General features: G+C 42.8%; 1 protein-coding gene and 1 long non-coding RNA gene across 2 annotated transcripts; one reads left to right on the top strand and one right to left on the bottom strand.

Moving 5' to 3' along the window:
- Positions 1 to 50789: 50789 nt before the first annotated feature.
- Positions 50790 to 53249, bottom strand: LOC125963078 (endogenous retrovirus group K member 9 Env polyprotein-like). Its single transcript, XM_049704880.1, has 3 exons — positions 51176 to 53249; positions 51083 to 51125; positions 50790 to 50966 (listed from the first exon to the last, which is right to left on the bottom strand). Exon 1 carries the CDS (start codon positions 53244 to 53246, stop codon positions 51201 to 51203), a length of 2046 nt encoding a protein of 681 aa, XP_049560837.1. The 5' UTR covers positions 53247 to 53249; the 3' UTR covers positions 50790 to 50966; positions 51083 to 51125; positions 51176 to 51200.
- A 4133-nt stretch (positions 53250 to 57382) lies between these two features.
- Positions 57383 to 58743, top strand: LOC125963079 (uncharacterized). Its single transcript, XR_007474857.1, has 2 exons — positions 57383 to 57936; positions 57970 to 58743. It is a non-coding gene; the product is annotated as an uncharacterized LOC125963079 (long non-coding RNA).
- Positions 58744 to 72089: the final 13346 nt, after the last annotated feature.

Genomic DNA, 72089 nt, shown 5'->3' with positions numbered 1-72089 from the left:
ACCTTTCTCTTGTTGGTAACAGGCAAGACCCACTACCGGACTCCTCCTCCAGGTGGGGGCCATGTGACTGAGTTCCAGCTGAGTGTAAGCAGACTTGCTGGGCGACACCAACAAAACCTTCCAAATGACCACCCCCCACCCCTCCCCGCCCCATACCCTTTGCACTACACCCACTTGAAGCCACAGCGCTGAGAACTTGGAAGCTACACAAGGACGACCAGTGGTCTCCTAAGATGCAAGGTCTGTGGGTCCCAAATGCCTGCTTGGGGAGGAGCTGCCTGCCCATCACGCACACCCGCTGTGGTCTTTACAGGAAAGAGAAACGAAGTTCCATCACGCATTGGAGTCATTACACGTGTTTGCATGTGCTAGAATTCCCTAACTAATGCAGTATCTGAGTACCCTCAGATAGGATACCCCACGTGTCGGAGATTCTGTTTACTCATCAGAAAATAACTTTATTAGGAGGAAATAAAGCAAGGAAAAAAAGATGTTTCTTAAGCCAGAATATCATCATAACCTGCATCGCACATGAATGTAAAAATGAGATAATTCTCACCTAAGTGTGCACCTGAGGTTTAAATACTGTAGTTCATTGATTCTAAGCACCATATATGAAATTAGTATGTGTCTTAACCAGTGATGGGCATAGTCAAAGTGATATTTAAAATTTTTTCTTAGCGGTATTTTAAATAAAGCTACAACTCTCAATCTGTGATCTTAGATTTGGTGAAGTGGCATGCTGTCTGCTGGATTCCGAGACTGTAATGGACATAGTCTCTGTTCCTACAGGATTAAGCCACGCGTCTCTGCGTCCTCCAAGCTACGTTACCCCAGAAAGCTAGGATGCTACACAGTCAAGGTCAAAGGAATGAAATCTGGCTTGGTCTGGTCCCACTGCTACATCCTCAGGGTGGGAGACTGTCAGGACATCACAGGACAATAGGACCTTCTGATTTCCCTAAGCTAAGTATACTCTGAGACTCAAAATTTTAATATAATGATTTACAGAAAGGTATAATTTTGTCCTAGCAGTAGCAGTGTGGACACATGGAAATACTGAGTAAGGAGAAATCACGGCCATCACATAAAGCTCCAATCACACACTGTAATTAGACAATGACTCATTTCTATAAATCTTGCTATGAGTATTTTATATGTTTTATTGATCGTACCATAATATTAAATACACAACACTCCAACCGATGGTTAATATCTGCTCTAAACATACATTTTAGGAGTTAAGATAAATATGTGGAAATACAAATGTGGCCTTATTCTCTACTCTCCCAGGACAGATAATCAGGATAACTTTTTTTTTTTTAATGTACAAGAAATCTTTTACTCCTTCAGAGAACTCCTCGAAGCAAATCCCATCTGGAGATGGCACAGAAAGCAATGCTCCTTACCCGGGCCTGCTGCAGTTCTTGCTGACAACTCAACCTAACACCCAATACTGACAAAACAGACATCATCGGACTACAGCTCCAGGCCAAATCTGGCGCGCTGCCTGCTTCTATACAGTGCATGAGCTGAGGATTCTTTTTTTTTTTTGCATTTTCAAATGTTTGGGGAAAATCAAAAAGAATAACATTTTGTGACATGTGAAAATTCTGTGAAATTCAAATTTTAGTGTCCGTAAATAAAAGCAGACTGAAATACAGCCATATTTGTTTCTGCCTTGTCTCTGGCTGTTTTTGGACCATAAAGCCTGAACTGTTTGATATCTGATGCTTTGCAGAGAGAGACCTAAGCCTTGCTACTCCAAGGAACTGAAGCAACATCACCTGGGAACTTGTGTGAAATACTGAATCTCAGGCCAGGCCCCAGAACTGATTTAGAATCTGTGATTTAAAGAGATCCTCAGGTGAACTCACGCCAACATTAAAATTTGACAAGTCTACCCTAAAGAGAATGGATATCCTACACATTCATCAAGAAAGGGATGTCCAAAAAAAAAAAAAAAAAAAAAAGAAAGGGATGTCCATTTGAGGCAATGCAAACAAACGGATTCATAACTCATAGGAGTCATAGGTATTTTAGTTAAAAAATAAATAGTAAATGATGAGACGTTAGTTTTCATGGGGCAAAAAATCTGAGAAAATTTTAGATTTAACCCTGAACAACTTATATTGTCCAATACAAAATGGAAAGAGAGGGCTTCCCTGGTGGCGCAGTGGATGAGTCCGCCTGCCGATGCAGGGGACACGGGTTTGTGCCCTGATCCGGGAGGATCCCACGTGCCGCGGAGCGGCTGAGCCCGTGAGCCATGGCCGCTGGAGCCTGCGCGTCCGGAGCCTGTGCTCCGTAACGGGAGAGGCCACAGCAGTGAGAGACCCGCGTACCACAAAAAATACATAAATAAAAATGGAAAGAGAATAAATGTAAGCCTAGATGAGTTTTCTAAAGTGGACACTAGCTTAATCACAGTTGGGAGTTATTATTTATTTTTTTTTTTTCAATTGACCTAAACTGCTGCTTGTGGTAAAGATGTGAATAATTAACCAGCAGAGCCGTATAAACAACTTCATCTGTGTGACGGCAGAATTCACAGGAGAATGTATGTTCTAAGGTTGTGAGCCTCAACGAAAAGCACTTCCATGGGCCACGGATCAATACGACCTATCAGTCAACATCCACTTATCCCAATAAGCAGTCTGTTAGGCTGCTCCCTTTGACACTCCAGCTGGTCATTTCATTACCGCTACACAACGGTTTCTTACAGATGACCCAAAGATTCACGAGGAGTGCAATGCAAACGTTTAACATTCTGTTTTTCTTAGATTTAAACCCCTGTTTCTTCTGACGGTGACCCAGGAATTTCTCCTCTGGTCATTAATCCAGAGGAAGAGCTGACAAGATGAGAAGTGTAATTGTTTCTGCTGTAACTGTTAGCACATTCCCTAAACAAGGTTGGTATTTAGCCCAGATTATAAGGGATGACCTCCAAAAATTATCACCAGGCTTATTATTCCCCAATACCTATGTTTTCTGTTTCTACATTAGGTGAGCAACTCCAAAAGGCCAAACCTTCAAAATACTGGGGAGGAAAAATGTTTGTAAAACATAGTAAGAATCTCAAAAAAGAGTGGATACATGTATAACTGATTCACTTTGCTGTACAGTAGAAAGTAACACAACATGGTAAATCAACTATACTCCAATAAAAATTTTAAAATAACACCAAAAAAATAATGACATCCTGTGAAATCTCCCAAGATAAAACAGTCATACTTAACCCATCAAGTCCACTCACGTAACAGTGATTAAATTGATTTGCACAGAAATCAGGTGTCACGCACTATTGACAAACTTAATCAGTCATCCATATCTTCCCTTAATTCATGACAATGTGGTGATGTATGCCCACACAGGGGTTTTCTGATTCAATTTTTACCAGTGGTGATGGCCCCATCAGTTTGGGTCTAGATCACTATGGCCTCATCCATGATACATCGCAGTGAGTTTGCCCTGCAATCATTCCTACCCCTCCTGTTACCAGAATGACTGTCGTTCTGCCTCTGACTTAATGCCGATCCCTACCTCACTCCATGGGGGTGACTTGGAGACAAGAATACTAATGCTGTCCATCACCACAGCTGTTTCCCCTACAGTGTTAAATAAATCCCCATGGCTTCTACTGAGTCATTTGTTGGAAAAACATGTATTACTAAGTGTTCTGATTTCCATTTTAAACCTTTACAGTTATTAATGCAATTCCTATAATAAATAAAAGTTTTATAAGAATAACCATACTCTACATTGGCTCCCCCTCGATGGAAAAAAATACCAGAAGGAAATGGACAATCCAATGTTTTCAACCAGACTGAAAATCGATGTGACTTAATTCATATTCACCTAACTAACCGTAATAGGTTGAAATCAGTGATGAGGAATCAGTAAATTCAGATTTATGGACTAGTCCCAGCAATAGAAACCAATGCTAGCTAACTTAAGAGGATAGAAAAGAAAACTAATGATCCAAATGACCCAGCAATCCCACTCCTGGACATATACCTGGAGAAAACCATAATTCGCAAAGACACACGCACCCCAGTGTTCATTACAGCACTATTTACAATAGCCAGGACATGGAAGCAACCTAAACGTCCATCGACAGAGGAACGGATAAAGAAGACGTGGGGTGGGGGTGTGTGTGTGTGTGTGTGTGTGTGTGTGTGTGTGTGTGTGTGTGTGTGTGTACACACACACACACACACACACACATAATGGAATATTACTGAGCCATAGAAAAGAACAAAATAATGCCATTTGAAGCAACATGGATGGACCTAGAGATCATCATCCTGAGAGAAGTAAGTCAGAAAGAGAAAGACAAAAAACATATGATATTACTTATATGTGGAATCTAAAAAAAAAGGTACAAATGAACTTATTTACAAAACAGAAGTAGAGTCACAGATGTAGAAAACAAACTTACGGTTACCAGGGGGTAAAGGGGAGGGAGGGATAAATTGAGAGATTAAGATTGACACATACACACTACTATATATAAAACAGATAACTAATAAGGACCTACTGTACAGCACAGGGAAGTCTACTCAATACTGTGTAATGACCTATATGGGAAAAGACTCTTATAAAGAGTGGCTATATGTATAACCGATTCACTTTGCTGTACACCTGAAACTAACACATTGTAAATCAACTCTACTCCAATAAAAATTAAAAAAATAAAGTAAGTAAGTAAAATAAAATAAAGTACGGTCAGAGAGAATTAGAGCCAATGTCCAACAAGGACTGAAGGCATCTCAAACATGCCGACAGCAGGGACTGGCTGACTGCTTCCTCTGGGTACAGCTCCTGGGATGAATCCACTGCGGCCCTTTCTGTGCTCTGTTTAATAGCCAAAGTCCCTAAAGAGAGACTCCAGCCACCCTAATTTAAGTAACTTGTTCACCCTCTCATGATCCCATGAAGGTTAAGGGCGTTGTCTTAGCTCATCCCCGCAAAAAAGAAGCCAGGATGCTATCACTGAGAGAACAACAAGTGAATGGATGAAAGGTGATCAAAACAAAAACTCCCATAAAATTCCTTGCCTCTCTACCATCCAGAAAACCCATGTCTTCAGAGACACACTTTCAAAATTGTCCACCGCCTAACATGTAGTAGTCATGTACAATAAGAACTGCTCCGGAAAAGAGACATCACAGCCTTGCCACCTGGCCCAGTGTCCTGAGATGTCGCTGTGCTCTCCGGCTTTATCTAGATCCCATGGTGATGTTCAACTACATAGGTGGTAAGTGAGACAGTAACCACCACTGTCAACATACCCTACCATTTAATGTATTTAATTAAAACGTGCAACTGCATTTAAAGACAGAGCATGTATTTAATTAAAACAGGCAACTGTATAAGACAGAGCAAGACAGGAAATAAGAATAGAACCTACAGGCCCACATGGTATCTTTCGCCTGCATCTTTTCCTACCTATTCAAGTCCCTCTTGATGGTAGGCAGCTTTCCTATTCAATAGGGCTCATTACTTGGTGGAAGGAGGCCACCGGAAGACACCCGAGCCCTGCAGTGCTACCCAGGCAGGGGGAGGCTGTCGTCATTCATCCAGACCAGGCTGCCGTTCCAGGGATCCCACTGGGCTTCTCCCTGTCCCCTATACAAGAATCACATGTCGCCGTAAGCGTACAAGACAGAGACCCCGTACAACACTCCAAACACCCAAAACAGAGACACAATAGCCCCAACCCAATAGGCAGACATGGAAACCTTATCTTCAAGATGTCTGCTAAAAGTGTGTCTAGTTGGAGAGGCAGTTCATCACTGCGTCCGGAGTTCAATGTCTGCTTCACACAAGCTCAGAGCCAACTGGAGGAAAAACAGATATTTTCTGAATGGGTCTTTAGAGAGTCTCATGAGCAGAGAGAAAAAGAGTGCAAGTGAGAGAGAGAGAAAGAGGCTGATAAAGAAAAGCATACACTAGTTTGATAATTATCAAGGTAGGGAAAATATCTGGTTAGAAATATTTTGAGCATTTGCAAAATGTTACGCGTTCTTATCTAAAATTTTGCAATTCCTTCTCACCTTCATTTTAACGTATATTTCATTTCATTTTACATTTTATTGAGTGCTGTGTGTACTGTATGGTAGAAACTTTACTTTTCTTTGTACAAAAATTCTGTGCATTCTTTCTCCAAAACACTTTCTCACCTTTTTTAAGGAAGATTCTCCTATTACAGTGATGCAGTTTTTCACGTGACACTTTGAAGTGGAGTTGTTCCTCTGTATTGGGAATTTCCTAGAGTCCTCTGTGGAAGGAAAAATAATGTATCTTTATTTTTTATTTTATTAACCATTTTTTAAATTGAAGTATAGTGAAATTACTATAAATGTTGTCTTAGTTTCTGGTGTACAGCAAAATGATTCAGTTATATATGCGTGTGTGTGTGTGTGTGTGTGTGCGTGCGCGTCTGTGTTCTTTTTCAGATTCTTTTCCATTATAGGTTATTATAAGATATTGAATATATTTCCCTCTGCTATACAGTAGGTCCTTGTTGTTTACCTTCTTTATATATAGTGTGTATATGTTAATCCCAAACCCCTAATTATTCCCCCCCTTTCCACTTTGGTAACCATAAGTTTATTTTCTATGTCTGTGAGTCTATTTCCGCTTTGTAAGTAAGTTCGTTTGTACCATTTTTTTAGATTCCACATATAAGTGGTATCATATGATATTTGCATTTGTCTGGCTTACTTAATATGAGAATCTCTAGGTCCATCCATGTTACTGCAAATGGCATTATTTCATTCTTTTTATGGCTGAGTAGTATTCCATTGTGTATATGTACCACATCTTTTTTTTTTTGGCCATGCCATGGGGCATGTGGGATCTTAGTTCCCCAACCAGGAATCGAACTCGTACCCCCTGCAATGGAAGCACAGAGTCTTAACCACTGGACCCCCAGGGAAGTCCCTGTACCACATCTTCTTTATCTGATCATCTGTTGATGGACACTTAGGTTGCTTCCATATCTTGGCTATTGTAAATATCACTGCAATGAACATTGGGGTGCACGTATTTTTTTCAGTTAGAGTTTTCTCTGGATATATGCCCAGGAGTGGGATTGTAGGATCACATGGTAACTCTATTTTTAGTTTTCTGAGGAACCTGCATACTGTTCTCCATAGTGGCTGCACCAATTTACATTCCTCCCAACAGTATAGGAGGGTTCCTTTTCCTCCAGACCCTGTCCAGTATTTATAAAATGATGAATCATAAATGGTAAGTACACTTATAGGATTAAAGAAATAATTAATGGTAGTAAATATAACAAAGGACTTATACTATATGCAAGAAGAAAAAATATCTTTGCTAAGTTTGTTGTGACTATTTTGGCTATGCTCTATGAAAAAGAAAGGAAACATGAGGAGTTAAACTAATGAAAAATTTATAATAAAGGAAACCATAAGCCTATGGATTTATATGTGATTATTGCAAAGAGTGATATAAAAAGAGGATAACAGGACAAAACCAATTACCTGTTTACTACTAGAGAGATGTGCTGAGCAGGAAAAAGGATACTTGTGTTTTGCAAGGCTCATAAACAGGCAAACGGTACAGATTCATGGGTGCAGGATTTGAGTGAGCTGATGTCAACTACCAAAAATGCTCTTTTGGGATACCTAGAATTCTTCATGTTTGATTTATCACAACTGCATTCTTTATTTTATAGCAGTGTTTACAGTTTACTGATTTACTAGTAAACAGGTTCTTCCATTTGGGGACAGCATTCTGCTTATAAATACACCATTAAAAGCATGAAATTCATAAAAAGAACAATAGCAAGGGAAATTTGGGCACAAAATTGAGGTAATAAAAAAAGCCACATTTATCCTTTGATGTGTTTTTATGACCCAGACTGTGTTTTATGACCCAGAACCCTGACCTTTCGTTGTGAATGAAATACTTCTCCAGTTGATATTCAACCAGTGTGCATGAAATAAAGTTGAGTATTAACATCGCTAACAGGATTCTGTGCCTAAAGGTGATAAGCCCTTGTCTGAAATATTAATTCAGTGTTTGATTTACTATCTCTTGCAGGTTCCATCATTGCATCTGTGTATTGCATCTGCTTCATCAAATGCCTAAATACTCAAACCCCAATTTTTCCTATAATCCCCTTGCAGACAAGAACTGTACCAACTTATTATTAAGACAACTAATACAACAGCTACTTAGAGATGGGGACAAAATTATTTAAGAAAGTTTCTGATTCATTCCTGATTCCTTTAGCTGAGTAATATGCATGATCCTAATTCAGAGTCTATGTTTTGAGCATATCTACAGATTATTCATGTGTGTTCCTACTGGAAGACTTGCACTTGCAAAATATGTCCTTTCTAGAAAGAGATGTCTCTAGATTACCGTAATTCAGGATTTCTCAGCTCTGGTACTATTAATATTTGGGGCTCATAACGCTTTGTTGTAGGGAAATATCCTGTGCATTGTAGCAGCATCCCTGGCCTCCATCCACTAGATGCCAGTGACATTCCTCTCCCAGAGGTCATGGTCATGGCAGCCAACAATGTCTCCAGACATTGAAACATGTCCCCTGGGTGAAAAGCCCTCTGTTGACGAACACTGCCGGAATTGGAGTTAAACACAATCTAGAAACTCCACTGCTACAGCTTGGCAAAGAGACAGAGAGAAAGAGCGAGCGAGCGAGCCAGAGAGACCGTTCCTTCCTCCAGTTAGTCCTCTCCAACATCTAATGCACTTACTGCTGCATTATCTTTTGATTCTTATTATTAATAGCTTCCATTTTTGCATCTCCACTATGTGCTAAGCATTTCACATGCCTTTTTGTAGCCCTCCTATCTCTACAGGTAGACCATTTTTCCGTTTTTGTTTTTTTTTTTTTTTTGACGATTAAGGAAGCTAAAGTTCAGAGAGCCTAGGCCAGTGTCTCTCCAAATACAATGTGCACACGCATCACTCGGGTGTATAGGTGCAATTTAGATTCTGTTTCAGGAGGTCTGGGGTGGAGCCTGACAGTCTGCATTTCTGACAAGCTCTCTCCCAGGTGATGCGAAGCCTGCTGGTCCACAGAAACTACACTACAACTCCCGCAGCTAGAAAATGGCAGAGTCAGAATTGGGAGCCGAGTCTGCTTCTCACCCAGGCTGCAGGCTTCCTCTCTCATCACGCCAGCTTTCCACGCATGTCTGTGCCATGCAGTCAGCCATGCTCTTCTTTGGATGGTCTTGGGCTCTCGTATTTCACCTCTACTTTCCTGCTTACCCACGGTGCGGCAGGTCTGGGGAAACACAGAATGAGTGTGGTCAGTCTAAACGAATGGGCACCAGTTGGAAAGTAACTCCATCACTCTTTCCCTTTTCATATATTCATCTCATGAGCTCTTATGACATCACCTTCTAGCTGCCACACAGGGAGGGGACTACAGCTTGAATTCAAAGTGAAGGAAACATAATCCTTTTCTCTTGAAGTTCATGTTTAATGGGGGATATCAATGCATAGACAGATCACCATGACTCAGCATCCTAGATGTATCCCTGAAGATGAACAGAGAAATTATTGGGTCACAGACTGAAACTGACATCATACCATCTCATCTGTGATAAGCCCCAAACCCAGCCCCAACCCCTCATTCTGTGGTCATTGCAATATGGGGCCATCTTTTTGCAACTGGGGTAACTGTTCTTTGAAGGAAGGTACCTGATTCTGCCTGACAAGCTGGAGATGATAATTAAATTTATTCTTGAACAAGGTATGTCACAAACAATAGAACAGATGGAAATTCTCACTTAGAAGGGATCATCATGAAATCATCTACCAACAGTTTTATACTCATCACATTATGATTTCCCCGTACCTACAGTGCATCCATGGCTTTGTGAGCTATGGACTGAAAATGTAGGAAAATGGTTGATAATGATTTCAAAAATTGAAAATGTTGCCAAGTAACCATAGGAACTGAAGTTGAGAACGTGTAAGTTACTGAATATGGTCCTTTTGTAAAATTGTGGAGTAGACCTCGATGCCTCCTAATAAGAAGAGTTCAGGCGTAAGGAATTAATCACAACTACCGGTATGGGCTCTATCTGATGCTACATTATTTGGGACCTCACTGCATCAAACTTTTCTCTTCTGCAACTTTTAGATCATTCTTTCTACTGACACACACCTATTTCTGTATCGTGAATTAGCTCATATGCCATTGACCACCAGAACAATGATGTCAGTAGAATGCGGAAGGTGCATTGGTTCATATAAATTTTATTTCAGAGATTAATATCTCATACCAGCGAGTCACAGCCTGGAATAGAAAGTACACGAACATACTTGAAATCATCAACCACAGGAAAAAAGGGAAATGTACACAAGCTCCATTCACTCTGCATTCTCTCTCTGGCCCATGGAGCCAGCCATTCACTCACCTGGGACATGATTACCTGTTTCTCCCCGACTTCTGTACATTTTTCTTTGTCTTCCAAAACCTACTATGCATCCCCCCACGCCCTAGCAAGCTACCATTCTTTAAGATAATATTCTACACTCATCCCGGCATCCTTTTAAAATGAACACTGTAAATGTCTTTTTCATTTGCTGGTGGGTTTGATATAATTGTATTTATTTGTCATTATTCAGGTTGCAAAGTTCAAAAGGTTTTGAGAAACATGCTCCCAACTCTTTTCCCCAAGCCCCGTTATTTTTAAATGACAGTTTGGCTGATTACTAAATTTATTTTTCAGGTGTGTCTATATCATGTAATAGCAAAACAAAAACAAAACTCAAAAACAAAAAACCTTGTATTCACCCTTAGATCATCCACCAGCTCAAACACTCCTTATCTTCCTATAATAAAACTAACAAAAATCTTCATTTCACCCTGTTTCTCACTGGAACTACAGATCTCTGGCTATCCCTCACTTCACAGCCAAATCTCATGAAATATTCATCTCTAATTGCCATCGTGTCCTCACAACTCCCACGGCTGGCTTTCACGTCCTCCACTGCACTAAAACATCTTCTGCGCTGGTTACCAGTAAGGTTTTCGTAATTAAATTTAACAGACAGAAAACCAGACGCAGTCCACATGCCCCTGGACTGGGGGGATGGATACACAGACTGTGGCGCATTCACACTGTGGCAGAAATAAAGCAGAAGGAGAAAGTGACGTATGCGACACAGCGGACCCATCTCATATGCACGATGCTGAGTGGGAGAAGCCACATTCAAAGACTAAATCCTCTGTAACTGCATTTACGTGACAGTCTTGCCCAGACAAAGCTGTACGGGCAGTGAACAGGTCAACGGTGGCCCTGTGTTGTCTGGGGGAGGATGGAGTGCTGTCGTACAATGGTACGTATGTGTCAATATCACAAAACCAAACACTTCGATGGGCTTTTCCTGTATGCAAATTATACCATAATAAAATAAATGAATAACACAGGTATATTTTGTTCCTCGGTCAGTGTATTTGAAGCGATGGCTGCCTATGACACTGGTTTTCCTTTCTCTGTGGTCTGTGCGTCCTCATTTTCTCCCTTCTGCCCTCATGGCTCCATTCTGGTCTCTCCTAGATGTCTCTCTTCCATACACCCCCTCCCATCAAGCTGTCCAAACCCTCTGAAATGACAGTTCTGCGGCATTCTGCTCTGACTCTTTTCTGGCCCCACGCTCCTGTTCACTGGTTTCTTCAGCCTACAGGTTGATGACTTACCCACCTCCCCAGACGTGTCACCTGACCTACTGGCTCACCTATGATGTTATCTTTGGACGTCTCACCAATACCTGTCCTGTGTTCTGGAAACTTCCCCTCCCTGCAGTGTCCTCTGGATTGGCAGAAACCATCCCAATTTCACCCTGAATGCAGGAGAAACTCAGACCTTGTCCTCTGACACCTTCCCCTCCACCTCCCTCCACACTTTCTGACAAATGAACAGCCAGGATTGATTCTACTTTCTACCCTTTGGATGAGCCCTGGAACCTGCTCCCTCCTCTCTGCATGTATTCTGCTGCCTGGGTTCAGATCCCATCCTTCTCTCCGGGGTCCCTGTGCTAACTTCCAGCTCTTCTCTCCCTGTCTCTGATCTTAACTCTTTCCAACCAGCCTCTTATTCGTTGGCATAACATGCACAGAGTCCCTTGGGTGTCTCACTCCTTAACGTTTGATTTCAAGGGCCTCCCAACCCAGTCAGTAGATGTTGAACTCCTCGCAGTACTTCAGCCAAAAGACGCTGATGAGCACAGCTCTTAAAGTGTTGAGTTAAAATACGAACATTTATTGTTATTAAGTGCCGGAAACTGAGTCTACAGAGATGAATCACACCCTGTGCTGTCCTCAAGGAAACGGGGAAGAAAACGCATTTAAAAAAAGGCTCCGCACCCCCAGCCCTCAGAGGCAGCCTCTGCTACACCAGCACTTTTGAAATAAACGGGTCGGTAAAGAGAGTGTGTGTCATCGGCAAGTGCTTTGCCTGCCTTTATCTTTGATTTTCCCCAAAGTAAGGCTGTAATTTTGCTCTCTTTTTCAAGTTGAAAAAAATCGATGCTGAATTTAAGTCACTCCTCTATGTTGACTCAAACAAACAAACAAAATCACCGCTTAGAGTGAGGAAGAAACACAAATCAAACGCTGAAGAAGTGCACTGGTCAACCCTACCCCAAATGTACTTATTTATTCTATTTTTCTCAGCGTTACCAAGGTATCATTGACAAATAAAATTGTAAAATATTTATGAAAGAGCACAATGTGAAGATTTGACACACGTATACCTTGAGAAAGGATTTCCCCACGTCCATCACCAAAAATATTTACCTTTTTAATTATTTTGGTGACAACATTCAAGTTCTACTCTTCTGTCAAATTTCAGTTATACAGTACAGTGGTGTCAACTATAGTCACCAATGTTATACGTTGAATCCACAAACCTTATTCATCTTACAGCTGGAAAGTTTGTACCCTTTAACCAACCCTTCCCTACTTCCCACACCCCCTGGCCCTGGGCAACCACCATTCTACTCTCTGTTTCTGTGAGTTTAACTTTTTTGGTTTTAGATTCCACATAGAAGTGAGACCCCACAGTACCTGTCTGTCTCTATCTGGCTTATTTCACTTAGCGTAATACCCTCCAAGTCCAACCATGTTGTCGCAAATGACAGGATTTCCTGTTATTTAAAGGCTGGATAATATTCCATGGACTACGGTGTGTATATATGTGTGTGTATATATATATATATATATATATATACCGCACATTTTTTGATCCTTTCATCTGTTGATGGACATGTAGTTTGCTTCCATACCATGGCTACTGTGAATAATACTGCAATGAACATGGGGGTGCAGGTGTCTCTTAGAGAGATGATTTCTTTCCTTTAGATACAGACCCAGAAGTGAGATTGCTGGATCATATGGTAATTCTATTCCATATTTTTCATAGGTTAAGAAAATGGAAGGAAGGAAGGATTAAGATAAAGATGGTTAAAGCAAAACAATTATTCGTGACATTTGTTAAAATGGCAAGGCAGACTTTAAGGACTGTCTTGAATATATAGGGACCACTGCAATGGGGTCTTGTGGCAGGGGAGAGAGATTGGCCTCAACTCCAAACACAACAAGGAAAGCCGAGAAGCTGAGTGTTCGTTTGGGGGTGGCAGGGGTGGGGTCAGGAGTGGACGGAAAATCACCAAGAGGGTAGGGGAATCCTTTGTAAACAGACCTAATGGGTTTCAAGCTGACGGCAGGCAAGGGTGATCAGATAGCACCTGCGGGTTGGCGGGGGTTGGGAGTTGAGGGGAGTGACCAGATATCAAGGGTGCGAGATTCTAGGTAAACCAACTTGACAGAATTTTTGCTACAACTGTGCTCCTGGAGGACCCGCCCAAGGATGGAGCCCAGCCCGACTCAGAGGAGTCTGACTAGAGTTTGGCCAAAAAGAGAATCTTTGTCAAGATTTCCTACATTTGCAAAGCAAAGGTCAGAAAGGTGCATTATGAAATAACAATAATAGCAAACTCTTTCTGCAGCGCTCACAGCACCCCATGTGATGTTTGATGCACGTCATATATATTCCTGAAATTCTCACTGCAGCCATAAAATAGTTCCTTGTCATATCCCCATTTTACAGCAAAAGAAAATAACCTAGAACGTAAGTCACCTGCCTGAGATCATACATTTAGTAATGGCAGAACTAACATTACTAACCAGGCAGTCTAACTCCATAGTTTACCTTGTAATCATTGTAATACCTTAAGAAACTGGTCAGGGGCTTCCCTGGTGGCGCGGTGGTTAAGAATCCGCCTGCCAATGCAGGGGACACGGGTTCGAGCCCTGGTCCGGGAAGATCCCACATGCCGCAGAGCAACTAAGCCCGTGCACCACAACCACTGAGCCTGTGCTCTAGAGCCCGTGAGCCACAACTACTGAGCCCACGTGCCACAACTAATGAAGCCCATGCGCCTATAGCCCGTGCTCCGCAACAAAGAGAAGCCACCGCAATGAGAGGCCTGCGCACCGCAAGTAAGAGTAGCCCCCGCTCACCGCAACTAGAGAAAAGAAAGCCCATGCGCAGCAACAAAGACCCAACACAGCCAAGAATAAATAAATAAATTAATTAATTTTAAAAAGTATTTAAAAAAAAAGAAACTGGTCAAAGTGAAAAAAATGAAATTTTAAGATTTAATGCCAGGAATCTTATAATTAAAAAAAATTTTTTAAGAGAGGTGAATAATGGTTTCTTAAAACCACTTCAACGGGGAAAAGGGTATTATGAAGAGAAACAATTCTGTAAAGAGTAATCTTAAAAAAGGACATTTATATTGACAAAAAGAGATCTCTTTGGCGCTTACTAAATACGGACAAAACAGGATGGACACACGAGTGTCCCCAGTCTTTGGGCCAACAGTCTCTCCCTTAGAAGGCCTCTTGCCTTAGGATGGCGTGCATTCACGCATAATGACTTCAAAACTTGGAAATCATATTTCAAGGAAACTCACTCCAGTTTTAAACTAAGCACACATAAAATACGGCCACTTCTATTTCCAAAAGTATTTCACTTTGACAGACCTGGCAAAGTATGTGGTATATGAGGTTGTTTGTCAAAAGCTCACAAACTGTGTCCTAATAATCTTTGTTTTTTTTCCCTTTTACCAGAGAAAGCATGGGATGCTATATATCAGAGAATGTTAAGTAAGTACCGGCGGGTTCCGGTTTTTGTTTCTCCATGAGAGAGAGAAAAAGTAGGAATGCTCGTTCTCACGCCAAGTACTTCTTCATTATCTTTCAACACTTAACACACAACAGAAGAGAGGTAAGGAGATAATTCTGGGTCTTCAGCTTCCAGGGGATCTCATACCAAGTATGGAATGACCTTGGGCTGCTGAATCCAGTTTCTTGAAATGAAAATATATGGAGGAAAATCACTGCAGTACCTTCAGGATGGACCTTCTCTAACGGAGCAGGATGCTATGCGGTCTTCAGAGGACAGACACCCCCCCGGACACACACACACACACACACACACACACACACACACACACAAACGTGCCCTCCGCATGCCTCTAGTGTGTAGAAAAACTTTACCTCCTAGACCTTCCCCGAGTTCCAAAGAATAAATTTAATCAGAGAAGTGAGAAAATGCAGAAGCAAAGGAAAAGTCAGAAAGAGAAAATAATACCAGTTTAGCCATTCAACAAAGTCAAGGGGTTCCTCAAGGGCTATAGATCATCTCCTGAGCCACGTCCTTTGAGCTGTTTTGCAGATACTGAAACCTCCACCAGGCGGAAGAAGTTAACTGCGTGCTGCCCACAAGCACGCAGACCCCAGACTGGTTGGAACCAGAGGGTTCATGATGTTGATGCCCTTAAAACTGCCTGTTTTTAAAATTTATCGTAACAGAAAAAATATTCAGGTAATATGACTGTGAACGATTTCACGGTAATGAATACTTCAAAAAGGAGAATCAGGGCTTCCCTGGTAGCACAGTGGTTGAGAATCTGCCTGCTAATGCAGGGGACACGGGTTCGAGCCCTGGTCTGGGAGGATCCCATATGCCACGGAGCAACTAGGCCCGTGAGCCACAACTACTGAGCCTGCGCGTCCGGAGCCTGTGCTCCGCAACGAGAGGCCGTGACAGTGAGAGGCCCGCGCACCGCGATGAAGAGTGGTCCCCGCTTGCCACGACTAGAGAAAGCCCTCGCACAGAAACGAAGACCCAACACAGCAAACATAAATAAATAAATGACTAAACTCCTACCCCCAACATCTTCTTTTAAAAAACAAAAAGAATCAGCAGAGTGTTAAACCCTTTCTGTATGTTTTATTTCACTTTCCGTTGCAGTATTTCTATCACTATAGCAACACAATCTGGAGCGTCACCCTTCGCGAGTATAAGATTTTTCCCAGAAAAAAAAAAAAAATCCGTGCGTGGGCAAAGATTCTAGTAGAACTGTGGATCAGTAATACTGTACCTGGCCTTTTCCCCTGAACTTTTAAATTTCTGTCTAGAGCTTGACCGTCAAGAGAGGCACGCTAATAAAACAGGGTAGGAGTATGGTCACTTGTCAGACTCAAAACCATAACTGCACTTGATCAAGAGTCCTTATACCTCATGCTACAAAAAGAAAACAAAATCTCCACTGACTAGAGAGTGGCTGTCCCCCAGAGTGTGACAGTGAGTCAGGACAGGAACACACAGGGGCCCTAGAAAAGCCCTCACCGGTCACTTTAAGTGACCACTGCGTGGTGTGCCTGTCCACCAATCTCCTACAGCCAGAGGGGAGAGTATCCGCTCATGTCTTTGTGTGATTTACCGTCTTGCTTTGAGTCCCCGAGTCCCTTGTTTGAGGAACTGCTTTGTGACAAGGAGGGCCAACTGGAAGGTACGTGCGGGGGACCCACCCTTTTCTTGTGTGAAATGTGTCCCTCGGACGGAAGACGGTAGACACGTGGTCTTCCCCGCCCCGATGACTCAGTGGGTTTCGTTTTCCAAGGTGCGATGTTATCCCTGGACCAGGGTCAGGGTGAGAACATCTCTATAGAGACATGAACTAGGGAATGGAACGATGGCGGAACTTCTGAGCCTCTTCCTGATACAACTTAAAGCCTGAGCTCCATCAAATCAAAACATTTTGCTTGAGCTGCTGACAGTTTAACCTCCAGCTACACGATCTCAGAGAAAGGAAGGTTTTTGCTGAGTAGGTGGAAGTCACCATGGACAGAAGGAAGAGAAAGAACCTACCACTTCACCTAAGACATTCCCCCTAGTGCTCCTCTGAGCCACAGTGAGACTTTTTATGGGCGCAGAGTATGAGCTACCAATACCAAAATGACCTGGGAGGATCTTTATGGAGAAGACCAGTTTCACGTAGTCTTGGGAATTTCCCATTTGATGGATAGCCAGGAGGCTTCCTTGTGCATCCGAGTTCAGTGCTAGCCTGTGCAGGGACTCTGAGCTAATTAGAGAAAGTGTCTCCTCTGATGCAAAGCGTCCTGGGTCAAGAGACAACGTGGACCCCTCACCAGGGGTGCAGCCCCCCACCCTACCCCCGCTATGCAGCAGGGTCTACAGTGCCCACGTCTGCCCTTTGCTCAGGGCATGAAGCTGCATCATATGCTGCGTGTGCCTTCTGCCCTGTGATATCTATCCTGGGAAGGTCCTGGTATGCATGGAAGTGCCTTTTCCCTTGGCTGTGTGAAGGTTGCCAGGACTCACCACACCAGAGTTAGCCTCTGGCATAGCGACTATTGCGAGCTACAGGCAACCGAGAACCAGCTGACACGGGAAAAGCTCTTTCCATCCCTCTAAGCGACTCCAAATAGAGTATATAAGTTCCCCCCTTTGGATAGGAGGTTTACGTTGATAAAGAAAATTCCCACTTGTAAAGACGTTTCTGACCAGGAAGAGAGGTGCTCCTGGAGACGTTTCTTGCCCCTGAGAGGCTCCAGTCTCCATAGGAGACCCGACCTTGTTTATCATACGTGTCCTCCCCTTCCCTGCCCAGAGCCTGCCTACCAGAAGATCAAACCCCTTTTTCTTAGTTTAGCCTAAAATGGTATAAAGTCCTCAATCATCTTGCCTCTTCCTCAACCTGTGTTTCTCTTTGTGAAACACCAGTGCATTAAAACTGGGTTTTTTTTCCCTCTTGTTAATCTGTCTTTACCAGTTTGATTGACAGCCACTGAAACTAGAGTAGAAGGAAAAAAGATCTGTCCTCCCCTACAAGTTCAAAGAAAGCATCCTTTAAGAAGAGAGAGAAAAAGGACTGTACGTGTATGTGTATATGCACGTGGATGTGTGTACGCGCGTGTGTGCGCGTGTGTGCGCGCGTGCATGCTTCATTGTTGGCCCCAGGCTCTCTGTACTACTCAGAAGCTCTCCTGCTCTGTGCTTAGATCCTGTCTGTGATGGCAAATGTCTTTATTGGGAAGGAACCACCTGCTCCGTGGGCCTATTTTGGTCCCGTTGGCTGAGTCAGCACTTCTGTATTAACTGTGTAGTTCCCACCTTCCCTCTCACCTCCTCAGCAGGAGAGACACTGCTGGACAAAATCCATCACAAACACGTCCAAGCATAAACTGTGTTCTTACACCATGAGAACGGACTTAGGCGTGTCCAAGCATAAAATGTGTTCTTTTACCATGAGAACGGATTTAGGCGTCAGTGGGTTAGTGAACGACTTCTATACAGAAACACCTGACACCCAACTGACCATGCTTTTGCCCTGTCTGCTTCCCTTTCTGAAAACAACAGGCAGATACCTCTCCGTTATCCAGTTAGGGAATGGAACTCACATCCAAATTAGACCTAAGCCCTTTCAACTGGGAAACAACTCTTGTTATACGGCAGCAGAAGGGGAGCCAACGTACAAGGAATCGGTACAAGATACACAACAGTTTTTTACAAAGTAAGCTGAACAGAAACAGTAGCCACATCCTGACTGTAGGTCTTAGTGGGCAACTGCAGAGATTAGTTTAGAGCTTAAAACACTGACTCTTCACTGAGATCATCTAATTGGTTCAGATTCCCTCCCCACCCCGCTTCCCCACCTTTCTCTTTTACGTTCATCCTCAGGTGTAGGTGGACCCAGCGCTAACCTAAGATGCTTCCAGCTCCTACGCAATCCACCCCACCCCCACTGTATGGCACTGCTGTTCAGATTCCCACACTTCAGTTATCTTTGCCTTTCAGGTACACGGGAAGAGACTACAGGTGCTCAGCCTCCCTGAAATGTGCCACTTTTGAGTGGGGATTATTTTGTGCCAGAGGCAATCAAGTTCCTGCAGGATCAAGGGAAACTACTACCACTCCCTAACTACTGAGAATAATTTAAGTGGTTTATTTTTTCCCCCAAAGAGTTATTCCCAGAGATAAATGTTAGCTAAGCAGCCCCATCTACCTGGCAGGGCAAACATCTAATTACCCAACATCCACTCTTCTTCCCATCCTGAGAATGACCCTGCTGTCCTTGGAACCGTAGGCCCCATCCCGTTCCTTCACCCAGGGCGGTGCACAGACCTCCTTTGACCCTTCTGTCTCTGAGCCTCTCCGGAATGTGGGATCTCTGAATCTCATGTGAGTGGGAGTACATACACAATTAAATTTGACTTTCCCCTGTCCATCTGTCTCATGTCCATTTAATTCTTAGGTCAGAAAAACATGGAAGGGTAAAATGTGCTTCCTCCCTGACAGGACTCGATAAATATTTTCTTCAGTTCACCTAACCTTTGTTAAGTATCTCCTTGAACTACTGTTTCCAAACTCTGTCCCGGAGGAAGAAATGCTTTATCACAAGAGCTCACTGTTGATGAGATTATCCAATTATTATTCTTCCCCTGAAAGAAAAAACAGGTGCTAATTTGACGGAAGCTGAATGCAGAAAGAAAAGATGGCAAACACGTAAGCCCCCACTATAATTCTTCCTGGTGGTAGAACTGGTTTTTCTGGAATGTGAGGCTGGGGTCAGGAATATCGACTTCTGCCTCTCAAGTCAGCCCATCTGATGCTGCTGGCCATGCCTGACAGAGGAATGGCCCACACCCTGGTACTGACCTAGCTAGTCCTAGCTTGGGGCACCCTGGTCATGTCTGTCCAGTTTCATCCAACACTTCCTGTCAAGCGCTCCTTTGCGGACTTAAATTGCTGGAATAATTCACACATTATAGCTCTGATTCCTCCACATGTCACCTAAGAAAAGAGACTATTCCACCCACCATCCCCCAACACACATACACAGAGTACAGGCAGAGTCTACACCCTGCAGAGCAAACATGGTGCACAATTTAGGTTAGGAAAAGATCTCCAAACTTTCACAAGGTTTCATTGCTGTTTCTTTGCTTTCATATGTCAGTTCTCCAACAAGATAAATGAGGGCTGGTGGCGGGGCTTGAAACCGGTGGTCCTTAACTGGGGATGATTGTGCCCCCTTCCCCAGGGACATCTGGCAATTCCTGGACACATATCTTGATGAGAAAGGGGTAGTACTGGCATCTAGTAAGTAGAGACCAGGGTTGCTATGAAATACCCCACAGAGCACAGAACAGTCCCTCAACAACCAAGAATGATCCAGCCCCAAATGTTGGCAGTGCCATGCGTAAAAAAAACCATGCCCTACGTCTATGTATGGAAAACTCACCAATATCAACTGGGCACAGGTAGCAGGACACCAGTGCTTGAGAAAGAAGCAATCACCGTATCCCTGAAACCTCAGCTATCCATTTTACTAGCAAACATCAGATATTTCACAGTGGAATGAAATCCATTCTGTTACTTCCTAACTCCTATGACTTCAATGCTCTATTTTTTTTAATAGATCTTTATTGGAGCATAATTGCTTCACAATACTGTGTTAGATGTCAAACTATACTACAAAGCTACAGTAATGAAGACAGTATGGTACTGGCACAAAAACAGAAATATAGATCAATGGTACAGGATAGAAAGCCCAGAGTTAAACCCATGCACATATGGTCACCTTATCTTTGATAAAGGAGGCAAGGATATACAATGGAGAAAAGACAGCCCCTTCAATAAGTGGTTCAGGGAAAACTGGACAGCTACATGTAAAAGAATGAAATTAGAACACTCCCTAACACCATACACAAAGATAAACTCCATAAGACCTAAATGTAAGACCAGACCCTATAAAACTCCTAGAGGAAAACACTCTTTGACATAAACCACAGAAGATCTTTTTTGACCCACTTCCTAGACTAATGAAAATAAAAACAAAAACAAACAAATGGGACCTAATTAAATGTCATTGTTCTATTTATAGACCACTGACCCCAAGACAATGAATCAGAGAAAACCCCTACAGAAATGCCAGATGGCAACATTCTATGATGGCTTATGGAAATATGGGTATCATCTCCTAGAGAGGAGAGTGGCCTCACCTACCACACACCTTAAGAAATATTCATATCTTCTGACACAGCCAGTGTATCTCTACGCGTTACATTCATTCTAACACTTGATTACATTTAACTTTCTGTTAACTGACAGGCCCGAGTAACAAGTTTTCTAAAACGCCTTCCAGGGTGAATATTCTATAATTAATACCCAGGAATGTGAGTTTATATAGCTCTAGAGGAAACAAACGATCTTTAGGGGGTGAATGTAAACATTCTTAATGGTCTCCTCCTGATACAAGACAGAACACTGTCAGTTTGGAGTCTGTATGTTGGTTTGTTCGGTTGACTGATGGGTTAGCTATACTTAAAAAAGTCAAGGGTCTGTTCCTTTAAGACTTCAAAACGATGGAGGGGTGGACCTCAGACATTTATTTTCCCACTCCCCATGGACAGGACTGTTCTCTTCCAAATCTCTTGAATGATTTCCCAGCCTCTGTCTCCGATCAGCTCTATTTAGCTGACTCATTTGACTACTCTCCTAGCCATTATATCTCAACACCAAATTTCTTTCCTCAGTGGGAAAAACAAACATTTAAAAGGAAGTAGGTGTCCGGCAACAAGAAAGCTAAAGGAGCGAGTTTGGGGCAGCTTCGACACACACCAGAGACCACTCAGAACACACACTCTGCCCCTGGACCCAGACTCAGCTGCTTGCAATCTGCAGGCATTTTACTGAGCCTGCACTCTAGAGCCCGCAAGCCACTACTGAGCCGGCGTGCCAGAACTACTGAGCCTGTGCTCTAGAGCCTGCAAGCCACAACTACTGAGCCCTCGTGCTGCAACTACTGAAGCCTGCTCGCCTAGAGCCCGTGCTCGGCAAGAAGAGAAGCCACCGCAATGAGAAGCCCGCGCACCACAACGAAGAGTAGCCCCCGCTCGCCGCAACTAGAGAAAGCTCGTGTGCAGCAACGAAGACCCAACACAGCCAAAAATAAATAATTTTTTAAAAAAGATTTAAAAATAATTTTAAAATGCAGCTATACATCATTATGAAGGCATTTGCATCCACTGCCACAGAGCTGAGTGACATTTTTCTTATTGTGCCATTTTATGTTTTGTTCTGTTTGAAGTTCGCTTTCTGCTACTACTACTAATAATAATAATAATGTATAGCTTCACTGCTTGGTCCTGTAGAAAAGTAAGCATGGACGAGGTTCAGAAGTACTGACCAAAGAAGGCCCCATTTCTACTACAGAGAACAATCTCCCTTGTCTGGGAAGATACAAGGAAAAAGCACTTCAAGTGATACAGAAAAGGTAAGTATTGGGCTGCCCAGGTGGCGCAGTGGTTGAGAGTCCGCCTGCCGATGCAGGGGACACGGGTTCGTGCCCCGGTCCGGGAAGATCCCACATGCTGCGGAGCGGCTGGGCCCGTGAGCCATGGCCGCTGAGCCTGCGCGTCCGGAGCCTGTGCTCTGCAACGGGAGAGGCCACAGCAGTGAGAGGCCCACGTACCGCAAAAAAAAAAAAAAAAAAAAAAAAAAAAGTTAAGTATTGAGGGGACAGTGTATTCAGGAAGAATTGATAGGCATGAAGGGTGCAGAATGCACTTTTTTTTTTTTTGAGTAAGACTGTCACTTTATTTTTTTTTATTTTTTAATTTAATTTTTATTGGAGTATAGGTGCTTTACAAAGTTGTCTCAGTTTCTGCTGTACAGCAAAGTGACTAAGTAATACATACACAGAATGCACTTATTGATAAAGGAACTGGACAAGGCTGTTTTCCTAACATGATAATCGGGACCCAGGAAGCCTTTCTTTTTCTTTAAATCAGCCTTTCTTCACTTGGGGATAAGGACAGTGAAATGACCAAAACATGAGCCCCACTTCAAATGGCTCTGTGGACTGTAAGTCACTTGAGCTGTTGGTCTGATGGAAAAGTGATTAGGATTTCCTGTGCAGGCTGAATCCAGGGAGAGGATTAAGGAGAATCCAGGCTGATCATTTCAAGTCCATCCTAAATGACCCCTTTTCTGCAACGATGCCCCCTCACGTCTGTAGGGGGTGGTTCAGAGCCCTTGCCATTACACTCCCAGGGCACTCCACACCCACCGCTGTCAGGTGTGACACTTCAGTACTGGTCATTTAGAAGAGCATCTTCCCCACGAACGTGAGAACCACAGAGACAGTGGCAGGACCTTCCTCACTTGTACATCCTTCATATCCAGCTCTTACTAGTTGCTCAACAAACCTCATTAAATCCAAGAGTGACTGAACATAAGAATGACAGCAGAGCTCACACTGTTACCATACACTTGTCAGGGCTCTAAGCCCTATCACCAATAAAGAGGGTAATTCAACCTGGACCGCCCAACTAGGAAGGACTGGAGCCCATGCATAAACTCGGGACATCTCAGAGGCGTCTGCTACAGACATCGCAGTAACAGTTCAAGACTGACTATTATGGATGAAATAATCTAAGCGTACAGCGATGGGTAAATGGATAAAGAAAACGCGGTACACACACACACACACACACACACGCACGCACGCGCACGCAGAGGAATATTATTCAGCCATGAGAAATAAGAAATACGCCCATTTATGACAATACGTGAGGTGACGGACGCTAACCATATTTATTACGGTGACCTTTCACAATATATACAAATACTGAATCATTATGTTCTACACCTGAAACTAATATAATGTTATAGATCCATTACATATCAATAAAAAAGCAGCTTTTTTTTTTTAAGTTTGAGACTCATGTTTTTTCCCATGTGTACAACTGATAAAACATCTCGCACACTTAACAACTATGGAAAGCTCGTAAGAACAGAGCAATTGACCCTCGGAAGCTGTATGTAAATCAAAATAATCCACAGCATTAAACAAACCCTGCTAGGTGTCAGCAAACAAGTACGTGGGCCCTCTTTTTATGCAATCACCCAATAAAACACAAGACATAAGCTATTACAGCAAGGAGTCCAAGGCAGGCGATTCTAAGTCTAGGCAGCTATGAGAAGGGAATTTAAAGCATGTCACATGGTCGTCAACGCTCAGATTCTAAGGACTAGATTCTGTAAGAACCGGCGGTTAAAATTCATAGAGTGAGCTGAGTGAGCCTTCACCTGCGTGTCGGACGACAAGGCTCAGAGAAGGCACCCAGCTCCATCACCACCGCCCAAGTAGTCCAGTTGGGAAAGAAGCCTGGTGGGGAATAGGAAGCCCTTTCCTTAAGAGAAGCCTGATGCAAAAGCCAGCAACGCAGCCTGTGAATTTAAGTATTCTAAACAAGAGTAAAGAAAGACATAGGGGCTTTCCTGGTGGCGCAGCGGTTGAGAATCCGCCTGCCAACGCAGGGGACACGGGTTCGATCCCTGGCCCGGGAAGATCCCACATGCCACGGAGCCACTAAGCCCGTGCACCACAACTACTGAGCCTGCGCTCTAGAGCCCGCGAGCCACAACTACTCAGCCCACGTGCCGCAACTACCGAAGCCCATGTGCCTAGAGCCCGTGCTCCACAATGAGAGAAGCCACTGCAATGAGAAGCCCGCACACTGCAACGAAGAGTAGCCCCTGCTCGCTGCAACTAGAGAAAGCCCGCGCGCACCAACGAAGACCCAACACGGCCAAAAATAAATAAATAAAAATAAATAAATTTATATTAAAAAAAGACATACAATTCGCTAGTTCTTAACTGCTCCAATTATTCAATTATTTATTCATGTATACATTTATTCACTCTTTCTGCAAACGATTATTGATCCCCAGGTAGAGCAGCGCTTCTCAGACTCTGATGAGCATACAAATCACCCAAGGATCTCATTAGAAAGCAGGTCTGACTCAGGAGGTCTGGGGCAGGGCATGAGATTCTGCACTTCTGACAGCCTCCTGGGTGATGCAGACATTTCTGGTCTGTGGACAACCCTGTCCCAGGCACATGAGACACTAAGAGGAAGAGTTCACAGTCCTTCTGGTTCAAGGACAGCCTCTACTAGACTAGGAAAAAAACCCGAAAATCAGTGAGGTTTTCCTCAAAAGTTCTTGCACTCTCCAACGGACTAGGAGACTCAGCAAAAAAAGTATATCCTTTTTATTCTCTCATATTGTATTATATTATGCTATATTCTATCATAATGTATATATGCACACGCACCCATGTGGTTGCAGAGGAAAATTATCCTTTAATCCAATCTGGTTTGGAATGTGTTAGGAGGGTCTCCTCCCTCCCTCCTAATGGTCTATTCTCTGAACAACACCACTGTATGAGTATCTAGGAGTGTGTGTGTGTGTGTGTGTGTGTGTGTGTGTGTGTGTGTGTGTGAGAGAGAGAGAGAGAGAGAGAGACAGAGAGAGAGAGAGAGAGAGAGAGACAGAGACAGAGACAGAGACAGAGACAGAGACAGAGAGAAAGAGATTGATTTATCCTGTCTCAGGATGGACAGGAATAGTCGAGGTGCCTGGAAACAGCCTCTTCTGGCTCCCATGGTCTCCCAGGCAGTGCAATCTGAGTATCTGCCAGGTCACTACTGCCCTGCTGGCATTCTCCATGGAAACGTGGAGAGCTGGTCACTCCAGCCCCAGTCAGGGTCTGGTCGTCCTCTCCAGCAGGCTTGGCCTGAATTTACCCTTCCTGGTACTACGGACCCTGTCCTCCCTCTGGTGCCTTCGGCAGGAAGGCTAGCCCAGTCTTTGCAAGTGTGTTGGGGGTGGGAGTGATCATAGCCCTCACCACAGGGACACCCACGACAGCCCAAAGACAATTAGTCCAGCTCTCTTCCTCCTGTCAGAGAGGAAGAAAACATTTCCACTACCCTTCTAGGTTCAGTAGCTGGCACGTGCAAATTAAACCAACAAAACCCAAATTAACAAAAGAAAATGTATACAGATTTTATTGATGTTCATAATTTTACCTGTATGCGGAGCTTCACAGAAAATAAATGAAAACCCCAAAGAGTGAGTTAGACCCAGGAGCTTTTATATATATATAATATATGTATCTTGTTTGTTTGTTTTGGCCACACTGTGTGGCAAGCGGGATCTTAGCTCCCCAACCAGGGATCGAACCTGTGCCCTCTGCATTGGAAGCATGGAGTCCTAACCACTAGACCACCAGGGAAGTCCATATCTATCTATCTATAATTTTAACCAAGGGCGATAAACTGTGGATAAGTGACTAGATATTGAAAGAAGAGTTTTAACTTCTGGGGGTGGTAATACATGAGAAGGTAATTATCTGAGGGAAACTTAAGGGTTGTTTAGTAAGGTTTGTTATACAGAATCAAGCTGGTACTCTCTGCAGTAATGAGTCATCTCCCAAGATTAAGAGTTGTTCTCTTCAACTGGAAGAAGAGTTTTACAAAGGAAAATGTGTTACCCTTATAAAGATAATGTATGGCCTGCTTTTGGGCAGAAAGGAAGAGGGGAGAGTTCCTCCTGTGTCCACTGTTCTTTTTTTTTTTTTTGGCCTGGAGCGAATCTTAGTTCCCTGACCAAGGACCACAGGACTGCCAGGGACATCCTGTGTCCACTGTTTTCACTGCCTTCAGCTCCAAACGATCCTTATGCCGATGTGGCATGTTTTGGGGTGGCATATTCTGATCCCCTTCGTTTGCAACGTCAGAAGCTAAATATGATGAACTCTTTTTTCCTTACTATTCTCTGGTAAAAAACACACTCCTGTTCAGCCCAAGATATCTTCGTTTGGCATTTTGTGGGTGTGACTAACAACCTCCAGCTCTGGAAAGTTTCAGGCACCAGAGGTCAGCGAAGCTTCCCCCATTATGTACACAGCCATCACCCAGAAAATTCGTAACCGTTTCAGATTTCAAGTAGCTGTACTCGCGCTCATTTGCTCAGAGTCTGTCTTTTCCTCCAGACCGTATGTGCTGGGAGATTGAAGACGAACATCCAGCACTTGCAGGCTCTGTGACCCAAGATGCATGTCTGGGGGTTACGTACCATAGTGATGGATGACAACTGTCCAATGCTCACCACGTCCTTGTGCACGCGGCCTTCTAGGCACCCGGTCTGTGTTAATTTACTGAATCCTCCCAACAACTGACAAAGTGCAATGAGGTCTGGCACCATCGGCATTTGAGAGTTGAGGAAACAGTATTACCCAAGCAGGCAGGATTCAGGCTTAAGCAGTGGGCTGTCACCCCACGGGGACTCAATTGAGAGGTGGGGCGGAGGAGAAAATGTGCTAAAACAATGAACTATCCACAATTCTTCCAAGTCTTCCGTTTCATACGTAAACGTCACATATATTTTGCATTCTACTCCCTTTCTCAGAGTTTAAAACCTTTTTCTGCAGGAAAATCAAAGCCTCAGGGTGATCTCCCTTTTTTCTTTCCAGCTCAGTGTCCTGACAGCTGCTTATGGGGGGGGGGGGGGGCTTGAGACGGTATGAGAGCCCAACTGATTGTGGAATAGGAAAAATAATAAAAATTTGGGTCTGATATGAAAGATTTATTTCCCTGTTTCACATAGTTTTTGAGAAAGGCATTACTTCCCCCAGATTTCTGGCCACAATTTTCTGACTTTTTTTTTATGTAGACCATTTTTTAAGTCTTTATTGAATTTGTCACAATACTGCTTCTGTTTTATGTTTTGGTTTTTTTGGCCACGAGGCATCTGGGATCTTACTCCCCGACCAGGGATCGAACCTGCACCCTCTGCACTGGAAGGCAAAGTCTTAACCACTGGACCACCAGGGAAGTCCCCAGACACTTTATATCCATTTACTATAGAAGGGAACAACTGCCAAGACTGTGTGGGGAGAGCAAAACTTGCCATCCCTACACTATGTCTCTTCGGCATGTGGATTATTTTGAGCTGAATACAATCAAGGCCCAAAAGACTAAGGAAGAAACTTTGACCACCCCCTTAGCTGCCTAAAATAATTTAGATACAGGGGCTCTTTCTGGAATAGAGCATCACCAAATATGCCTGCAAAGACTATGGACCAGGTGGGGTGAGGGAAACTCAGCAGGGCCTGGAGATGAATCCACTCCGTGTCCCACTGTCTCTGCAGGCCCAGGAAACACTTGTTTACAAACGTTGGCTTCTCCGTCTCCATGGGAACGCCCTCCTCCCCTTTGAGGTCCCAAATCACTATCCCCAATATGCTCTTTTGTCTTTAGCTGAAGGTGGTTAAAGGGAGGGTTAGGGCCACTGTGGTTTCCCCGGGTCTCACCTATGTATACGTGTTATTCAACTTCTGCTTCATTTTCTCCTGTTAATCTGTCTCACGGCCGTTTAATCCTGAGACCAGCCAGAACAACCAACAACTGCAAGGCCATGTTTCTGGTGGTGCAATTTCATTAAGATCATCGTAAACAGCTGAGATGAGCTTGCGTGCAGAACCGCAGCACACACCATCAAAGGTGCTTGTCATGCATTTTATATACACAGATATAGGGATAATATATAGATAATATATTGCCATGCATATGTGTATACACATATGTAATGAGTGCATAACAGAATAAATATACTAACTTCCATGTGCACTTTCTCTGAACTCAAACCCTCAGGGACTCTCTTGACCTGGTGTGTTTTAACTTGGTTTTATATTAGCACTCAAATTAGCACTGGGGCCATGTCAGACTGAGCGATGTGGATACGCCACCCACAACTGAAAAAAAATCTTTATCTTCACTGATTGGGAATTTTTAAATCTGCTGAATACACACCACTCTCCAACGCCATAATGTGCTAATCCACTCCTGGAACACAGACCTGTTTTCCTGTTCTATTTACTTCATTCCCTTTTCAAGCCATGACGCCCTCAGCAACTGACAAACGAATGTCATTGTGTTCTGAACAAACACACTTCAATTTCAATCGCAGTGCACAAACAGAGGATGATCCCAAAGATGCGAAATGCAGCTGGAGAGGTAAAAGCAAATAAACACTGGTATGACCTTTTAAAACACAACACGCGAAAGCAAAACACTCTGAGTTAGAAACGTGGAGAAATTGCCTTAACCTACGCTATCGTTTTTAAATTCCACCATCTGTTTCTTTCTCCTTCAACATAACGCAAACAGTACAATAATTGGTGTTTTTTGAGCCTGACATTAAATAAACAATTATGGCTTTGACGATGATAGCAAAAATAAGTTACCCTTAATATCACATAATTTTTCTAAATGACCAAATAATTTGTGGCCAACAAGTTACGGACAAAACTGTGAAAACTGAAAATCATGATTTAGGGGGACTTCCCTGGTGGTCCAGTGGTTCAGACTCCGCACGTCTACTGCAGGGGGCAGGGGTTCCATCCCTGGTCAGGGAACTGAGATCCCACGTGTCACCTGGTGCGCCTCCCCACACCCCCAAAAAATCATGATTAATGAGGAATTTTCAGTCACATGGGACAAGATTTGTGATGAAATATTCAGAAGGAAAACAGTATACTATGAATGTATGCCTTATGTTTATACCATTTTATTATAATTAGACAATGGACAGATACATGATTAAAAGACATGGATAAATACATACTCAGAGGCATAAACATAACTAAAAAGAAAACAGAAAAAAGGAAAAGCTGTAGGAGAGATACCAGAATCATAGCTATTTAGTGACGTATGGAGGAATTTTCCTAAAGAATCATTTTACTAAAGAGTTCATGGAACCTGGAAGCATCAATTCATCTTGATCACTTGAGTTACACTTCATGACTTTCCCCCCAGTAGGAAATTTAGGTGGCTGTATATGCATATCTGGGCATGTGTGCCTGCCCACCAGGATTTTCTCAAATTGTTCAGACTAATAATACGCAGGGAATATTAAGGTCAAATACCTGATACCTTTTTTCCCACTTCCAGACTCACATGCTGTTTAAATATTCAAGGCTACTGTAGTCTCAACGATGAGTAAATAAAATTCAGGCCCCATGGGAATGACAATATATAGAATAGTACTTGTAAATAGATGTCATATACACACATGCACACACATATACACATGTAGAGACATATATACACATATATGTGCATGCACATATCTACTTATGTAGATATGTTACATGCTGTATAACACTCAAGGCTCTTTTAGTCACAATGATGCTCGATAAATAATTTACCAATTAGGCCACATGGGAATAACTATAGAATACTTCTTGTAAATACAATATATATACACCCACATATATACACACACACAAAGAGACATATAGGGGCTTCCCTGGTGGTGCAGTGGTTAAGAATCCGCCTGCTAATGCAGGGGACATGGGTTCGACCCCTGGTCCCGGAAGTTCCCACATGCCACAGAGCAACTAAGCCCGTGCACCACAACTACTGAGCCTGTGCTCTAGAGCCCGCGAGCCACAACTACTGAGCCCTCATGTCACAACTACTGAGCCCTCATGTCACAACTACTGAAGCCCACGCACCTAGAGCCCATGCTCTGAAACAAGCCACCGCAATGAGAAGCCCGTGCACCGCAACAAAGACTAGCCCCTGCTCGCTGCAACTAGAGAAAGCCTGCGTGCAGCAACGAAGACCCAACACAGCCAGAAATAAATAAGTTTTTAAAAGAGACACATAGATATGTATGTGCATATACGTATATGCATACATACGTGTATATATGCACAAATATGATCATAATGATAAACATTACCAACTTAGCTAGAAAAACAATTCCAAAGGGCAGGCTAGTGTGGAGGAACTAACCCTTAGCTTGTGGTCTCTCTGTCCATCGTGGTCGCTGGGCATCGAATGTCGTGGTTGAAATCCTACTCCCCCCGCCCCTCACGCTCTCCTATCTCCATACACAGACAGCCACCTCTCACCTGTGTGATTTCGAAAGAACTACTCAGTGTCGCTTTGCCTCAGCTTCTCAGTCTGTACAACAGGATCAATAATTTTAAGACCTGCTCTGTATTTCTGGGGGGAGACCTAAGTCTCATGACCCAGTCTACTGCTTATGAAGTAATTAGTAACCATTAGCTAGACTTGCTGACATTCCATCCCAGTACATGACCCCAAAGAGCTCAACTTCCCAGAGTTTTTCTAAGCCAGTCAGTGCAGAAGTTCAGAGGTGGCCCCTGAAGGGACATTTACCTTCTATCCTGGGGCTACAACAGGGGTTGGATTGGCAAACTGCAGCCCGGGGGGCCACACCCGGCCGGCACCTTTTCTGAGCTCCCCGGAATGCAGCCACACCTCATTCATTTCTGCACTGTCTGGGCTGCTCTCACCTACAGACACATAGCGTGAGGCTCCTGCACTAGCAAACCCTAAAAAATTTACAATCTGGTCCTTTACAGAAGAGGTTTGGACTTGAATCTCGATGAGGCCTGGAGGCAACATTTTTATTCTAAGTTCAAGGTTTTCTTCATATGTATATATTGACAGAGGACAGTGCTTTATGTATGACAACAAACACAATGTCTCTGTCCACTGGAAGTGCCCTGTGATGAAGAACTGGTTAATTGTAAATGATGATTTATGAGTCACGGGCTGCAATAACCACAAAAAAATGTAATTACAAATGACATAAGTGAGGAAACAGCACTGGCTTCACAATACATTCCCCACCTGAGTCAATAATGCCATTTTTAAAAGGAAAAAAAAAGACCGAAACGGGAACATGTTCATTTTCTCTAGAATCGTCTCCTGTTTCACTGGCTACGTAATTATAAGTCTCCATGATTTGATTTCATTTCACCACGGAGCTTTCACTTTATAACCACTCTGGTAGAATTCCCAGGGATCGGGTTTTCTGCTAGGACAAGGTCTCTGTCATAAAATTGCTTGTTCCAGCATGGCTCGTCCCTGGCTTTAGGAAAAACTCAAATGCACGGAGTTAAAGGTACGGACAGGGATTGACAAAGCAGTTTAGGATGCAAGCCACAGGTGAAAGCATCTTTGATACTCCTGACCCTGGAAGATGGCGATGTCCGTTGTAAACTACTTTTGCAGGTGCTGTAATTTTTCTTTCCCAAGTGGAGACCAGGGTCCACATTTTTCTTATTGTGTGGCTGATAACCCTGAGCTCACTGGCCTGGTTTTAAAGGAGAACGTTCCCCATGCTGCCTCAAAGCTGCAATCGGCACCACTGTCATTCTGGGTCTGCAGCTCCCTTTAGAACGGGACAGTCATGTCTTGCTAATCATCCCAGGCTTAGCAAGTCTTCAAGACCAATATAGCCACTCAAAAGAGCGTGCTTAGGGCTTCCCTGGTGGCGCGGTGGTTGAGAGTCCGCCTGCCGATGCAGGGGACACGGGTTCATGCCCCGGTCCGGGAGGATCCCACATGCCACGGAGCGGCTGGGCCCGTGAGCCATGGCCGCTGAGCCTGCGCGTCTGCAGCCTGTGCTCCACAACGGGAGAGGCCACAGCAGTGAGAGGCCTGCGTACCGCAAAAAAAAAAAAAAAAAAAAAAAAAAAAAAAAGAGCGTGCTTAAAGATGAGGTGCAATTGATGGACTCCTCACTGAAATGGACTTGCAGGCTCCGAACAGTAGGAAATACAACTGAATTCTAAGAGCAGGCTGGGATCGGTCAGGGCATAATGACACTCCCCGGCCTGGAGTCTGAAGCTTGTGGCCTGACTTTGAAAAGGTTCCCCTGTCTAATGCTGCGTCTCTGTCTTCTCCCTACCCTCCACCCACTGCCCCCCAAACCCCATGCCAAGTGGTTTATTTGCTCTTTTGTTTGGCCTTCAACGACTTATGTGTCTGGGAAGCACCTCTCTGCAAAATGTAATAACTCCTGCCATGGAAACAGACTGTTTTTAATGACAATAACTTGATATTACAGGTGGTTCCGTCAATAACTGCGAAATTGCCATCGGGTCATAAAAGGTCTGTAGACATAGAACCTGATACAATGGTGGCTAAGAGGGAGGAGAAGACACTCTCGGGAAACCATAATAATAAAAATGTCCAACCTAGCGGTCAATTGGGACAAGGAAAAGACCCCCTGGGGGACAAAGTTCCTACTTGAGGGGATAAAAGTCTACTCCAGGCCGCCAGGCATCAGCCGTCGTCTGACAGCTATGCCAGCTGCCTCTTCCACCCTGGTGGAAAACAGGATTAGTCTTTCTTTTCTATTTTTCTCTACAGGAAAATAAAAGATTCCATCATCATTAAAATCAAACCTAGGGGGTTATAATGGGAACTCTCTGTACTTTCTGCTTAATTTTTCTAAAAGGTAAGTCTACATAAAAACAGAATCAAACCTCAAAATCAAAAGCAGTCAGAAAGTCAAGGATACAGGGAAGGAAGCACTGCGGTTGTTTTGCTGGTGAAATTTGCTGGTTCTAAGCATAAGCTCAGGGCTCCTTTCCCATGGCCTTTGCTGAAAATCTGCACAGATTCCAGGAAAAAAAAAAACGTGAAGTCCACGTAACATGCTTTTGTCTTTCTTCTGTGTGTTTTAATGACAGAGAAATGTCACCTGCTATGAGAGAGCCAAGTGCAAGAGAGGTAAGCAGGATTTCCACCCAAGGAGGAGATGGGTGATATGTAAGATTGGAAAATCTCTCAGATCATCAGAATGCAGGGCTGAATCCAGTTTCAGCTTACTCAAATGTGGACACAAAAGGTTGTCTGCCATTTCAGTAAACAAAGGACGTTGTGGTCATCAGGGCATCAGCTACTGTACCCTGAGGGGAATCCAGGTGGGAGAAAAACAGGATACTACTGACCCTAGATAACATGCATATCAAAGGAATGATTTCAATGAGCCTAGACTCTTCCCATACATGGAAAAGAATCATTAACTTGCGAGGTCTGTTTTTTTGCAATTAGCAGTGATCTTTTGATGTTCAACTACATGTGGTTTTTTGTTGTTGTTGTTTTAATTTGCTTGTTTGTTTCCAGCAAACACTCCTATATATCCTGGCTCTTCCCTCACCTCTTTGGAATAGTTTCTCAGAGCTATCTGAGAAACACCATCTCCCAGGATATAGTCCTCATTAAGGTCCCCAAATAAAACATAACTCTCAACTTTTTAGGCTGTGCAGTTTTCTTTTTCAGTTGACACACGTTATCACCCTCTCCCTTCTAGATGTTCTATCTGTTTCCTACAAATAAATGGCAGCAACAGACTAGGATATTCCTTAGATCCTGCTGGTGTTGGAGAAATACAGGAGCAAAGAATGGAGGAACTGAATTCCACAAGGCGAACTTCTCAGGGTACAACTCGGGCTCTTTCTACTAAGACTAATACACTACACAGAATATGGCATCTGAGAACATCACCTACATTCTCACTATGAGGAAAGATCCCATACTTGCAGCAGACATTCAGGCGATCGATTCTGAATGTCTACTTTGGGCTTTGGTGGTAGAGTAAGCAGATGAGGCAGGGGGTCCTTGGACAAAGAGAACCAGGCATGGCTTTCTTGACATAAGAGAAGCCATATTTGGCCTAAGCCGTTTTGTGATCTAAGCCTGGCCACAATGCTTGTCCTTGAACAGGTCTCAGTAATCAATGAGCTTAAGAGGACAAAAGAACGCAGAAACAAAGGAAAAGCAAACAACAGTTCAGCGATAAAACTGTCATAGTTCCTCCTCGAGGGATACACGTCACAATCCAATATCCATCTTTGAGTTCTGCAGGAACGAAGGTCCCCACCCAGGTGGAGGATGGTAACTTCACACTGAGACCCCAGACTGCTCAGAATCTAAGTGATGATGGTGTTGACCTTTTCTGACCCAGGTGACTTCAATCAACTAAAGCGTGGACAGTCAACCTTTGTCCCAGTTCCAGGCTGAATTCTCCTCTGCTCAAGCCCCTTCATGAACAGGCATGTACGTTTAGCTTAATACTTCTCCAGCTTGGCTGTCTCGGGAGACATGCTTTGGGAAAGGTCCCCAGTGCTCTCCTTACTTGCTGCAAGTCATAAATCCTTCCTTCTCCTGCAATTTGGCCTGGTTGTGTCTTGTGGCTCCACTCACCAAGACGTGAACCCACTTTTCGGGTAACAGTAGTGAAACCGAGAAGGACCCCGTGGGGCTCCCGGCATGGTAGCCTTTCTGCCCCGCCCCGTTTCTTGACTCCAGACTCTATGACCTTCCCTGAGTTTCAAAGGGCAGGTTCAAACAGATGTTAGTCCAGGAAGGGAGGGGGTGCAGAGAGGAGCAGTCAACAAACAATAGTGCAGCCTTGGGGCAGGGTCCTGGCTCCCCCTCAAGGGATACCCATAACAATGTCTTGAAACTCTTTTAAGAGGTCAGCATTCTTCATACCAGAGAAAGACCCCCTGAGGCTACATTAAAGGAACCAGAGGAGGTCATCAAGAAGATTACCAGATTAGAGGACTAAAGGCCCTACACACACCCCACCCTTGAACCCTTGCCAAACTCCTCACCAAACTCCCCTGGATTGGGACACATCGTTTTCCAGGGCAGGAACCCACTGTGTCCCCCTTTGCCTGGCAAGGCAATAAAGCTATTCTTTTCTACTTTACCAAAACCCTGTCTCTGAGATTCGATTAGACACCGGCGCACAGAGGTCGAGCTTTCGGCATCAGTAGGGAGAAAGCGCGCCCTTGGGCAAGTTTGGACTCCAGGACACTTCGGTTTCCTCGCCTGGGTTAAAGGACTGGGTTACGGTCTGTTCTTTCTGAACCAAAATAGTTTCCCGTAGTTTTGTTTTATTAGTTCAAATCTAAAAATGTCGTTGATTACAAAATATCTCTACAAATCTTTTCATGTGTTCCCCACCCTTCCCCACTGCCCCAAAACACGGGGAACAGAGCGTGGCTGGGAACGGGATCCTTGTTTCCATGTTCAAGGTGGTTGGAAAAATGCAGGGTCTTTCGTCCACATCCCTTAGCCCTCTGCCATGAACACCCCTCATCAAATCATTGAAGGATGATTCTCCTCCTTGAATTAAATGACTGTGGCAGTCATAATATAATATCTATTTTGTTCTAATATTCTAAAATAAAACATCAACCTCCCCTCCAACTTCCCCACATACCTGCGTGAACTGCACCTTTTTCTTGGAAAATGCGTCATAAGGATGACTGCCTCAAACGTTGTATGAGTCATGCATTGGTGAGCAGTTTAAATCCATTTAAACTGCTCCTGGCTTCCTTACCGAAAGGAGGAGCTGAAGGCTTTTGTTTCCACTTCAGTGAGACATTTTTCTCTGCATTTGTGCCTATTATCTCACTAATGAGTGATCCTGTCTGGTCTAAATTCAATGCAGCGCTTCCTTTCCTAAAATTCTCTGGTGGCTACAGCTCTGCTATCTACAATTTCACTGATGCTGTGTTCTCAACATTTATTTCTTTAATGACAAACGCATTTAACGACTCCCTAGTGAGAGATTATGAAAATAAAATTAGTTTAGCAGTTAGGACCGTGGAGAGTGGAATCAAAGGATCTTAAGTCTGATTGTGGCTTTGCCCCTTGATAACCGTGTGAGCTTGAGAAATGTACATGGTCCCTCTAGGTCACGAGTTTTCTGCATTTCATGGGGTCACAGTGAGGGTTTGACTACAACAGTGCTAGTCACACAGTAAGTGCTACATCACATCTGCTATGAGGGTGTGAAGACAATGACGTCATCTATTCAACTTTAAAATTCAGGGAGAAGCAGAAACAAAGCTGGGGTTAATTCTCCCTGGTCCTGCCAAGAACAGCTTTCTTTCTACTTGGGAGAACTGTCTGATGCCAGGAGTTACGTGATAAAAACAGTTTTAACAGAGTTGCTGTCTTCTGAACAAAGGGAAACATAATCCATGAGAAGTTTGCTTTTAGGGAGTGGGTCATGTCTCCATGTCACTTAAGTAAAACTGAATTTAATTCCAAGCTACATCACCAATAGAACTACCATATATGATCCAGCAATTCCATTCCCGAGTATGTATCCAGAAAAAAAATAAAAACGCTAGTTGGAAAATATACATGCGTCCCAATGTTCATAGCAACGTTCATAGCAGCACTGCTTATGACAGCCAGTATATGGAAGCAACTCAAGTATCCATCAACAGACGAATGGATAAAGATGATGTGGTTTATGTATGTATATATATATACATACACACACACACACACACATATATAATGGAATATTACTCAGCCATAAAAAAGAACAAAATTCTGAAATCAACTATACTCCAAAAAAAAAATTTAAAAAAAAAAAGAACAAAATCTGCAATAACATGGATGGACCTAGAGAATATTATGCTTAGTGAAATAAGCCACAAGAAGACTATATGATATCACATATACGGAATCCAAAAAATAAACAAATGCATATAATGAAACAGAAGCACACTCACAGATATAGAAAACAACCTAGTATTTACCGGTGGGGAGAGGGAAACAGGGAAAGGGCAAAATAGGGTTGGGGATTAAGAAATACAAACTACTATGCATAAAATAGATAAGCAGCAAAGATACATTGTACAGCACAAGGAATTATAGCCATTGTTTTGTAATAATTTTTAATGGAGTATAATCTATAGAAATACTGAATCACTATGCTGCACACCTGAAACTAATATGGTTAATTATTAATAAACTAATAATTAATCAACTATACTTCAATTAAAAAATAAAAAGAGGGCTTCCCTGGTGGCACAGTGGTTAAGAATCCACCTGCCAATGCAGGGGGCACGGGTTCGAGCCCTGGTCCGGGAAGATCCCACATGCCGCGGAGCAACTAGGCCCGTGTGCCACAACTGCTGAGCCTGCACTCTAGAGCCCACAAGCCACCACTACCAAGGCCCACGTGCCTAGAGCCCATGCTCTGCAGCAGGAGAGGCCACGGCAATGAGATGCTTGCGCACCGCAATGAAGAGTAGCCCCCGCTCGCTGCAACGGAGCCCCAGTGCAGCCAAAGATAAATAAAATAAAAAGAACTGTGAACACCAAGAACCTAACTTCGAGGTACCCAGCTGAGACCAGACAGAAGAATGGAAAGGATGGGACTGACCACACAGCTGGAGGGACGCCGCTGGGGAAGAGGACCACCAGCTAAGGCTTCAGCATCCAATGGGCTGGCAGGATGGATAGGAATGTGCCCCTACCTTACTCTGGAGGAGTTGGCCTGAGTCAGAAAGCAGAGTGCGGACCTCCACGGTCTTTCCATGCTTAGCACCCCAAATCCTGCCACACGGGAAGGTTCATAAAACACTTATCAGGCCACATCTCCCAGGAAGAAAGTCAAAGGAGCAAAAGCTGCCACCCATCCCCATCCTGGTTCAACAAATCAGTGGGTAGAGGTGAGCATCGCATAGCTCCATCTGCGCTCTCTAGGGAAAAAGTGTTCAACCACAGTCATGAAGAACCATTTTGAAAATGTAAGTTCTGACCCTTTCAACAGAGTGCACAAAACGTTCATTTCAACTACTTTTCATACCCCAGGTATCTTTAAGAACAGCCTTCCCCACATTTTATGTTGACAGCCCTGTGTGTTCCCTTCCCCATCTGTTTTACCTGACCCCAAGTTTGCTCTTAAACTAGAAATCCAGCTTTGCGAAATAAAATTAAGTAAAGCTCTGTCCAAGAGTGGGAGGGGGAAAGAAAAATATTTCATAAAGATGTATTCTGTGGCTTAAACAAGTTTCTCCTTTCAAACTTTTGAATATATTATGATACCCGGTAGTTTATTAAATAAATATTATTGGAGAGAAGGAAGGAAAGAAGGGAGGAAGGAGAAAGCTAGGGAGAGATGACAAAACTCCCAGTTCCCATACGGTAATATAAAAGATAGCATTCTTCCCTAGCACCGACAAGGAATTCACAAGCAATACTTTAAAAATTATCAAACGTATTTAAATGATAATCAGAGAAAACTAAAGGTCACGTGTTTGCAAGAATATTTTACTCAACAGTGTTCTAAAATTCACTGTATTTCATTGACTAATTCTCCAGAAATGCATTTGAAAATGGATTCTTTTGTCAACATTCTTTTATCAACGACTCTAAACATGAAATTTCACTTGATTTTTTTAAACTTGAGATCTAATTGACATATAACATTATATTAGTTTAGGTGCACAACATAATGATTCGTTACTGGTATAAATTAGGAAAGGGTCACCACAGTAAGTCAACATCCATCACTACAAATTTCACTTGATTTCTCAAACTTTAAAAATCTCCTTCCCTGCCAAGATTTTCAAAAGAATAACCCTGTCATATTCTCCACCGTTAACAAGAACAGGGCTTCTACCCAACGTGTTAACTTCTGTACGTCTGAATCAACAGTAGTTTCACCTTTTAATTCAACTAGGTGCTTCAGAAGCCTGGACCTCTTTGGGAATGATCCTTTTAATTATATGCCCTGTCTCTTCTCTTAAGAGTACTGTTAAAATTTTGCCAGCATGATCTCTTAGATCTTCTAATAACTCTAGGAGCCAGGATAAGTTTCCTTTTATAATCTATCAAGTGCTGAAAGTTTAACCGATGTCTGGCTCTGTCCAAGGGTTTCCTGCTTTCTTTGATTATGCAAATCCTTTCTGTGTATGAGAACTGGAGACTAGTTTTGTCCTAGGTTGTTGAAGAATAGCTATTTCAGCTGACTTCTGATTCACAGCTGCTCTACTCATCACTGGCAATTCACCTTAAGATTTTGTAGAAAAGGTAAGATTGGAAGATTTTATATAGACATATATGTAGTTATCTGGATAACATTAATTATAATATGTATTATCTACTGATATATATTAGCTATCATATACACCATTATATATAATATATGCAGCCCATATAATGTATAGGTATAATTAGTTATAATACATATTATATACTGATATACATTGGTTATTATATATATTGTATATAGACTATATATACATTTTATATACGTGTGTGTGTATATATATATATATATATATATATAGACTGAAATTTTAATTACAAAGCAACCTTTATGTGAAACAAGTATTCAAATTTACATTCAAGAATGAAATATTTCGTTAAGGATTACTCTAAACGTTCATTTTTTCATAGCTATATGTTTCCAAATGTACATGCCCGTAACTGATGTCTTTGTATAACTCTCTATATGGATGAAGGGTGGTGGGGAGACTGGGTGGTTTACGCACACCGATATGCATATCATTAAAAATACCTTTAATTTAGGTGCAAAAAATTATTTGAAAGAGGATGATATTTTGACTATAAGTGGAGAATACCACGGAGAGAATTTTAGAAAGGGGCATGAATTCGGCCAGCATTCTCTTCCTAATATTTCCAATTTATGTACACAATTAGGTATCTTGCATAATTTCATCAGAAACTCCCTGGGAATAGACTTTTGCCTATGACCGGTTATATTGGTAAACGCTTTAAACTGACTTTTTTTTCTAATGAGACCCAAAATATAACTGAAACAATATTTTATTTTTGGTCCTTGGCCAGAACAAGACGATGAAAATGGCAGAGGATCTTAGGAAATGAAATAAGGAGGACCACAAGATGATTGCTGGGCCGCTTATTTCAACACCTCTTTACCAAGAGAGTGTCACGTCTGGAGAAGAGGTTGGGAAATAAATCCAGTGGTAGAGTCCAGACCAGCAAAGGTGAAATTAATTCAGGGATGCCTCTGTAGTTGGGCAACTCAGTGAATTACTTTGTAAAAATGTTCTTAAACTACAACAGAAAATATTCTTTATCGGGGGCTGGATGGGGGGGGGGCCTGTGGTTCTTAACTGCCGTTTTATTTTAAAGACATCAAAGAAGTTTTCATTTGATTCTGTAATCAAAGCGAAATAATTAATATAACTAGAGAACAGAGAACAGAAGATCAATGGAAAAGCAGTGACGGGTAATCCAAAGCAGTCTCCTTTAGAACCCAAGCCCTCACTTAGAGATGGCTTTCAAGACCACTATTTCGGGAGAATCTGAGAAATAACCCGTTACGTCGGGTCTGGATATGGGGAGACAACTGAAGGAAAATTTATTTAGGTTACAAAGAAATTATAATACTGTTAGATTCTCAGATGAATTTTTCGAAAGGAAACTGAAGTCAAAATGAAGATAAATAAAATCCAAGAAAGAAGTCTTTTCTCTTTCGGGTTCACTCCTGTATCCCTCACACCCAGAACTGTGTCTGACACACACACAACATGAAGGAACAAATTCAAAATGATTCACACACATTTCCGTACCTAGGTAATATTACAGTGAAGCCTCAGAAAACATAATGATCAAATCAGATCAACCAAGCAGTGGCAGAAGGACAGTCTACCTCTTAACTCCCAAGACTTATATGATGATAATTTATAAAGTAAAGGTCCGTGGCATTTTCTGAGTGAACAGCCTGTAGTCTTCCTGTCTACATAATTGCTATTTTTCTTTTTTTAAAGCATTGATTTCATGGAGGACACAAGTAGGCCAGTTTGAGACAACCGAACACCTTTTACATTAAGTCAAAACAAAAAAAAAAGGCTCAGATCAGGTGGGAATGATCTCTTCCTTGACAAGTTATGAAGCTGACCGCCACTGTTATAAAGTCCTTGCTGCAGAGACACTGGACCCTACTGCCCACGGTTTTGCTGTTTCCCAGGGTCCTGGAACCCAACCCCACCCAGACAAGGGCGACAATCATCTCCCCTTAGCTGAAATCTGCCGTTTGGCTTATCTGACAAAATCCAACTCTAGCTGCTGAAAGAGCAGCTTTACGTTTCCGGGTCCCAGCAGTAAGGCAATAAAGCCACTTGGATTCTCCACCTTTGCCCGTTCCCCACGAGGAGGAGGGAAGAGAGAGCTCAGGTCTGAGAACACGGGCAACCCTGTTAGGGGAGACTTCTCCCCGAGTCACCACACAGCCTCCCACAAGAACTGTAATCCCATCAGCCTGGCACACTGCACGGCCCACTGAGAGACGCTACACCCACCCTGGCCCATTACAGAAGCAGCTTCCATAAGGCAGCACTTGTGATAAGCCTTCTGATATATTTCCAATAGCACCGAGGACCCAATGTCACGAAAAGAAAATACGCAGTGCAGTGAGAGGGACTTACCGCCACAGCAGTTGTTGGCTCAAGGCTGGGAACACCCTGTAGGCGAGCTCTCGTGGGGCGCAGAAAATGTTCTCGCATTTCTCCCGCCGTGGGCTTCTCTGGATGAGCTCATTCTTCCTTTCAATCATACCCCGTCTACCTGAGCAGCCAGCTGGGTTTTCTACTCTTGCTGTGACTTTTACTCAGTTTCCTAGAGCTTATCCTCCCACAAGCTCTGCCTCAGGCTCTGCTTCCTGGGGAATCCAAGCACAGACGGGAGGCGGATTCTTGGGCCAGAGAAGATTCAGGATGGACGCGGCCCACCTCTCTGCAGGAGTAGCGACCGTACGGCCAGCGCTAAGCGGGTGGAGACTGCACTGCCCAAGCAGGGGGCCTCCCAGTGACAAGTGCTCTCACCTGTGGGAAACTGCAATGGCTTGTGCGGTGGGGGGAAGACACGGCTTTGAGAGATCGCACGGCTGCTGCCCTTCCCTGGAACGCGGACCAATCATCGTTAAGGATCGGTCGGTAGGGCAGCTGCTTTCAACAACGTCAGGCGCCTTGCATAAAGAAAATACGCTCAGGGTGGCTAATCGGCAATCTACAGCAGGGCCTGAAAGCCAGGAGCCGGCGAGCAACGCTCTAAGGAAGATTCATCGTCTGCAGCTGTCAGGCAGTTTTTGCCGGAAATCATGACCAGGGCGGGTAATCAGGAACAGAGCGGCAAAGACGACTGGATGCTGACGAGCCTGCCGTGATGGGGAAAGAGTAGCACCTGTGTCCGTGGACTAGCCTGGTGATCCCAACACACCCACATCCCCTGGACCACCGCTAGGTGACACGGCGGCCCCCAATCCTTCCTTTGCAATGGCCTCACCTGGAGTAGGTACCTCTGAAAACAAAGCTTATCCTCCTCAAGACGCACCCCCTTCTTTCTCTGAGTTCCTTAGAACTGTGGTTTGCGAACTTCAGCACACAGAGCAGCGCTTAGAAGGCGAGTTTAAAGCACAGATGGCTGCACCCCACGCTCCCAGCTTCTGACTCAGCCAGGCTGGGGCGGGTCCCGAGAACGCGTGCTTCTCCAGCTTCCCCAGGCGATGTCGCTCCTGCTGGTTGAGGGGCCGCACTTGCAGGAACCACCACTTTGGGCCTATCCCCAGGCTCCACCCCAGATGAGCTGGGTTGCACCAGGCCTTCTCTGCGGAAGCGGGCAGCCCGTGTCCCAGAGGAGCTGCTTGCCCAGACCAGGTGTGGGCACGTGAGGGGAGATGGATCTAAAGACAGGACTGGGACGGGAGGAACAGAGTAAAAGATACCCTAGATACTAAATCAGAGGATGCACCGGCACAGCAGCATTCCCTCATGCCTTGGGATTCCAGTTTCTGAAGGATATTCAGAGCTGATCCTCAGAGTATGATGTGACGGCACCTGGAATAGTGGACACAGAAACGGCCTTCAGTAAATAAAGTGGCGTTGCCAGATCTCGGTGTAGAACTGAGAGTGGGCTGAGAAGGATAAGAGAAGCTGGGGTGCCAGGATGAACTGCTCCTGGAAAACCGGATATCCTCCACTTTTCTCCCTGGGAGAATTCAGAGGACCTCCTTCACGACAGCACTAAGGGATACACAGCGGAGGGGGTGTCAGCATAATTCAGAAGCTACTCAGCGGCTGTTACCTGCAGGCCAGGGTGGATGGTGTATCCACACAACTAAACTCCCAAATAGTGACGCTATTGATTGGATTCTGGAACAGCAGAAGGAAGAGGCCAGCACGTAGCCTTCAGAAGCAAGGTGAACCTCATTACCGTAATTGGCACGACCCCAGAGTAAGAGTCATCGTGCCTGATGCCTGGGGAATCTGTAGCTCACAGATCACAGTGAGGCTTAGGGGTGTTTCTCAGTTTCTTTACTAAAAAGAAACTAGAACTTCTAGTCAAGCGGAAAGCTGCCATCAGCTGCTTCTTTAGAATAATCACAATCCCTTACTCAGTTTCCAGAGTTAGGGCAGCTCACAGATGAAACAGCCCACTGAATGGAGGAAAAACCTGTAGTATGATGCAAAAAAGTACAGTCAACATTTCTGTTACTTTTCCACAATTGCATGCACAGATAGTTGCCAGAACTGTGGAGAGAATACAATACCCAGAAATTTTTAGGACTCCTAGATAAGGACTTTTGACCCAGTTCTTCTCATGGTGTGTCTGATGGTTCCATAGACCTTCCTAAGTTATTCTCCCTAGTTCACAAGTATATAGGTGGGATGTATCTACTTACGGCTGGCACAGCCCTCATACGGGTTCTCTGATCTGCAGTGTAAAGGTCATCATAATAGGAAAAGCCATGTGGAATCCCCTAAATTGGCCAAGACCGTAGATCCATAACGATAACACACTCAGGAGAAACTGCAAAGGTTGGTCCATGATTTGAAAACGTGAAGGATGCTGGAGCAGTGGGTGCCCTTATAGCCTTGTTCAAATCACATGTCTAGTCTATACAAAAACCACGTGTCATAGAAAATAACTGGGAATAACCATGAACTTAACCAGACCATAGCCCCAGTGGGGGCCGCTACTCTAGAAATGGTATATACAATGGAGCAGGTCAAAGTGGTGTTGGCTGTGTCACATTTTGAGAATTATTCCATCATCAAGGATGATCAAAAACATTTCACCTTCCCATGTTGACCCTCCAGCTCTCTCTGTCATCTTGGTCATCTTGGCATTCTGTACAGCAACACACTTGTCCACTGTATGTATGACATCTCATCCACTGTATCTATGACATCGCATCCACTGTATCTATGACATCACATCCACTGTATCTATGGCATCATATCCACTGTATTTATGACATCTCATTATGAGAAGGAGATGACAAGTTCCTTTTGTACCCTAGTAAGACATAGGCAAGCCAGAAGGTGGTAGATTAACTCAACAAAGACTTCCTGGCTTGCCCTACTGGTAAGGTTTTCGGGATGCAGTGGTCTGGGGCATGCCAGAATGTTTCTTCTAAGGTAGGTAGACGGCATGGATGGGAAGGGTCTGTCCCGGGAAGGCCCCACAGGGTCCTGCTCCCTTTACACCCTAATGGTTCTTTCCTGACCAAACTCCCCAGATGCAGCAGAAGCAAACATTTTAGGAGACAGTAAGATTGTTCACCAAGGAGCTTTTCACAGAACTGTCTAGGCAGGTTTCAATTCACCAAGGGAATGAGGATCTTCTTGAAACCTCCAACCACTGCATACTTATATAAAAACTTAAACAGCCTAGCATCCGCTGGAATATTAACACTCCCTTTTCACAAGCCCTGTCATCCTTTGAGGAGATTCTAACTATGACTTGCTTAGGAGTTGATACCACCGAAGGAAATCTGAGAGTGCTTTGAGCTCCTCGATGTTGAGATGTATGCATTATATTATAGATGCTAAATTTTTCATACTTACAAAATGATTCTTCATTGCAGGTGATACAGAAAATATGCAAATCTATAATGAAAATCGCAAAACTCTCTCCTAAACCTACCTCCCAGATTTAAACCTTGATAACTTCAAGCATGTTCAATTCTAACCAAAACTTATGTTTCAATTTTCTCCAAAGAAAGAAGCCATGATGCCTCCTTTAATAATAACATAACTACTTCAAGCAAAGCTGCCACGTATAGCAACTGCATAGTATTAACGTTTGAGCAAAGAGTTTGAAATATAAAGTCTACAGCCATTTCACATGATAGGAATTTAAATGCATAAATAAATATATCTCCAAAAAGTCCTATAGTCATCAACGTGATTTAAGGACAACTCAGTTCAATGGGCATTGACTTGACATCTCTTAGTTTAGGCTGTTTACCAGGAATCAAGGGTGCAAGGATGAATAACACGTGGATCTTATATTCAAGGATCTTACAGTCGAATAGGAGAACCAACACATAAGCCTTAACGGCATGCACAGATCTGAAATACAGAGGGAGGGGAGAATGACTTGCAGTGGGGGTCTGGGAGGGAAGCCTTCACGGAGGTGATACTAAGTAGGATTTTGAAGCGAGTCAGCATCTGGTATTGATGCAAACAAGGGCGGGTAAATTACGAGAGGAGGAACCGTTTGTACGAAGACCCATCCACAAAGGAGAGCTCATGGTTGCCCCTAAGCCATTGCATACTTTCCATTGTCCTTTTAACCATCAATTTCAGGTGATCAGGATCAAACGAGATGGACTCTTTGGGAGAATAAACACATCCAGATTGGGATTTCTTTCTATGTGCCTTGTTCACAGTGAAACCCAACTCCTTTTCCAAGGAAAGCCCAGTGTGTGATTTTTCCAAGTATGTGAGTTCTCTGTCTTCGTTTCTGGTCATTGCACACCAAGCAGGGCACAACTGGGGTTTCCTTTTGAATTAAAAAAATAAATAAAGCCAGCGATGAGACGTCACCTCTGCCAACTTTTTAATTATATTTCGATGGCTTTTCAGGAATAACACCTTTCTTCAATCATACATTATGTGCAAACAAAATGAAACCCACACCTGAGGGCCCACCAAATCACAGACATCTTTACTAGAACGACGCAAAGTTAATTGTTGAAATGTTGAGTTTCGAGAACCTTTTTCCTCCCCTCACTATTGATTAAACAGTTCAAGGATCCAGGTAGGTAACAGTACCAAGATTCAGCATCTATCCTTGCCAAGGGAAAGATACGCGATTTCACATCTGAATTGCTTCTACTTCTCATTACTTAACAACTACTTCCAACAATTTCTGAACTTTGCTTCAAATACGAGGCCCCTAGTTAGACAACAGTCGATTGGAAACGTACATTGTCGGGTCACAGCATCAAAAATAAAAGGATCATATGCCTTTCAGTCATTCAACCCCTAGGTATTAGGTAGGTAATATTATGAACTCTATATGAATTCATTCAACATATATTTCCTGGGTACCACCATGCATGAGGTCCCATGCTAGGTGCTGGATGTCCACCAAGCACACTTCTCTTCCTTTACTCAACAAGTGTTTATTAGGAACCAATTTTAGGCTCTGAATTTTAGGCAGTGAATACAACACATTTTATAAAAATTGCTCTAACAGATTTGATAAGAGTTCCTATGAAGAACAACTAGCAAGGGATTGCTCTCCTGCTGTTTGCATTAAATGGATAAAGACTATGTTGGTAACAGGTTTTTTTTTTTTTTTTTTTTTTTTGGTGGCACGTGGGCCTCTCACTGTTGTGGCCTCTCCCGTTGCGGAGCACAGGCTCCGGGCGCGCAGGCTCAGCGGCCATGACTCACGGGCCCAGCCGCTCTGCGGCATGTGGGATCTTCCCGGACCGGGGCACGAACCCGCGTCCCCTGCATCGGCAGGCGGACTCTCAACCACTGCGTCACCAGGGAAGCCCAACAGCATTTTAAAAAGATAATTATAACTATAATAATCACGACAACAAAACTAATGCACGGTAAGCTCTTCATTTGAGCTGCATGCCACAAGACTTTTTTTTTTTTTTTTTTAACTCTTTATTTATTTGGCTGCGCTGGGTCTTCGTTGTGGCACGTGGGATCTTCGTTGCGGCATGCTCCGGGATCTTTTAGTTGCGCATGCAAACTCTTAGTTGCGGCATGTGGGATCTAGTTCCCTGTTCAGGGATCAAACCTGGGTCCCCTGCATTGGGAGTGTGGAGTCTTAGCCACTGGAACTCCAGGGAAGTCCTCCCACCATGACCCTTTGCGTGTGTTATTTTTTTAACATCATCATCATCATCAAAATGACCTGAGACTGGTCCCATCAATACCTCCTCCATATACATGACAAATCAGGTGTCTCAAATAACCCACCCAATATTACCACATGGATAAAAAAGACACAGAGTGGATTAACTTCCAAAATATTATGCTGATTTTTAAAAAGCCAGACAAGAACCACTAGATAGTGTACGATTCCAGTACACTGAGAGTGCAGAACAGGCAAGTCTAGAGACACAGAGAGTAGATAAGTGGTTGCTGGGCGATGGGGGTTGGGCGGGGATTGACCACACTCAGGCACAGGTGATCCTTTTTGGGACGATGGAAACATTCTCCAGCTGGACTGTGGTGGTGATGGTCGCCACAACTCTATAAAGGATGAAAAATCATCAAACACATGAGTTCTGTGGTATATCAATTACACCTCACTGAAGGTAGCAGAAGTTAAAAATGGCCCCAGCCCAGGAACAGTGAAATACCTCCTCATCTTGAAGGACCACAGACGCACGGTCCACAGAGTTTAACATTTCTCATCTTCCCTGTTCAGAAGTACATTTCTGTGTTTCTGCTTTCCTTGCCCTCGGCCACCTGACTCACAGCACTTCTGATACCAGATAGTGGGGGGTTGCCAACACCACGTGATTCTGGGACACCAGCTGGGTGTCCTATCGTTTAACTCAATTCTGACACCACCCCGCTGGAGATGGCATCAGATCCCACCAGGGAAGGGCTCTGTCCCACGAGACTGTCCCCCCTTCAGATGTGGGAAGGGACATGGAGCTGCCGAGCGTCCTACGAGTGTTCAAGTTCACCAGCCTGCAAGCTCCCCAGCCCCACACTCTTGGGATTCTTAGGGAGGCTGCCTCACGAAGGTGTGATCGCTCATGAACTGCTTTTCCAGCCCCTCAACCCTTCCCTGAGAATGGAGGGTGGGGCTTCTTCAGTGGAGAAGCTTAAGTTCCAAGCTTCTCATCATGGCTGGGTCTTTCTGATGACCAGCCCCCATCCAGAAACCCACCAAGCACTGCCTCATTTGAGGAAAACACTCTCCTATCACTCAGGAAGTTCCAAGGGATTTAGGAGCTCTGCGTCAGGAACCAGGGGATTCCACACTGTTCTCTCATAATATGTATTTTTTTATCACCTCACTCTCCGGTACTAGGAAACTGCAGATCCTTTGCATGGCTTCTAGACCCAACTTTTTCCGTTGAAATCAAGCTGCCCTTCAGAATCTAGGTACCAATCACCTGTGACCTCTTCCGCAGCCACCTGAGCTCTAAATGCCCACGGTTTCAGCCAAGTACAGGGCACAAGTCCTGTTCTGTCCAGTCCCTGTCCCAGAACAAGTCAGAGAGCCTGCACATTGGTGTATACCCACCCCACCCCTCCATCAAGCCTCTGATATGTTCCAAACACAGCCACTTCGCTCAGGTCTTTTATTATTTCTTATAAATTGCCGGGGACCAGCCCCAGCTGAACAGGTTTCACCGAAAGGGGAGACGGAGTCGGCGTGGACAGAACACAAGACACCTCAGAGGATGCAAGGATCTGCCAAATTTATTTTCATAATTCCGAAGCTTTTATACTGTGAGGCAATCTCACTTTCAATCTTAAAAACTTCATTCCCACGCCAAAAAATCCCCTACATACATCATAAAAACAAAAGTAATTTACATCAGCAGGTTAAACAGGTTAATTAATCTTCTTATTGTTTCCAGTCTCCTTCGTCCCCTGTGGTTAGGCACATCTTGGTCACATCTACGTCAGGAACTCTGTCTGCGGTTTCCTCATTCTTCTCAGAAGATTAAGGTGTTCTTGTACCTGCACATTCTGCTTGATTAAGCCATAAACTTAAACATATTATTCTGTTAGTGATTAAAAATAATCATACAACATTTCATCTACAAATTTCCTAACCCCACCATAATAATCAAAACAATACACATTATTTTTTTATACTTCTAAAAAACCATGGGAGCGGGCATTGTACCACAAGCTCATTGATTAAACCCATCGTAGCATAAAACTTCGCCACTGTAACCAGGTATTTCCCAACATGTTTCTAACTTCACTGGGAGGCCATAACTCTTTCAATTTTTCTTTCAGAATAAAAAGCTGCTGCAGAAATGTTCCCACCATTGTATTTCCCCAAGTCCAATGCCCTGGCCTGGGAATAAAACTTTCAAATATAATCATTAAAAAAGCCAAAGTAGCTATAATCCTTCTCTTGATTTTTACCCTAAATTAAAATCTTACTTAAACTCCTACATTAAAACTACACATTTTTCCCAACCCCAATAGCAATCCTACAAAATCACTTTAGGCAAAGGCAGGGGAAGACAAGGGGAACCACACAGAGCAAAGCCTTGCTACCACACAGAGGAAAGCTGTGGTCCACGGAGGAAATGGGAAACAAAGCCCTGCTGCGGCGGGAGAGCAGTTGCCATTGGCCAAGTCTCTTGTCTGCTACCTGGGTTCCCATCTGAGCTGGGCGTGGGAAGCGAAGCAGCCACGGGGACAAGAGATCTCCCTCAGAAGGGGTGAGGGTTCAGGCCCCTGCAAAGTTGGGGGGGTGAGGGTCTGTGCCCCACCTCTGTTGGCCCCCAAGTTCTCTCCTGATGGCCCCTCTGCGACTGTGCCTGTCTTAGGTTGTTCCTTCCCTGAGGAATCTTACCCGTCTCTGGCTAACCAGCCATCCTCCGGGGCCAAGCAGGGAGATGTGAGGTGTGCGAGGTGCAGTGCCCCCAGAGAAGGTCAGTTCTCTGTCACCTTGGTAGCCTATGCCCCCGTGGCCTCCACGCCCAGCACCTGCCTTGGGATTCCCTCGCCAACTGGCGGGGCCCCGGCTCTGGTCACATGTCTTCGGGAACCCAGGTTTCTCCTCCAGGGAGGGCCCAGCTTACAACACTGGGCAAGAGAGACCAATTGCACGGCACCAGCCACCAGGAGGCCTCAACCTCAGTGTGGGCAGGAAAGCCCAGGCACCAGCCCTGGGCAAGGAGATTGTAAGAAGAGAGCGCCTCTTGGCAAAAGGGCAAGAGGGGCCGTTGCAGGACACCCTGTGTTCAGGAAGCTTTGCAAACGAGAGCTTTGCTTTTCCATATTTATGTCTGACAGCATCAGCTTTGCAGAGGAGAACTTTGCCTCTCCATATTTGTACCCGATAGCATCAACTTTGCTTGACACTACGGGTCTCGTCTGTGCTGTAACTCAAAGGCACTTCCTATGTGGCTCCCGACATCTCCCCCTTTTTTATTTTTTAAAAAGGCAGTATGTAATTCCACTTTGGTTCTGTATACACTTTGAAGGGCAGTTTGAATTAATCGGATAATGACTGGAAAAGAAATAAGAAGCAAAATTATAACCACTCCGGCAGCCCCATAATTTATTAAAATATGCATAAAGGAATTATTTTTAAAATAACTTTGTAAATTTTGTAAAAATTCTGTAGCAGCTTTAGAGGGATTTATATCATATTGAGAGGCCGCAATATCATGAATTTGTTTATGTAAATGTTCCAAATCAATTCCTAGATCACTAGAATTCCATATATTTAAAATATGCATCTGAATTTTTTCCCAGGAATATTCAGAATGATTTACTTTTAAGGGAGTAACACATATCCAAGAATATTTTTTATGGCATGTTAAAGATAAGCGAATTTTTAAAGCGGTAAGTTCTTGACCAATATGTAAAACTGCTTCTTCAAGGGCATCAACTTTAGTTTCTAACTTTCTATCTATTGCTTCTTGAGTTGCCAAAGCCAAGGATATATTTTTTGATAAATCATTAGCATATTGTGCTGTTTGTACTTCCTTCACTAAAGCATATGTTGCGACAGTAAAAGAGCTTAATATTCCTATTAAGGCGGAAATTCCCAAAATCAAAGTAGCTACAAATCTTTTTGGCCGTATGAGCTCTCCAACCTGTCTTATAATTTCCGCCCCTATATCTGTATACCAAGATTCATTAAGCGCTACTGGCAGCACAATATAAGCTGGTCTTTTTAACACCATTATAGTTGAAACATTCATTTCAGGAATAATGCAAGTGGTTAATATACATTGCTGACAAGTAATATAAAACCTCATATTATACTGCACAATCTGCAACTTTTCACTATCATTAGAAAGCAATAAGGAATATGGAGATAACACACAGGTTTGAACATAATACTCTTCCACATGGGTAGTAGCTCTAATTAGCGTTATTTTACGAGTGGTTAAGGGCAATCTCCATAACTGAGATTGATAATAGGTTTTATTTTCATAAACAAAAGTATAAATAGGAGCCACCCATCCATGACTATTCCATCTATTTATCTTTAATGGACGGGGAATATAGGTATCATTCCATGGGTATAGCAAGCCTAACTTTAAATATGTTCTATAATCTCCTTCAGGAAAATTACTACTCCAATCTGAAATATAATATTCAGTTCCAGGAATAAATATTTTATTTTCTTTATTATACATACAATATATCCATGAAGGATATCCAGTTTTAATATTTATCCAAATCCATTCATTTGTAGCTTCCCCTACAGCCTCATCACAATCATCATATTTAAAAGGATGAACAACTTTAGGCAAAGATTTATTAACAAAAACTTGATTTTGTCCTACAACTTTCCCTAATAATAACCATAAATATCTTGTGGTTTTATCTCTTCCTACTGGCTCTTTAGGGGGCCTTTTAGGGGAATCTGTCAAAAATCCTGCATCAACTACTGACAAACACCCATTTTTTATTTGACTATTTCCTATTAACCCTGAATCAAGAAAAAAGCATATTGGAGGAAAATCAGTCTGACCTGTAAATGAATAATTAAAATTAACTACAAATTGTTTATAGCCCTGTACTCCTCGACTACCATCGGTTAATTCAGGAAATGAGGAAGTTACTGGAATATTAGAATCTTTCCAAGTACATGTATGTAAAATAGGAGGATCTGGAAAATAAGCCCAGTACGTACCGTTGGCACTTACCTGAACCGAAAGCAAGCTAAGCATAGCCACAAAAAAATTAGCAGTCGTCAAAGGCACTCCTTGAGCATTCATAGCATTTTCAGCATTCAGACAAAGCTTTTTAATTGCTCCCCATGTAATTGGAGCCGCTTCAACGGTGGAGGCAGTATACTTTCTTTTTCGTGAACGAAACTTCTTCTCCAAAATTTTTGGAGAAGTTTGTACCTCCTTATCGCAAGATGATTCAAGCGACAGCTGTGTCATCGGAGGACCCACTTTCTGTGACTGCGGTTCCGCCATCTCGGCAGTAGATTTTCTTTTCTGAAAGACGCTTTAATAAATTCCCCACCTCAGGGTGTCTAATTAATCGATCAGGAATCCAAATTGGTGAATCAAAATTCTGGGGAAAAATACAAGCATATCCTCTACCACTAGTTAATAATGTATCTGGCCCATTCCATTTTCCTGTTAAAACATCCTTCCATAATACCCTTGGTTTCACATTTTCTTCATTTATCTCCCAATGTCTCATCATAGGAGTTTTCTCTTTATCATTCATATTTAAATAATTTAATACAAACATGGAATGATTAAGTAAATGATGAGGAGAAAAATATTTTAAATCTCCATTTTGCAATTTATAAATCATATTTTTTAATACCTGATTGGTTCTTTCAATTATAGCTTGTCCTTGTGGATTATAAGGAATTCCTGTACTATGGGCTATGCCAAACTGTTGGCATAATTGCTGAAAAGACTTAGAAACATAAGCAGGGCCATTATCAGTTTTTAACTTTCGGGGAATTCCCAAATAACTAAAACAAAACATCAAGTGTTGGCACACATCCTTAAAGGCCTCTCCAGTCCTAGCTGAGGCTACAATTACATGTGAGAAGGTGTCCACACAAACATGTACATAGGACAGCTTTCCAAAACTAGGCACATGAGTCACATCCATTTGCCACAGATCATTAGCTCGCAAACCTCGAGGATTTACTCCTTGCTGAGGTACATTAGTTTGTGTAGGACACACAGAGCAATTTTTTACTATTTCCCTTGCCGCTTCTCTGGTTAGGCTAAACTGATATCTTAAGGCATTAGCATTTTGATGATGCAGCTGATGAGATTTTATTGCTTCTTGTACTTTATTTTCATCTACTATAAAAATTTTAGTCAGGGCATCAGCAGAGGCATTGCCTTCTGCTAAAGGCCCTGGCAATCCAGAGTGAGCTCTAATGTGGCCTACATAATAAGGCTGTGTTCTTTCCCATATACTTTTTTGTAATCTCTTAAGCAATTTAATTATTGTACTCTTATTTTCAGGAAAGGCTGCTGTTTCTATTGCTGGAAATAATTTAACTATATATAAGGAATCAGTATATAAATTAATTTTTTTATCTCTGGTTAATTTCATCACTTCTATAACTGCCATAATTTCTGATTGCTGTGCTGAGCAATTTTCTGTATTTAATACCTTCTTTTCATTATTAATAATATAGGCTGCCCTCCCTAAGGAGGATCCATCAGTAAATACTAATATGGCCTCTTCCAAAGGTTTCATCTTATAATATGTAGGAAAAACCACCATATGTTCCTTAAAAAACTGTAGCAATACACTTTTAGGCAAATGAAATAAAATTTGACCTCTAAATGAGGCCAGGGCTATTCCTAATGAATCTTCTAACAACAGCAAGGCCTCTAATTGATCTTTATTGTAAGGTATAATTATATTATCCATATCTTTTCCAAATAACTCTCTACTTCTCTTTCTACCTTTAATAATTAACAAACTAACCATAAAAGGGTATGAGGCAACAATCTTTTTTGGACTAGCAGCCAAATGTATCCATTCTAGTGGTCCATTTTGCCATAATAATCCTGTAGGAATAACTGGAGTCCTTAAAATAATTAAATCCCAAGGTTTGGTATAATCCAATCTTTTAATAAAAACATTTTTTAAAGCTTTTTCTATTTTTTCTATGGCTAGTTTTCCTTCTGCAGTTAACTCTCTAGGGGATAAGGGGTTAGAATCTCCTTGTAATATCAAAAACAAAGGTTTTAATTCCACAGTAGTAATTTTTAACAAAGGCCTTATCCAATTTATATCTCCTAAAAACTTTTGAAAATCATTTAAAGTAACCAAATGATCAGTTCTTAACTGAAAAGGTATATGCTGAATGGAAAATTCCTGTATTAATCTGCCCAAATAATTATAAGGAGGCTCAGTTTGAATTTTCTCTGGAGCAACTTTTAATCCATACTCCTGTAAAGCTTCCATCATATCCTGTAATGCCTGATGTAAGTAGGCCTTATCTTTATGGGCCAATAATATATCATCCATATAATGTATTAAATAAATTTCTTTATATTTCTGTCTTATATTACATATGGCCTGGTCTACATATTTCTGACATAAGGTAGGGCTATTTTTCATACCCTGCGGTAAAACTTTCCATTGATACCTCTGATATGGTCTGATAAAATTAGGAGAGGGTACACTAAATGCAAATCTTTTTCTGTCCTCCTTATGTAAGGGGATCGTGAAAAAGCAATCTTGCAAATCTATAACTATAATAGCATAATTTTCAGGGATGGCTACTGGAGAGGGAAGTCCAGGCTGTAAAGCCCCCATTGTTTCCATGGTTTTATTTATTGCTCTAAGATCTTGTAATAATCTCCATTTTCCTGATTTTTTCTTTATAACAAATATAGGAGTATTCCAAGGGCTGTTAGAGGGTTCAATATGTCCTGCCAATAATTGCTGTTCCACTAATTCTTCTGCAGCTGTTAATTTCTCAGAAGTTAGGGGCCATTGTTCCACCCATACAGGTTCCTCTGAAAGCCACACTATAGGGTCAGCTGCTTTTAAAACAATGGCCCCCTTTATAAATTTGGATAGCCCACTCCATGTTTATCATTTTTGGGCTCAGCAACCACAGGATATAATCTTCCCTCCTGATTTTTTCCTAAACCTTTATCTGGGTCATATCCCATTTTTAACATTTGTGAGGAGACCCAGTCATCTGGACTATACAAGAGCATTCCCATCTGCATAAGTATGTCCCTTCCCCAAAGGGAAATTGGCAGGCCAGGTATTACATAAGGACAAAAAGAGCCTGCTTGTTTATTGGTAGTATTCTCCCAATTTAAAATCTGGGAACTCTTAGCTACTGCTGGAGCAGTTCCTAAACCTACTAACATATTGTCAGCATGCTGGGTAGGCCAGCTGCTAGGCCAATCTTTTCCCGCTATGCAGGAAGAATCTGCACCAGTATCTAACAATCCCTGAATATTCTTTCCATTAATTTTTAAAGTTTTTAGAGGCCTATTTCTAGTAATTTCTTGAATCCAAAATACCATATCGCTGGAGCCAAATCCTTTCTCATTTCTTGCTTCCTGAACAACATTCTTTCCTGTTTTATAATATGGTAACAATAACAACTGTGCTATTCTTTGTCCTACATAAATTTGTTGTGTTTTATTAGAGGGAGCCACCATTATGTGAATTTCTCCTGTATAATCAGAATCAATAACTCCAGGCAACACTGTTAGGCCAGATAAAGAAGTTGAACTCCGACCAATAATTAAACCCATTATTCCTGGGGGCAATGGACCTTTAATCCCAGTTGGTATTTTTACAACTGGAGAGTCAGGAGTTAATATTGTTGCGGAGGTGGCACAGAGGTCCAATCCTGCGCTGCCTGGGGTGGCCCTGAACAATTCATCGATTCCCCTGAGGGAAGAAAGGGATTGAGCGTCTGGTGAATTGCCCCTATTGTTTGTTGGGCCCGGGGTTGGGCCCGAAATAAGTTTCCCGAATTATTTCCAGCAGACGCATTTGGAAAAACAGGTGTAGGAAATATTGGCATCTGAGCGCCAGCCTGAGGTATTGCAGAAACCTCATTAGGGGGAAGAATGTGTCCGTCCTTGTGATATTTACTTCTACACAATTTAGTCCAATGATTTCCTTTCCCACATCTTTGGCAAGGAGTCTTTGGAACCCCAACATTACCAGGAGATATCATTCTAACAGGACCTGGTGGAGGTATATTTTTATTAGGACATTCCCTACTAAAATGATTTGCGCCTCCACAAGCAAAACAATTATTTCCTTTTGGTCCCTTAGGGTTTTTTGTTTTTTGAACCATATTCATCATACATTGAGGAAGTGTTTCTCCCTTTAGGGCAGCTGCCAAAGCAATCCCTTGCATATAGGAGGGACCAACGTCAGAACATTGTTTAATGAAATCTGAAATACTTCCAGTTTTTCTAATAGGGCGAATCAGGTTCTGGCAAACAGGATTGGCATTTTCAAAGGCTAGTTGTTTTGCCAACATGTTAGCTGCATCCTCATCGGTTATCACTCTTTTTATCTCGGTTAGCAAGCGAGAAACAAAATCCTCATATGGCTCCTCAGGCTTTTGTCTTAAATCTGTCAAAGTGGAGGCTTTTCCTGGAGTCAAAGGCAAAGACTTCCAGGCATTCACTGCACACGTAGTTACTTGCCATAAGGCCTCCTTTCCCATATGCATCTGCTGTTGGGTTGTATCATATTCTCCCTGGCCCAACAACATATCTTTAGTAATATCAAATTTATCCCATTTCTTATTTAAAGCATGTTGCTTAGCCACCCATTTTTCATATTCTGTTTTCCAAAGCAAATATTGTCCTCCAGATAAACAGGCCTTTGCAACCTGAATCCAGTCATATGGAGTCATCCATCTATTTGCCAAGGCATCTATAAGAGTCATAGTATAAGGCGCCAACGGTCCATAATCTACACAGGCCTTTTTAAGTTCTTTTAAAAGTTTTAGAGGCAAAGGATCCCAATATACATCATCATCATCAAAACCATCCTCATAAATGACTGGAAAGCAGGCGGCAAAAGCATAATCATCATCGTCACCTTTTATTCTCCTATGCTTTTTATATTTGCCTTGGCTTTTATTAAAAGGTGGCGAAGGTGGTGGGCCCCTAGCCTTTAAAGGCGGTGGAGGTGGTAGGCCCTTAACATTTAAAGTTGAATGTCCTAATCTCTTTAAAGGGAGAAATGAAGAACTTAAAGGTGCCGGTGGGGCGGTCGGTAAACGACCCAAAGGGCGCATATCCTGTAAATTAGGCCTATTTTTCTTAGTTTCTTGCTTTGAAAAAGCACCATGGGGTTCATACTTCCTTCTTTCATAATCATATACAGCAGCATCTAAATCATCCTGATCTGCAGGAGGCAATTCATCATCAAAAGGAGGATTCTTTAACAAATTAGACTTATTATCAATAGGTGAGTCAATTTCCTCCTCTGAATCATCATCCTTGAGGTTACAATCTTTTAAAGCTGCAGCCATAACCTCAGTTTTTTTAGATATTTTTGAGGAAAGTAACGGAGTACATTCATCCATTACTTCTACAGGATTTTTATATAGATTCTTTTGACCTTCAGGCAAAGGAGCAATGCTCTCTCTAATAAGGTTCCATAAAGTAAAAGTATCTACTGGAACCTTCTCAGGTCCAAAATGACTATAATATACTTGCAAAGTTTGTCCCACCTTTTGCCAGGTTTCTATATTAACTGTTCCCTGTTCTGGAAACCATGGGCATTGTTCCTGTACAAACTGAAAAAACTGAGTTAGTTGCTTACTAGTTACCTTAATTCCTCTTCCATTTATCATATGTTTAACTATATCAATAAATAAGAGCCTCTCTTTGGACTCAGCGTGTCCCATCTTGACACCGCCTTACTCACCTTCCTAACCAGTATTCCTAACTGGGGGTCTGCAGCACCCTATGGTGAGACTCCTATCCGTCCGAGAAAGAAATAATACTTACCCCTTCAGGTCCCTGTGCGGGCGCCACTTGCCGGGGACCAGCCCCAGCTGAACAGGTTTCACCGAAAGGGGAGACGGAGTCGGCGTGGACAGAACACAAGACACCTCAGAGGATGCAAGGATCTGCCAAATTTATTTTCATAATTCCGAAGCTTTTATACTGTGAGGCAATCTCACTTTCAATCTTAAAAACTTCATTCCCACGCCAAAAAATCCCCTACATACATCATAAAAACAAAAGTAATTTACATCAGCAGGTTAAACAGGTTAATTAATCTTCTTATTGTTTCCAGTCTCCTTCGTCCCCTGTGGTTAGGCACATCTTGGTCACATCTACGTCAGGAACTCTGTCTGCGGTTTCCTCATTCTTCTCAGAAGATTAAGGTGTTCTTGTACCTGCACATTCTGCTTGATTAAGCCATAAACTTAAACATATTATTCTGTTAGTGATTAAAAATAATCATACAACATTTCATCTACAAATTTCCTAACCCCACCATAATAATCAAAACAATACACATTATTTTTTTATACTTCTAAAAAACCATGGGAGCGGGCATTGTACCACAAGCTCATTGATTAAACCCATCGTAGCATAAAACTTCGCCACTGTAACCAGGTATTTCCCAACATGTTTCTAACTTCACTGGGAGGCCATAACTCTTTCAATTTTTCTTTCAGAATAAAAAGCTGCTGCAGAAATGTTCCCACCATTGTATTTCCCCAAGTCCAATGCCCTGGCCTGGGAATAAAACTTTCAAATATAATCATTAAAAAAGCCAAAGTAGCTATAATCCTTCTCTTGATTTTTACCCTAAATTAAAATCTTACTTAAACTCCTACATTAAAACTACACATTTTTCCCAACCCCAATAGCAATCCTACAAAATCACTTTAGGCAAAGGCAGGGGAAGACAAGGGGAACCACACAGAGCAAAGCCTTGCTACCACACAGAGGAAAGCTGTGGTCCACGGAGGAAATGGGAAACAAAGCCCTGCTGCGGCGGGAGAGCAGTTGCCATTGGCCAAGTCTCTTGTCTGCTACCTGGGTTCCCATCTGAGCTGGGCGTGGGAAGCGAAGCAGCCACGGGGACAAGAGATCTCCCTCAGAAGGGGTGAGGGTTCAGGCCCCTGCAAAGTTGGGGGGGTGAGGGTCTGTGCCCCACCTCTGTTGGCCCCCAAGTTCTCTCCTGATGGCCCCTCTGCGACTGTGCCTGTCTTAGGTTGTTCCTTCCCTGAGGAATCTTACCCGTCTCTGGCTAACCAGCCATCCTCCGGGGCCAAGCAGGGAGATGTGAGGTGTGCGAGGTGCAGTGCCCCCAGAGAAGGTCAGTTCTCTGTCACCTTGGTAGCCTATGCCCCCGTGGCCTCCACGCCCAGCACCTGCCTTGGGATTCCCTCGCCAACTGGCGGGGCCCCGGCTCTGGTCACATGTCTTCGGGAACCCAGGTTTCTCCTCCAGGGAGGGCCCAGCTTACAACACTGGGCAAGAGAGACCAATTGCACGGCACCAGCCACCAGGAGGCCTCAACCTCAGTGTGGGCAGGAAAGCCCAGGCACCAGCCCTGGGCAAGGAGATTGTAAGAAGAGAGCGCCTCTTGGCAAAAGGGCAAGAGGGGCCGTTGCAGGACACCCTGTGTTCAGGAAGCTTTGCAAACGAGAGCTTTGCTTTTCCATATTTATGTCTGACAGCATCAGCTTTGCAGAGGAGAACTTTGCCTCTCCATATTTGTACCCGATAGCATCAACTTTGCTTGACACTACGGGTCTCGTCTGTGCTGTAACTCAAAGGCACTTCCTATGTGGCTCCCGACAATAAATCCCTGGAGAAGACACCTCATCATCTCACTTCTAAGATGCAGAAACCGATGCTTAGAGAGGTGAAATAACCTGGTCCAAGGTCAAGCAGACAATTAATGGCAGGGTCAAATTATGAACCCAGCCTCTTCAGTTCCAGGAACTCTCACGGTAATTAATTCTGACTACTCAGATGGTCTGGCCCCTGATCTGTTTTGCACCACTCAATCTAAGTGACTATTCCGTTTCCTCATTGAGCTTAAAGGTACTAGCCACAGTGTGAAACCACAGAGCCCTCAGTGGCTGAACCAAGCGAAACGAGTATGTTTGCAACAGCTGGGTCTCCAGTCAGATTGTAACTAAGCCATGCAGAACTCCTAAAGAAATGTAAACGCTAAATGGTCTTTAAATACAACGTATCTTCAATTTCATTTTTATCACACCAATAAATTAGTGCCAAACACATTTCAGTTGTCATATATTGTTTTTTTTTCAAACTTCCAGGTAAACCTTTATCTAAAAATGACCTTTCCATTGCTCAAGGGCATATGAGACAAGCCAGCAGAATCAACAGCATGGTGGTCTTAACAGAGGATAGAAAGAACCCAGATAAGGAGACTGGGATGTGTAGGATGAAAACCAAGTAACGCTTTTTTTTTTTTTTTTTTTGCGGTATGCGGGCCTCTCACTGTTGTGGCCTCTCCCGTTGCGGAGCACAGGCTCCGGATGCACAGGCTCAGCGGCCATGGCTCACGGGCCTAGCCGCTCCGCGGCATGTGGGATCTTCCCCGACCGGGGCACGAACCCGTGTCCCCTGCATCGGTAGGCGGGCTCTCAACCACTGCGCCACCAGGGAAGCCCGCTAGAGTGTGTTTTACAGAAAATTAGCAGAGGAGAGTGACAAGGGGGCCATCTTTCTGAGAAGAACTCATAAGACTATATTTAATTTCAAGGATATCAGTAGTGGCATAGCAAATACGTTTCAACTGAAAGCATCACAGTAAATGTGTTATTTTTATCATTCTCAAATGGGGTAACTTTGCACACACACACACACACACACACACACACACACCCCTTGTGGGGACAGCTGGCAACGTATGAAGACATTTTTTGTTTTCACTACTGGGGGAGAAGGGTGCTACTAGCAACCCATGGGCGGAGGCCAGGGACTCTTTTAATCATCTCACAAAAAAAGCACAAGGCAGCCCAGCACAACCAAAAGATATCCAGCCCCAATGTCAATCATGCCCAGATTGGGAACACCTGGTTTATGGTGAGGCCACAACGAACTTCAGGTGCCGCTAAATAATAACCATAAGAGTTTCACTAAACCAGTAATGATCTGGATTATGTATTTTCTTTGTATTACTTGATACTGAGAATTACTGGAATTCTATAGACAAACTCCCAAATCGGCAAACAGGAGCATCATTTCAACTCCTCTTGAAGGAAAAGACTAACTTTTGTACAGTAAGTAGGCTACCAAAGTACAAGACTATCGCAGGATGGGGAGTTCACCCTTGAACTTGAATTGCAGACACTGTGATCCTTTTAAAATACGACACAAATGGGGCTTCCCTGGTGGCGCAGTGGTTAAGATTCCGCCTGCCAATGCAGGGGACACGGGTTCGAGCCCTGGCCCGGGAAGATCCCACATGCCGTGGAGCAACTAGGCCCGTGTGCCACAACTACTGAGCCTGCGCTCTAGAGCCCGCAAGCCACAACTACTGAGCCCATGCCCCTAGAGCCTGTGCTCCACAACCAGAGAAGCTGCTGCAAGGAGAAGCCCACGCACCGCAACGAAGAGTAGCCCCCACTCACCCCGCAACTAGAGAAAGCCCGCGTGCAGCAACGAAGACCCAATGCAGCCAAAAATAAATAACTAAAATAAATAAATTTAAAATATGATACAAATGAACCTGTCTATGAGACAGAAACAGAATCACAGACACAGAGAATAGACTGGTGGTTGCCAAGTGGGAGAGGGATGGATTGGGAGTTTGGGGTTGGTAGATGCAAACTAGTATATGTAGAATGGATAAACAACAAGGTCCTACTGTAGAGAACAAGGAACTGTATTCAATATCCTGTGATAAACCATACTGGAAAAGAACATGAAAAAGACTGTGTACATATATATAACTTTGCTGTTATATGAGTCACTTTGCTATACAGCAGTAATTAACACAACATTGTAAATCATCTATACTTCAATTAAAAAATATTCATCACTGTTTCTAGTGCAAAATAATATACTGGAAATGGAGCCATTCAAACTAACCTTCAGAAAAGTGTCCCCAGGATGAAATAAATGTCAGATTTTTAAAATTGCTGCTACAAACATGAAACCGACCAAGGAGCTTCATTTCCAAGTTTCCTTCTGCTGTGACATACTAATTGAGCTCTTCTTAGGGACTCTTGTTTAGAAACTGCTCAGCTATGGATGTTTGGAGTTCAGGCTACATTTCGTGGGCCTGATCGCTGATTGAATGAAGTGGCTCGATACTGCTTCACACTGAAGACTTGGAAGTAAACCTGCTCCAAGCCGTTGCGTTCATTAATTTCCTGCAGTCATGGCAGCATCATTAGATAGTGATTTATTGGAGACATTTCAGCTTCCTGGAGCTTCATTCCAGACTCCAACACTCATGAGAGCTATTTATGGTTTATCAGACAAAAAGTACATTTCCATTTAATAAACTTCTTATTTATCTCTTAATCCTTACACACAGAGACGCTCATAAAACCATCAGTCAATGTTCTGAAGGCTCACTTCAGAGTTCTCAATGAAAGGTACCCACTGTGGGGACCCACATTTCTTGTACAACCCAGATTTTTTCTGATGCTATGAATTCCAGGATCCTGCCTTCGGCCAAGGAGGTAATTAGTCCTCAAAGGCAATGCTTTAGCTGCAACCATCAGTAGAAAACACAAAACGGGTAAGGCTTGTCCCACCTGAAGGTCATTACAGCTCCTGATTTCACGGTTTGGAAATCTTGCACCCCAAACCGTTCCCTGTCTGAAAAAGGGCCACGCGTGCTAGCTGAGATGTTTAAAAGAGAATGCCACAGGTGGGTGTTCGGTTCTGGCATTGGCTTTACAGGTTATGGTGGAGCACTGAAGAGTAAGGATTGACAAATCCTGCACATTAGAGTTACCTGGGAGGTGGTTACGAAGAAGACTCGCATCCCCCAACCAACCGGAATGAACCAAGGCGTGCAGGCTATTAGCGGGGGGAGACGCCAATGCCGTTCGCTCTACCTGTCTTTCTGCCTGCGTTCTTGCTTCTCCATCCAGTCTCTCCTGCCCATCTCCACTCCTACTTTCTCTTCCTCCCGATTCTTCCTGTACTTTCTTCCTCTTCCTTATCTCGCTGCTGCCTAATCTCCCCCCTCCTTGCCCCGACACGGTGCTGATGCTCGGAACCAGGGGAAACCACTTCTTTACCAGTTCCCTTCTTTTCTGCGTGAACCTGTATGCACATGTGAATGCGTTTTGCAACCAACAAGGAGGCTGACAAGCCTCTCTGCTTTCCCACTTCCTGTGGATGTCTGTATAATATTTAAGCATTAATTATGTAATGTTTGTCAAGTGTTTGAAGCTCCTAGGGAAAAAGGCACTATATTAACAGCATTATTATTAGTGTTTTCTCAGCGAAATTTCCATTACCAAACGCTTCAGGAAATGAGTAGCGGCCATCTGTCACCCAGTTTTTAAACGCTTCCCTTCGACAGGATTTTCTTTATTGCTAAAAGGAGGTACTTTGTATACAAAAGTCATTTTTAAAAATGAGTTGAACAGCTGTTGTGCCCTACACTCATTTTAACACCTTGCTAGCGGCTATTATTTTCAACAACTTGAGAAACAGTTTCCATTCCTCGGTTTTAATAATGATCATGTAAGCATGCATTGTGTTAGACCATAAGCAGCTTTGTTGATAACGAGCAAAAACAGCGGCTGGTACTTCACTTCTTAATGGATTACAAGGTTTCTCAGGCAGTCAGATCTTGCCTAAGGCCCTGCATCACCTGAAGCATGATCAGAGGATGGTCTCCAGGGCAGGCTCAGAAAGCAGAGACAGGGACTTCCCTGGTGGTCCAGTGGTTAAGACTTCTCGCTCCACTGCAGAGAGCGCAGGTGCGAGCCCTGCTGGGGGAAATAAGATCCCATGTGCCACCTGGCCAGAAAGAAAAAGGCAGATGTCCTGGCCCAATCCAGTCTTTACCTGCCCCTTCATCAACACTGAGCATTTCCAATTTTCTGCTTCATATTTTCATGTTTTTTAAATAGTTAAATTTTTAAATCATATATAACTTATTTTTGTGCAAATCGTAAGGAAGGAATCCAGCTCTGCTATTTCACCATATGGCTTTTCAAGTTGTCCCACTACCACGTTAAAAAAAAAAAAAAAAATTATCCACTTTCCTGAAGTATCACATTATCATAGACTAAATTCCTGTGTCTGACCGGGCATTTTTCTGACCTTTAACTAAGTTAACTGCACTCATCTCTCAATTATTAGGCCAATACCAAACCATTTAAATATGGTCTCTATAACGTATTTTTGTACTGAATTGCACCTCCTCAGGAACTTGCATTTTCTTCCTGAATGACCTGGAATGGAGGCCATGCTAGTAATTGCACACATTCGCATGAGTCTTTACATAGAGGAAAAACAAAGTACCAATGCATCCCCCTAAAAACCCATTAATGCTTTTATAAAGTGAAGCAATCTATGTCTCTGAAAAAGTTTTCATCATCATAAATACAAAACTCTAAAAGGTGAATGGCCTAGGGTTTATCAGATGTGTTACAAAATATCTTTATGGATGGGTTCTTAAAAAGTACAATTGATACTTTTCAAATATCAGGACCTTTGAACTGTGTCTTTAAATGGGAAGAGCTGAATTCCACCACTACTGCGTTCCTAAATGTAACAGTAGATGAAAACTAGCATTTTATCCTGATCCAAACATGGATGGACAACAGATTGTGTGTCGGGATTTCCTCTGGCTGTGAAGACTCTGCTAGGATAACTTACATAGGTAAGATCGGATTTATCTCTGGAAATACTGCAGGGATTGTAGGAACAACTCAAGAAATGCACCCATGGCCCAGGATCCTTCTACCTTTGGTGTGATGTGGCCTTTCTGTGCCTGGTCAGCAAACGGCAGCTGAAACTACAGACATTGTGTCAAATCTCCAAGTAGAAAGGAAAGGGAAAGAAAAAAAAGTGCCGGCGACAGATGATACCAAGTTCCACTGGCCACCCTCACGTCACATGGACACTGTTAGCTGCAGAGAAGTTTGGCAAATCAAATTGCTTTCATAGCTTTTGGTACAGAGGTAAAGAGGAAGGAAGCTGGATATATCAATTAACTCAGCTAACCTACAATGCCATATTGTTATAAAAGTTCACCTTCATGTCAGAGGGTACTCAGAATTAATTAAAATGGACATTTGGGCTTCTAAGACTATAACAACAACAACAACAAAAATACCCACAAAACAACAACAGCAAAACACAAATAGAACAAAACAAAAAACACAAAAAGGTAACAGAAAAAAATAACAAAAACACACACACACAAAACCAAAACAACAACAAAAAGATTACAACACACAAATTCTAAAACCAGCCAAGGAAAAATATTTAGTCATGCAAGGACTTCAAAAGTATATCAAATGCATGCACTTCTTAAAAAAAGGGGAAAAAAAGACAAAAACAAAACTCCTCAAGAACACTAATAAGCTGATAAATGAATCAAATTAATACACAAAGAAAAGCGCTATGTATAATCAAAATGTCAATAGGCACTGAAACTCCTGGCTAATTTATAAACAGTTATCATGGTGATTAAGCTTAATTCAACAGTCAGAACTAAATCTTAAAAGAAAAGAAAAATAATGTAACATATATACTACGTGTTACAATATATAACATTAATGTATATAACATACTATATTGTAACTAATATAGTTGCAATAATCTTGATCTAAAAAAACAATCATTTTAACCAAAATCTATGCAGAAGGAAGTTAACTGGCGTTAAAAACGGTGCTAAACCAATACTAAGGGGCAGGGGGCAGGTGATGTTATTTTAGAACTAAATATCTAAATATTTTCTCTTTGGCAGAATTTTCAAATACCCAGGGGAAAAAAGAGAAAGAAAATTTGAGCAATTAAGTAAAAGGCAGGAAATAACTGAGAAAATAACAAGAATAAAAACTCAGAAGTTTTTAATTGGCAGAGAACCAAATATCACGTACTAATGGAATTTTACTTATGTTTACTTAGTGTAAACTTAAGTTACTTGTACAAATACTTTAGACCTGTGGTTCTTGAACATTTTCCCCAGACAAACCTGCCTGAGCGACTCAAAGAGCCTCAATGATAACACGGGCTAATGCAACTGTTAGTTTCAAATCAGGGGTTACGTGGTATATGCATACAGTGGAATATTACTCGCTCTTTTTTATCATATTTTATAACATTTATTTATTTATTTTTGGCTGCGTTGGGTCTTCGTTGCTGCGTGCCGGCTTTTTCTAGCTGCTGGAGGCAGGGGCTACTCTTCACTGTGGTGCAGGGGCTCCTCTATGCGGTGGCTTCTCTTGTCGCGGGGCATGAGCTCTAGGTACGCAGGCTTCAGTAGTTGTGGCTCACGGGCTCTAGAGCACAGGCTCAGTAGTTGTGGCGCACGGGCTTAGTTGCTCCACGGCACGTGGGATCTTCCCGGACCCGGGCTCGAATCCGCGTCCCCTGCATTGGCAGGCGGGTTCCTAACCACTGTGCCACCAGGGAAGTCCCTCGCTCTTTTTTAAAAAAGGAAATCCTTCCATTTGGAACCCCATGGATGAACCTGGAGGACATTATACTAAATGAAGTGAGCCAGACTCTGAAGGACTAATACTGCATGATTCCACTTACACGCAATCTCGAAAATAGTGAAACTCACAGAATCAGAGAAGGGAGTGACTGTTACCAGGAACTGGGGAGGGGGGGGGGGCGGAAATGGGGAGGTGTAGTTCAATGGGCATAAATTTCAGTTATGCAAGATGTACAAACTCTGGAGATCTGCTGTACAACATAGTGTCTGTGGTTAACAATACAGGTTGTGCACTTAAAAGTTGGTTAAGAGGATAGATCTCACGTTAAGTGTTCTCAAAACAACCACCAAACAACAAAAAACCCCAGTAATTTGTTCAGCATACTCAAACATTCAGCAATTCTAGCTATCAGAATGGTCCTGGCCCAATGGGAAGAATCCAGAAATATCTGCTACCTGGGAGAGCCATCCACATACACAAGCTTTCCTCTCTTCTGCTGAATGTATTTTGTATCACTCCAGCTGACTCCAAAACCACACGGGTGGAATTTCAAATCCACTGCTCGCGAAGGCTATGTCTACGCTCGTATAAAGCCTCAGATTTCCCCCCGCCGTCCCCCGCCACTCCCTGTTCCATATAAATTCATGTTAGGACACGAATTGTGTTTGAAGGAGTTATCCCTCCCACCTCTTGAGTATTCACACATATTGGAACTTAGTAAAACACTGGTGAGATATTAAATATTCTGGGAAAGTTCCCCACAGACTTTATGGGAAACATAACTCAGTGTGTAGGTGGTGATGTCTGACAACGTTCTAGCCAGTCATTTATAAGCAGAAGTGATGTGTAACACTCTAAGCCTGGCTCATAAAAGTCCTCCATGAATTTCCTTCATCTTTTTCTCCCTTTCTGCTGCCTGGGATGGAGATGTTCCCACCCCTCGCCCAGGAAAACCTTGGACATCATCAATTTTTTTTAAAGTGTAAAAAAAAAAAAAAAAAAACAGACTGTAGTAAGAATATTGTACCTGCTTAGATCTCAGCTTTTCAATAAAGTCATAACAGAGCAGGAAAAGGTCCAGAGAAGGGAAGACAGAATGATTAAAGGTCCAGAGCTGCTGCTCCCTTCAGAGAACCTTTAAGGATTAGTGGGATTCCACCTGGAAAGACCAGAGCTGCCAGGGGATATGACGGAAGTCTATAAACTCATAAAAGGCAGAACTGGGATGAACACAGACTTGTCCACCCAATCCCAGTTTACCATAGCGACACTCTTTCCCTCACATCTAGAAAGAAGGAAATTAGGATAAACAGAGAAAGGGTAAGTTAACAAAACCGAGCAGGTAGCAAGGGGCTGATGTGCAGAAATTATAACCTAGAAGACCAGAGGCTGACTGCAAATATAAAAAACTTCAAATAAATACTAGAAAAATTCACACATCACAGTTCTATTAAAGGAGCTAAAATGATGCCTAAAAAATTAAAGAGGCTTAAAACTGACCAAAAGTGAATGGCTTACAATTAGAAATATCTCTAGATTTTGAATCTTTGTAACGATGGCATTGCACACACATCCTCACCAGCTAGCTGTGCTGCTTTGCAAACTGCCCCTGCCAATATTGCCTCTACTGGTTAGTTGCAAAATATTTTTGTCGTTAGATTTATTTTGTATCAGCCAAAGTGCTGTTTTTATGGAATTGCCCATGGAGAGAAGCCCGTTAGGGATTCTGAGTGACCTGAAGAAGTTCTGGTAAACTACTAAATTTAGATAAGATTGAGCCTTACACTGAAATTCTTAAATGACCTCACTTTTCAAATGTCCTCCAGGCATGAAACACACCCACTAGTATAATATGTAGTGTGGGCAGTTTGAGAGATAAGGGGACATTCTGCTACCAGAGCAGGAATATAAATCAGAAGAGTCATTGATTCAATACCTGGATGCTTGCAGATTAAATATAGTCACTTTTAAAAATCAGGTTCCACAAAATTGTTGCTTTCTACATGATTGCCGTCTAAAGCAAGTAACATGGCTTCTGGTTATTATAAGACCAACGAACACTCTCAATTTTTTTTTTAATTGAAGTATAGTTGATTTACAATGTTGTGATAGTTTCTGGGGTACAGCAAAGTAATTCAGTTATACACACACACATATATATCCTTTTTCAGATTCTTTTCCATTATAGGTTATTACAAGATATTGAATATAGTTCCCTGTGCTATACAGTAGGTCCTTATTAGTTATTGATTTTAAATATGTATATACGTGAATCCCAATCTCCCAATTTATCCCTCTCCCTCACCTTTCCCCTTTGGTAACTGAAAGTTTGTTTTCTGTGTCTGTGAGTCTGTTTTTGTTTTGTAAATAAGTACATTTATATCATTTTTTAGATTCCACATAGAAGAGATAGCATATAATATTTGTCTTTCTCTGTCTGACTTACTTCACTCAGTATGGTAATATCTAGGTCCACTCATGTTGCTGCAAATGGCATTATTTCATTCTTTTTCATGGCTGAGTAGTATTCCCTTGTACATATGTACCACATCTTCTTTATCCATTATCTGTCAATGGACATTTTGGGTGCTTCCATGTCTTGGCTATTGTAAATACTGCTGCTATGAACACTGGGGTGCATGTATCTTTTCGAATTAGTTTTCCCTGGATACATGCCCAAGAGTGGGATTGCTGGATCATATGGTAGCTCTGTGTTTACTTTATTAAGGAACCTCCATACTGTTCTCCATAGTGGCTGTACCAATTTACATTCCCGCCAACAGCACAAGAGGGTTCCCTTTTCTCCACACACTCTCCAGCATTTATTATTTGTAGACTTTTTGATGATGGCTGTTCTGACTGGATATCCTGTAGTTTTGATTTGCATTTATCTAATAATTAGCAGTGTTGAGTATCTTTTCAGGTGCCTGTTGGCCATCCGTACGTCTTCTTTGGAGAAATGTCCATTTAAGTCTTCTGCCCATTTTTGGATTGGGTTCTTTATTTTTTTGATATTGAGCTGCATGAGCTGCTTGTATGTTCTGGAAATTAAGCCCTTGTTGGTCGCATCGTTTGCAAATATTTTCTCCCATTCCGTTTTGTTTATGGTTTCCTTTTTTGTGGAAAAGCCCATAAGTTTGATTAGGTCTCATTTGTTTACTTTTCATGCAGAATTTTTAAAAAGGAAGGCCAATGCTGCCCAGCTGGGAACTTAGTTTCTGATGCATTTCTATGTGGTATTCCAAATTCATGGCACAGATATCATGAGTGAGTATGGTGCTATACCTTCTCACACCAATGCGCATTTTTTTAATACAAGGATGTAATTAAGTACTGCTCATGATTTACTGTTAAAATTTTGCCAAATCCTTGCTGGATTCACTTGTATCTTTTAATAATTATGATCAAGGGACATTAACTCTCATGGCCAAACTTTTTTTTTTTTTAAACTCTGGAGGTATAAATACAGACCTTTCCAGTAAAATGTTTTATAATCATTTGAACAGTAACATTTCAGAACCACTGTCATTTGTTTATCCCTAAATCTAACCCTAACTTCCCTGCTTAATCCCACCCCTCCCTCCATGGCCCCCTCTCTCCTTCTGTCACTTCCTGTCTCCTCCCCCTACTTCTATGTCACTTCCTGTCCCCCCACTTGTATTTCACTTCCTGTCCCATCCCCCTACTCCTATATCACTTCCTATGCCTTCTCCCTACTCCTATGCCACTTCCTCAACCCGCCCCCTGCTTCTATGTCACTTCCTGTCCCCTCTCGCTACTCCTATGTCACTTCCTGTCCCCTCTCCCTACTTCTATGTTACATCCTGTTCCCCCACTCGTATGTCAATTGGTGGCACCGCCCTCTCCTTCTATGATACTTCCTGACCCCTCTCCTTTATGTCATTTCCTGTCCCCTCCCATCAACTACCTGTCTCACCAAAATTCATACTCAAGTCTCCCAGTTAAGGAGCATCCTTGAGATGAAGGATATAGGACTAGGCAGAGAAAGAAGTTGACGGGAAAGGTCTTCATCAATGGCCTCAGCTGATTTGATGGAGATCTCTAGGACTGGGATAGCCCCTCAGTGTGATCCACTCTTGAAGTGACGGTGAGGATCAGCCTTTATACCCTTGCTAGGACCAGGTATTAAGTGCAGGCTGCCTGTGAAGTGGGAACTCTACCTTGGGTGAGGCAACTCTCTTCAAATGAGGTCTATCCTGGAAGAGAGATTCAACCAAGATCTGTGAATACAACACACAGAAGATGGGAGATGAGATGCCTTGATCCTGATGGGGTCTCTGGGGGGATGGCACAGCTTCACCACCCTAACCTTCTCTACTGAATTGTGCTGTCACTGAAAAGGGTACAAAGAACATGAAAATGTCATTTGTACCCTTAGGCAGCTTAAAATTCCACTAGAGAAATGGGACATAGATGCATCTCTGAAGTAGTACTCATTGACTCTCCTCATCAGAGATAGTTCATAAAACTTGAATTTTAATTCTTTTAAAATGTTTCACTATCAATAGAAATAGAGCAACGCATTGATAATTTTAGACGAGGAATGCATGTGCTATGACCCAGAGGACAAATCCTGTCACCACCTCCTTTAGTAAATAAAGCATTATTGAAGCGCAATCACACAAATTATCAA

The sequence above is a fragment of the Orcinus orca genome, chromosome X (assembly GCF_937001465.1).
Source record: "Orcinus orca chromosome X, mOrcOrc1.1, whole genome shotgun sequence".
Lineage (NCBI taxonomy): Eukaryota > Metazoa > Chordata > Mammalia > Artiodactyla > Delphinidae > Orcinus > Orcinus orca.
The sequence above is the reverse complement of the archived record's forward strand: the minus strand, read 5'-3'. Positions and strand labels throughout refer to the sequence as shown.

Bases quoted from the DNA above. Each gene is read 5' to 3' on its own strand.
- LOC125963078 (XM_049704880.1), bottom strand. From the start codon at position 53,246: ATGACACAGCTGTCGCTTGAATCATCTTGCGATAAGGAGGTACAAACT.